The following is a 72,089-nucleotide window of genomic DNA, read 5'->3' on the forward strand; positions in this document are numbered from 1 at the left end:
AGCTGATCTTCAGTATATGCCAGAATCCTTAAGAAGCAGACGCTAATGCCAGTGAAGGAATAGAAATGCTAGTGAGGGGGAGAGCAAACAGACAGAGAGAAAATAAGCTTCCTTCTTCCCTGAAATTTATATATGCTGCCAGAAGAAGATGTGGTCCAGATTAAAGGTGGGTCTTCCCATGACAGAAGATCTGGATTAAGGGTAAATTTCCCATATCAAAAGATTAGGATTAGAAGTGGATCATTCCAGTTCAAATGATTTAAATAAAAAGGAAACATCCTCAAAGGCATGTATAGCCATTTGGGTTTTAGTTAATCCCAGGTGGAGTTAAGTTGACAACCAAGAATAGCTTAAAACTACCATCACAGGAGTATAACCTAGAACTGCCATAAGGGAGTGTAACCTAGAACTGCCATAATGAAGTGTAACCTAGAACTGCCATAATGGAGTGTAACCTAGAACTGCCATAATGAACTGTAACCTAGAACTGCCATAATGGAGTGTAACCTAGAACTTTAGGGTAAATGGGCCCTTTCTCCTCAGGGGTATTATCGGTGATCAGCCAGCAAACAAACTGGTTCATAACAAGAGCTCTTGAAGCAGAGAAATTAAAATGTTGTGAAAGTGTCTACATAGAAATAATAACTGGAATTTCCCAAAATCTGGGTCAAGATACAGCATCCAGACACAGAAAGACTTCCCATAAATTTCTACCCTAAGACAAAAAAAAAAAGAGTATAAAATGAAGCAAGAAACAACATTTATTTCGCTCTTGGGAAAGTCTTGACACATCTGTTAGTAGGTATGACTGTAACAGTCCTCAAACAAATGTGAAACCGTACAAGATCCAAATGGATGAAGCATTTTTTATTTTGTTTTATTTTTTAAAGATAGATTCCTAATATATAATCTAGACTGCCCTGGAACCTTCTGTGCAGCAGAAGTGACCCTTGAACTACCTACCCTCCTGCGTCCATCTCTTGAGTTCTGGAATTACAGGCATGTCTGTTCTCCAAAGGCAATCTTGAACTAAACACAAAGAAATTGCATTTCCAATTACAAAATAAATAATAAAGTAGTTATGACCCAAAGCAGCATAAAACATATTATCTAATGAAACAGGAATAGAATCTGGAAATAGACTTAAACAATAATCAATTGATTTCTGACAAAGGAGCTATGGATACACAATAAAGAATGCATAGTCTTCTCAGTAAATATGTTGGGGAAAATGCTTTTCCATATGCATGAAATTAGATTCTTACCTCATGTGAACAGATATTGATTGGCATTGCCTCTAAAATGGGTTAAAGACATACACCTAAGAGCTGAAATATTAAATTGCTACAACAACATAGAAGAAAATGATGTCACAATATTCTCTGCAGTAGCTCTGTGGCTATGAGATCAGAGCAAATTCACAGACTGAAGAACAGTGTCTAGCAAACATTTAACATGTTCACACCACTGAAAAGTCAATAGAGCCTAAGTTCAGCCAGTGTAAATTAGAGTCACCTCTGTTTGAATTGCTTGTTCCCTTCCCCAAGGATTAAAGTCCCCCAAATCAGCAATATTGTTATGTCTACATAAATAAAATTCATGCATAGAATACTACAATTATTCAAGTGACAAAGTTGTTTCTACATGCTAACCTTCAGTTGGGAGGAAAGGAGCCTTCTTATCCTGTCTTTGACTTCAGTTGCTATTCCGAAAGTGGCCCACTGTCTTCCCAATTACAAGCTACTATAACGATGAGGCTGGTGTTCTTACCTTTCTGTCACACAGCTGCCACAGAAAAGTGTCTTCATACATTAAAATAAGAGATTTGTGAAATATATTTAACATAGACTTAATAGTCACAAAGAAAGTAGGATGAATTTTATGATCCTCTGAGGCTTTTTACTCTCTGAAAATTAAGCAGCTACAAAAAGTTATAATATGATAATAATAATATATTAAGAAGTATTATATACTAATTATATATAGCCATATATTAATACAATATTTTGATAGCAGCATAAGAAATTATCATATAATCTGGATAACATGGAAAAATAGACTCAGAAATGTTGCAGTTGCATAAACTCAAGTTCAATTACAGAACTGTGGAAAGAATATGCCACAAAAGCAATCTGCAAGCCCATCATCTAAATGCCAGTCTGTGAAACTCCATTTATACTTCTTACCTGCAGAGCATGTGTGTGTGTATGTGTGTGTGAGAGAGAGAGAGACAGAGAGACAGACAGAAAGAGAGAGACAGAGAGACAGACAGAGAGAGAGAGAGAGTCAATTTTCTTCTGCCAACTTTTCAAGGGTCCTGGGAATCAAACAAAAGTTAGCATACCTGTATAAGCCTTCTACTTGCTGAAATCGCCTTAAAACTCAGTTTAAAAGGATAAATTTACTTTCCTGCCATTTCATAGCTGATAAGACCGGAAATGGCTTTCCGAAACATTTAGGAAATAATTCCAGGTATTCAAGTTTATCAAATATAATTAACTCCTTTTATAATTTTATCTCCCATTCTTCACTTTTCTAGTGTAATTTCACTCTATTTTCAACTAGCTCCCCAAACAATTTTTCCAAGCAATTTACTTTGAACAATTAAAAATGTCCCAAATCTTTTTGGGCATTTTAAATTAGTTGCTAACAGTTGACTCATGAGAAAATTTAATTGGTTTAGGGGAAATGTGTTAGCCAATATAAAATTTGGTTAAAACTAAAAGCAAATATTGTGAATCTGGGACTTTTCTTGAATCCTGTATTTTTGAATGGAAAATTCAACGTGAATGGTCAGAGCCACGGCGTTGCCTAACTACAGGGCACACACACTTGGGTAGAGAAAAACAATTTCTGCTGGGTGCCTCACCTCTCTGTCTACCACAGGACCAATGGCTTAGGGGATGGCATCACCCACAGTGAACTGGCTCTACCTATATTCAATCATTAGTTAAGAAAATGCCCTGCAGATTGTGGTCATGGGGTTTTACCACAGCAACAGAAACTCTAACTCAGACAAGTTAGTACATAACAAATTCACTAAACACGTAGATACATACACTCCTGAATACACATGTAAATAGAAAAAGGACATTCTTAAGTTTCTCAGGTATATTCTGATTATCCCTTAAAAAAAAAAAAAAGATCTTTTTGTAGTCCCTAGCAAACTTTTTTGATGGCCTATTGTTCTGAAAAGAAACAATAAATATCTAAGAATTATTTAAGAATTATGAATCATTTATTGAATCAGTATAATATGGTATCCAGTAGCCATTTAAATATAACTAAGATGAATTAAAATATCATAAAGTATATACTCAGATTAGTCACAGTTTAAGTTCGCAGTGGTTCCGTGTGGCTAGTGGCTGGAACACATGGCAATTCTATCATCACCAAAAGTTTTAACCTCCATTTTAATCCTCTCAATCAGAAAGCACAGTTATTAGAATATTAGAAGTATCCTTAATTAATGCAATGAGCCAAATGAAACAGGTAATCATATAACTCTTTTAATATAAATTAATATCATGTACCCAGTGGAATTTCCATAATAAAACTACCTATCTCTTTCTAAAATAAAATGTCAACACCCTAGTTACAAGACCTTACTGAATGTCAGGGAGATACAGAAATTTTACCACTGTGAAGCAGCAGTTACTGCCTCTGGGGCATGATACAAGATCACCTTCTAATTTTACTTTGTTTTCTTTCAACTCTAGCATAATGTCTATCTTGAGGAATGCAAATTGCAGTGGATGCTGTGGTAATGAATGAAAGTGGAGTAATCTGTTAAAGTATGGCACTAGCTAGAGGTGACATAGTAGAATTCTATAGGATTCTCTCTTATATATAAAGGTGTAGACTTTAAAGCCATAAGTGAACAGTATCTCCTTGGCACATGGTAACGTGAAAGATTTATAGCTGGTAGGGGATTAGAGACGTCCATTGCTCTATCTAGTTTTACATGGGTTCTGGGGATTTGAACTGAGTTCTTCATGTTTGCACTGTATCCCTTTACCTACTGAGTTCTCTGTCAAAAACTGGTAATTACTTTTCCTTTCTTTCTTGTTTGCTTTTTTAAAAGAATGGAGCTTTTTTTTTTTTACCAAGAAAATGTGACTCTACTTTACCTCTTTGTTTTCCACTTGTATACAGTCTGTTAATTCTGTGATATTGATAAACACTCTGGTAAATTCTAGAACCAGAACACTAAGAAATACAAATTCTCTATTTCCAAGAAAGTACCCAAGTTCAAAGTTTTAGATTCATCTGACTAAGTTTTAAATGATTTATCTTTTCATAAACTATTAATAATTAAAGGTAATGAGTATTGTTTTCTAATAGAGGCAGGATGGGGTAACATAAAAACACTTCAAGTCTGGACATGAAGGTGATTACAATATAACATAGTGGATTAATAATATAATTTTATTGTTAGGAGAGTAGAAAAATCATTTTCCATTTAGTGATGACAGTCCAGATCATGAGGGATATTTTGGAGGCTAAGGCTGGAGGGTAATGAGCTTGAGGCTACATTATAAGACCTTCCATCTCAAAATCTAAATAAATAAACCAAATTTACACTGGAGACTGTCTTTGGAGGCTGTAACAAACTGCAGTGAGAAAAGGCTATGGTACAGGGGGAATAGGTGGCCAAGATGAAGCTAGGACAAGTGGCTAAGTATGCCCATCATTTTCTTAGGTCTTAGGGAACTGATCTGCAAGCTGATTAGATCACCAGATCTTGAGTGCCTGAAACAGATGAAAGTCTTTACCTCTCCTCTCATCTCAGTCATTGTATGAGCCAGCAATGTTTAATCCTGTCCTCATTATTCTGTGTCTGTCATGGCATCCTTATTCATCTGATTTAGTAGGAGTTAGTACAGGAGAATCACATGACTGATAGTATGCAAGAGTCCTCTATTGTACTTTAGTAAACATTTGTTTTTACTTAGATATTAGAAGAAGTAGACCATGCTCTAATGTTGGGTCCACATATTTAAAATTTCTACAGATTTTTTTTATCAACTTTAAGGTATATCCAACAAGACAAAGAACGTTTACACTCAAAACAACCATCCAGAGGCAACAATGAAGACTAAGTAAAAAGTGCTTGAGATAGAGTATGTCTCTATTTTGCTTAATTCATTTAGAATTTGATTTTGTATTTCTTATATCTAATGAATCATTAGTGGATATGCAACTTAGATAATGTCAGGTAATCCACATCAGTCCCTAGATGAAATACTGCAGATATTCCTAAGAAGAGGATGAAGATAAGACAAACCTGATCATGATGTGAAAGGTACACTCAGTTAGCAGGAAAGTTGATAAGAAGCGAGAGCAATCACAATGCTTGCTCTGAACAATCAGAAAGTTCAAGTTAAAGGTAATATAATGCTGAACTAGGGGAGGGGTTCCCATGATATGGGAAGCTTAGAGTAGATGTGAGACAAAGTTGAAACAGAAGTAAACCAGCAAGACTGTGTGCAGGAGTCAAACAGCATAGTCAATAAAGAAAGAAAAGGGAAATCGTTAAACTAGAAAATAAACGCACTCCTGGCTATGCCTCCCTCAGAGGGACTCCCAGGAACCAGGGTTTACTCATAGAGAGTCCTGCAGACAGAATCCTTTAGTAGCAGAAGGCTTGACAAGAGGTCCTCATGTTTTCTTTCCCGTTCCTGCTGCCCATTACTCAGAAACCCTCTGCTGAAGCAGTAATACCAAAGCCTTTGTCTTAGAGTCTGCTTTCAAGGTAATCAAAAGCCAAGACGCCCTCTTCAGAGGAAAGCTAAACAAAAGGATACCGAATTACATTCTATATTTAAAATTCTATGGTTCTAATTTTTAAAAATGTGCTTTCAAATGAGACAGTTGATTTCTCCCCTATGATAAATTATTATTATAAGATAAATTTTATACCTTCATTTTAAAAAAGCAGGAATGCGGGACTTTCCAACTTTCCAAAGACCACTGCTTCACTGCTATTTTGTTGAGTTTCATGTTTTTGATTTCCTTGAATTGCTGGTCTTGGGTTTCAAAAAGTGATTTTTCTATCCTGGGGTATTTTGTTTTGATGGTTTCACTGGACCGTAACAGGCAATCTGGCATATTCTCAAGAGCTATCTCAGACAACGTATTCTTGTCCCTAACTAAATTGCCTAATAAAAGTAATGTGAATGAAGCTGAAAGAAGACACTAGGAAGCAATATTGAAATTTCCAATTTAACAGACATAGAGTTAACAAGCGGAAATGGCGCAGTATCTCTCCTGCAGAGCAGCCTCTGTCACTCACAGGGGACATCAGGTCCACGTGTTTCACAAGGTTGGCGAACACCTCAGCCAGAAAGAAACTCAACCCTTGCTCATGACAAACAAGAGGGTTGAACCCACTATGTGCAGCTGACACAACAGCTTTCTCATCAAAGAGGCCACCTGTGAGGAAACCAACTCCAGGATGAAAACACTCAGAAAAACAAAATCACTTAAAGCCCTGAAAAAAAAAAAGAAATTTCTGAATGAAAAAAAAAAAAAACATTGAGTAACAAGGACAGCCATGACTCCTCAAGGAAGACAAGTAGGCAACACATTTTCTCCTCTGATTTCAGAGATAGCCCGTAAGATTCAACAATGAAACTATTGACTTCTACTTACGTAGAGAAATTTGCTCCCACTTCTGTAGCCTGAGAATTTTCTAGACTATGTATGGAAACTAAAGCATGCCTAAGATTCAGTCACCCAGAACATCCAGGGAGCAGTTTTCAAGAGAGATGAGCCCTGAAGTACCTGAGAGCCCTTACACACTCAACTCATAGACTGCTGCTTGCTTCGCCAAGGAGACACTTGCCTTCACTATCAGGCGACATTATTGGGCAATACCGGTGTTCACTTCACTAAATAACATGTCTGTTAAATGCTTTTCTTTCTGTGTCTCTGTAAGAATTCATCTTGCTTTGAAGAGAACCTAGTCTCAACTGTCTTTGATCAAGAAGTTGGTAAAATAATTCATAATTTAAAAAGTATATAGGGACAGATATTCTAACATTCCATATTGTACAACCATCAATCTATTACCTCTCCCAAGAATATCTGCATGTTCTTTCCTTCAATGGGACTAATAACGCCAGCTGCTAGAGGCATCTAGTGGAAAGGAGGACTTGGTAGATGAGAAAGTTCCAGCTGTCACACACCCCCCCCCCACCATAGAGCAAAGAGTCTCTCCTCTGTCCTGATTTTACACTCAATGTGACTCACTCCCAGCCTCTTCTGCATAACAAAGACCCGACTTCCTGATTTGACCAAACAACTGCGGAAAATTTCTACAAAGAGCGTGAATATTTTCTTTGTCCCGGGGAGCCTTCAGAGAAGAGGGGAAATGAGGAAGGAGCTTAATCTACCATTACACAGTTTTCCATTTTGTTAAAAGAACCTCCTGAGAGGCTCATCGCCTACTTCCTGTGGGGCCTTACCAGGGATAAGAAAGCACATTACAGAAAGCCCAACTACAGGGAAGTCAGAATCTGGGCAACGGGCCTAGGAGCAGGGTGCCCAACCAGACTATAGACAGAGCTGGACTTGATATCAAGCCAGCAGTATAGTAAGTTGGAGGCTCCCTATGGAGCTGTACAGCCATGGAACATTCAATACTTACTGAAACCTTCTTGACTGCCAATGGGTACACCAAAAGGAAAAGACAAAACCTTTTCCAGTTGTTTAATGGCTAATGGAATAGCTTACCAGCCCTAGGCTTCCACTGGATGGAAGAGTGTCCTTACAGGACCTGGGTGGAGTGGAGGTGCTGGCAGGTAGTGAAGGAGCAGGAAGAGGAAATCATCCGTGGAAGCTTCTGCTTTTAACTGGGACTTAATTTTAGCTGAAATGATCGCGATGTTCCTAATGCTTCTGTTGTCCAATTTCACTTTCAAATTCAATGATGTGTTACGGGAATTCTTGTGGGCATTTGAAGCTGAGCACAATACTCTTTCTAGCGTTCTCGAAATTGCCACCTCTCCCATTACCTTCTCCCTTTTTTGCTCAAATGCTTTGCTTTGAAGGAGAATGCAGTTTCCTCCCCCCCCCCCCCCACAGCCTCCGTCTCACTTTACAAAATGCTAACATTCCTTCATTAGGTTGCACGCTGCCTCCAAGAAATGTCATCAGCATTGCAAAGTTATTCAGCATCTTGTGACTCTGTCAGTATTTACCCAAGTTTCCTTGCAGGTCTATTCATGAATAAATTTTACATGCTCTATAAAGCGAACTGTGTTCTCAGATCTTGCCATTCATACTTTTATGAGACACTAATTGTAAGACACTCACGTTTCTTTCTGTCACATATATGTCCTTATTGATTCTGGAGTATTTTACATCAGCAAATGGTTAAACAGAAGTAAAAACAGCCTGTGAGCCAAGCAGTTGCCAGCAGTGAATGGCATGCTTAATTGATGCTGGCTGTGGTCCTCTGTGCTAAGAGACAACCTCTGATAATTTAAAACACACACATTAATCCTTTGCCATGCAGACCACTGCTATAATACAAGGAAGTCAACCATCCTTCCAAACTCTATCAAGCCTATGATTCCTTTACTTCAGCTTAATTCTGGTAGACAGCTCAGGTTTTATGTGGAAGCTCGCTCTTAATGCCGCTCTCATGCTCGCTCTTGACTCATGGAAATGACCAGGAACCGTTGCTAAGTAAGAACAGGGCCCGTCAGTGCTCCTAGCTGGCCTGCTGCCCAGAAGCTCCTGCCATCTGTTGGAAACGCAACCCAATAGAACCAGAAGGTAGACTAGAAAAATGGGCTTTTCCTCCTGCCTTTTAAAAGTGTGTTTTTCATGCTTTAATAATTAGCCACGTGAACAGGCTTTAGATCACGGCCTCAGGTACTAAAATAAACAGTGAATTCTTTTCTTCTGGCGCAGGCACGTTTAGCGTAGTGATACATTTTAAACAACGCCTTTACTCCCTGTGCCCCTTCAGCTCCATAAAACACTTTTGAAAATAGAAGATGAGAGAATGATTTGCACAGGAGGAAGAAATCAATCAAAGGAGAAGGAAGGAGAGGAAGGGCAGAATGGAAACAAAGCAGGATCCACGGTGTCACGTGGCATGCAGCACTTGGTGGAAGCCACTATCAAAATTCAGACAAATATCACAGAATATTGTGACGATGCAGACAGCAAATTAATAGAACTCATTTTTTTTAACCACATCCATTTCGTTTCCTGAACCAGAGGAGAGCTACAATATATTAGACTTCCTCATCTAAAATATTCCATAAGTCATACAAATAAGCCGAGACCTGTACCAGCATTTCTGGAATATTCTTTTTTTTTTTTTTTTTTTTGTTCTTTTTTTTTTTCCTTTTTTAAATTTATTTATTTATTAAGGATTTCTGCCTCGTCCCCACAACCGCTTCCCATTTCCCTCCCCCTCCCCCCGATCAAGTCCCCCTCCCTCATCTGCTCGAAGAGCAATCAGGGTTCCCTGACCTGTGGGAAGCCCAAGGACTGCCCACCTCTATCCAGGTCTCGTAAGGTGAGCATTCAAACTGCCTAGGCTCCCACAAAGCCAGTACGTGCAGTAGGATCAAAAACCCACTGCAATTGTTCTTGAATTCTCAGTATTCCTCATTGTCCGCTATGTTCAGCTAGTCCGGATTTATCCCATGCTTTTTCAGACCTAGGCCAGCTGGCCTTGGTGCTATCCCAATAGAACATCCCCATTGTCTTAGTGTGTGGGTGCACCCCTTGTGGTCCTGAGTTCCTTGCTCGTGCTCCGTCTCCTTCTGCTCCTGATTTGGACCTTGAGATTTCTGTCCGGTGCTCCCGTGTGGGTCTCTGTCTCTGTCTCCTTTCATCGCCTGATGAAGGTTAATATTCCTGAGGATGCCTATGTGTTTGTCTTTGGATTCGCCTTATTTAGCTTCTCTAGGAACATGAATTATAAGCTCAATGTCCTTTATTTATGGCTAGAAACCAAATATGAGTGAGTACATCCCATGTTCCTCTTTTTGGGTCTGGCTTACCTCACTCAGGATAGTGTTTTCTATTTCCATCCATTTGTCTTATTCATCACAATTAGCACAGATTTCTTCCTACAGAGTTTTTGGAGTGGAACCAAACATTATACCTAAAAATTTCCTGTGTGTGTGACTATCAAAGTTATTTATTAAAGGTTAAGGAAAGGTTAATATTCTAATAGGATGCCGATGCAGAGAGGGAGGAGAAACTTGTAAAGACCAGAATGTTCTAGAGCAGACTTGAGTCATAAACATCAGAAGTCTTCCTCTTTCAGTTAGCAAGCTCAACAATATGTTTGCCTAAGACCTAAAATGTGATACCAGTTGATGTGATAAAAGAATGGGGATTATCTTACAGGGTTCCGCCCAGAGATGAAGGACTACCAGCAACTAATTACAGCTGAATGATGGTGAATATGTCTCCTTTAGAGACAAGCCCAAGAGATCAACCATAAACACGTGTGAACAACATTAAATGAACTCAGCAGGTTGTGTGTGTACATTTCTACCTAAGTATGTGTGTATACTATTAATAATTAAAGAATAAGATGCTATGAGTTTGAGGAGTGGCAGTCATAGGAATCATGCAAACTGAAGCCTTTAGGGGTTCCTTGACTTTCCGCAAGGGACTTGGGGACTTAGTGCAAGACATGAGCAGGTAACACTCTTGACTGTGTTTTCCCAGGGTTCTTTGAACCGAAAACATATTTGGGAAATGGGACTATTAGTGTGCTAATCATACATTCAGTGTACCTTTTCCTTAAAAACAACTCACTAAAGTCAAGAAAAGAGGTCAGCCCCTGGAGAGACACCATCTTGGACACATGGAGAATAAACATGCTACTCCCTTCCATCTATCTGATGGAAGACCTCTTCAGAGAGGAGAGGTTGGCAGGTGGGGAAAGACCTAGGTTTGCAAAAGGAGAAGCGAAGAGCCACAGATACAAGAAATTTCTCCCGGAGGTAAAGTGTGTCCTTTCCTTGTGATTGGTCAGCAATTCATTTGAGTCCAAAGTTCTCAAGGAGGAAGTCTAGTCTTCAGAAATTATCCCCATCATTAAGTCTTAGAGGCAGAAAGGACATAACCTACGGCTCAGGGAAAGGACAGCAGGTTACAGGAGCATCAAGAAGCACTGGTCTCGGGACAAAGCCTCAATGGAGCGACTAGGTAAAGCATTAAAATTTGACAAAACATGCTAAAAAAAAAAAAAAAAAAAAAAAAAAACTTTAACAGTGCTGTGTGTATGTTTCCACTAATTTACCATCTCAGGGTGATATGCGTGCTTAGTGTTCTGTGGGACACCATGCATAAAGAAAATAAAACAGGCAGGTTCCGTGCAGTATGTTTCCCAAGGAAAGTAGAAAACCCCTGGAAAGTGTGCTTTGCTCCTTATTAAATCACTAGTATTCCCACAGAGTAGGGGACTCGTGTTATTGATTAAACTAAACCTATTTTAGAAAACTTCTTTTTCATTCTTAGAGAAGAAAACAATGGAAGAGTTGGCCTTTGCATGTAAGAATTCTAAAATGAAAGAATTAAATCCAAGAGAGAGCCAGGAGACCTTTTCTCAGCAATCAGCAAAAAAGAGAAGTCTAAACAGGATGACAGAGTGCAAGATTACAATCAAGCAGTTCTTTTGCGGTCATTTAGGCCACCTGCCATCCCTCCGGGAGTTTTCTCTCCAAGTCTCGAAAGGTTTGGTGTGTAAGTATTTGAACCAGTGCTCCTAAGCCAGGTTAAGCTGTGGCATGCAGCGGTAGCCATTAGATCTAAAACGGGAACTCAGGAGATGGGGAGAGACGTGCTAACAAACTAGCTTCATCTACCAGCTTTTAAAGTATCTCTAAATTTGATTTATTTTTTCCAAGGGAAATCTGCAAAAAGGAAAACCCCTTGCCTTGCAATTGAATGAGAGCTAGCTCACCGAGAAAATAACTGCTCCAACAGAGTAGCAGTGAGTAGCCATTTGTAAGTAGTAGATAAAGACGGCCAGTGAAGTGACCAGGGAAGAACACTTCCCTAATAAGTATGTTTGTGGTATCTTTCCAAAAGCCATTCTCCTAATATGTGTAACACCAATAGGTTGCCAAGTTGAATAGAAAAACACTGGCTGCCTATAAACCCTGAAGGTGTGTTTGGTGGATTAGTAAAACCTTGTAAAATGCCTTTAGCATTGCAAAATAAGAAACTCTCTCATGTTCCAAACACAAGGATTCATTTACATAGGAGGAATTCTTTACCAGTCAGGGCTCATTTTTCCACTAACCAACCATTACTTCAGCGTTGGTTCTGCATGAACCACAGGCCCCTCATGTAACTTGGTACAGCAAAGGTTGAGTAAATGCAGCCATAAAATTCTCTCTCACTGTGCAGCTCTCAAGCAGATGAAGCAAACCCAATGACGAGAAATGGGCAGAAAACTGCAACAGGGGCTCCCATAGTTCAGCCATTTTCTAAGTTGTTTCCATTTGAAAGCACTTACATTTGGGGGACATAATTAGCCCTTGTTGCTGGTTGCTATTTCTGTGTAATTCTGAAAGGTCCAGGCTCTGCGAGGGCACATCTGGCCACGCTAATGGCTCTCACAGGCAGGCCACTGCCTTGACTGCTGGTGCCTGTGGAGACAGGGGCAAGGCAATTCTTGTTCCCCAAAGACACCAGGCTCATCAAAACAACCTTCTGTGGTCCTGGCCACTTGCCCACATGGAAAAGGGCATTGGAGCGGGGGCAGAGCACTGAGGGTCAGCCCAAGGCATGGCTTTAATGAAAGGCCTGCTGGAAGCCGCATCAAACAACAGCATGAGCCCTCAAAGCCACTCATCGGAGAAACATGGAAAGCCCTGGACAAGGCCACATAGCCACTCAGCAAGGCAACCTGGATGGCATCTGTCACATTTCCTTCTCCTAGCAGCTAGCCCTTGACGTGCCTGGTGAGAATGCTGCATGCTTTAAAGTATTCACTGTATGTGTTTCCTACCACCCACAAACAACACTGACGCCGTAAAATAAGGCCAGTATCCTCTTTAGTATGACCACAGGATATAAATTGCCCCTGCCCTGTGTCTTTTGCAACCACAACTAGACGGAGGCAATGGCTTGCATGCAATACTCATACCCAAAGTCAAGCTCCAATGTCAACTGGTAAACTCCTCCAGCCCAGCTATCTACCAGTTCAAGACCCAGTGAATGCTACTCACACAAATTCTAAAATTTCCAAACAAGCGGATTGATATAAGACACAATGGGAAAACTCAGTGTCACTGAGTACTTTTAAAGACATATTAAATTGAAGCTAGAGATGGTTCAGAAGTTAAATGCACTAGACAATCATGCAGGGGACCTAGGTTCAATTCTGAACATCTACATGGCAGCTCACAACCGTCTGTAACTCCAGTTCCAAGGAATGCAATGCCCTCTTTTGGTCTCTGCAGGCATCAGGCATGTATGTTGTGAACATACATATAGACCAGTAAAACACTCACATAAAATGAAAATAAACGAATCTTAATAAAATAATATGTGTGCGTTTAATTAGTTATCCCCCTGTGTGCCCAATTCCACAAGTGATTTTTAAGTTTCTTTTAATAAAAATCATATTTTTACATACTTTATTTTTCATGTTCTGGGGTTTTATATGCGAACAGGGTCTCACCTAGCCTAGGTTGCCTCAAACTTGTTATATGACTGAAGAACTTTAACTTTCTGCTCTTCCTGCCTCTACCTCCCACATAGTGGGACCGCGAGCATTTATTACCACACTTGTGGTAATAAGTGGTGTTTCCTGAATCTAAGCAAGCACTTGTACTCTGGCACTCAACTAATATCTTTTTCAGGACAGGGGATCAAGCAAATTTTATACATCAGCATATCTTCGCTGTGCTAGGGGGTTAAGGAAACAAAAAAGCAAACTCAAGAATAATTAACAAAAAAAAAAAAAAACTCTCAAGGCTTAAAACGCAGTGACTGAAATACAGACAAAGCCCTCATATCCTGAAGGAGTCAGATGTCTGTCAAGATGAAGTAGGCAGCACAAGCAACGAGGCTCTGGGAGTTAAGTAGCCAGCAACCCTTCTCAGTGAGGAACCCGTAGAAAAGAAAATACTGAACTTGGAGAAGATGACGGACTCGGTTTCCTGCTGAACCCAGGCTCTGAAGAAGTGTCATCCATGGCTCCCAGAGGCTCCTCCTCCTGGATTAGTATGAACTTATTTTTAGTTTCTCTGATTGATTTACATTCTCATTGATGTCATTTTTAGTATGTATCTGAATTATTCATGTATTCCTGAAATGAATATTAAGAAACCACAATATGAAAGTTTCTGGACTACAGGCAGAAAGATTCAAAGAATAATCAATTTAACCCTAAATAGGAATGTTTTTATCACTCAGATAGATAACCTTATATATGTGTGAGTGTGTGTGTGTGTGTGTGTGTGTGTGTGTGTGTGTGTGTGTGCCCATACCAATGATAAAGAAGAAAGTTAACCACTGGCACTTATTCAAGCCTGGCACTGTTGACTTCAATAAGAACCCCTTCTGTGGATATAGAGATGAAAGGGAAGCTGAGATTTGTGTTCAGCTCTGAACACAACATAGCCAAAGTGAATACATAACCAAAGAGCAAGGAAGATGTCATATGACAAAGAAATGCTAAGGAAGGACATCAGGGGTAATGAGGATTCCGTCCAAAATGACTCAACACAATGTTTACTTCAGAAGGGCAAGTTGGCCAGATATTCCTGGAAGGTGGTGGAAGATGTGGAACTCCATCAGGTGTGCAGAATGGTCAGTTAGAGAGGGCAGTGGTGCTAAAACTATTTTACAAGGAAATTTTCAGATGTGTCTAGAAGACAGCTTAGGAACATGAGTAAAGCATCATCAAGGAAAGAATCTGTCCTATGTCTGCTGTCATGAGTGGTCACCCTTCCTCTACCATATCTCTGCCTACAGTGGTCCTGTGACATCCTCCTTCCTGCCTTCCCTCTTCATAACACTCACTTCCCCAGGTATGTTGTGCTCTCTCTACAAATTTTTTAACCACAGTTGCTTTGTGGAATTAGAGGGCATAAAGTAGATGGGGGATACATAGCTAAGCATAGGATTCATATATCAACCTAATGAATGCTTTGAGAATGAATGAACGAGAGTAATAGAGACCACATTCTGAGTGACGTCATAATCCATGCGAGAAAAGTACTGGGATGCATACATTTAATAAGATTACAATAATATGCCATAGGAATTAGTGGGATATAATTCTATATGGTAAGCTTATATGTAAAATCAATTAGAATAGTTATCCTGCAGTCATTGCAGATAGCACAGCATTGAAGACCTACAGAACAATGGCATCAACAGTGGCAGAAGCCGTTAAGATCTGGGAGTCTCAGAGATAAGGAAACAACCAGAGGCTAAACAAAGGGAGTGGACAGAAGGCCTGGACCCATCTACACTGACTTTATAGCTACTAGCTCCAAGGACCCGAGCAAAGATTTTAATTGCAGTCCCCTGCAGTTATAAATAATGGCATCGACTGAGCAAGGACATGGAGACACAACAGGGTAAGCCAGGCAGGTACTATCTCCTTAATTCCTCAATAAACATTAACCCCTATAACTACAGCAGAATATTCTGCACAGATGACAGCTCTCTCTCAGGCAAGCTAAGGGGCTTCCTTGGCCCTTCCTAAGGGGCTTTCATTAACCTCTTTCTGTTCCCTGCTGTTCCACTGCTGTTGCAAGCCATTCTTGGAAGGCAACTGGCTGAGCTGTGAACCCTTGGTTCCACACAGCCAAATGCTAAACCTGACTAGGGGTGATGAACCAGGCAGCAACACATGGGGCTTGAAGAAGTGTTTCCTGACCAAAGGGCAAGAATTTGAGAAATATATCACAGAGTAAAGCGGAAAGAACAAAACCAATGAAAGCCCAGAGATACGGGGTGGATGTGAAACAGCTGGGTGAGTGTGTATCAAAACTGTTTGCAGTCACCCAGATAAACCAACATAGAGTCTCCAGTGGCAAATCTTAGATGTAATTTACATCATATGCATGCCAATGTCTCACGTTCTGGAGCAGCAATTTCTCAACCTGTGAGTCTCTTCCCCTTTGGGAGTCCCATATCAGATATGCCACACATCAGATATTTATATTACAATTCATAACAGCAGCAAAACTAGTTATGAAGTAGCGGTGGAACAATTTTATAGTCGGGGGGTCATGACAACACGAGGAATTGTATTAAAGGGTTGCAGCAATCGGAATATTGAAAACCACTCTTTTACAGGGAAGCTTCACTTCAGTTTTTGAAATAGAAAATTAATGGCCATTTACTGAGAGCTTTGACAGCATCGGTGAGATTCAGGCCTCTCGACCTGAAGTATGCCATCCTGAGTGCTGAGGGTGAGGGACTCTGTGCAGAGAGGACTGTCATTTTCAGCTTAGTGGCTCGCGCTGAAGCTAAAAGCTTCACATTAAACAACGCCAAAGGCGAATTCAGAAAATGATTGTAAAGAGTTCATTTCAAAATGGGTAAAATAACATTTGATAAAGTAATAAGAATTTCATAAATCTATCCAGAGAAAAGAAACACCTATTTCATCTTTTTTTAATGGAAAAAGATGGGAAAGTCTAGCATTAATATATCAATCACTTGTGTTTCTAAAAATTAAAATGGGTAAAGCAACTTTTTTTCATAATAGCAGCAAAGGGGCAGTGGATCCATTTTTAGGCTGAAATCAAAGCTTCCAAGCTTGACTCTAAAAGGAATTTTAATCCTAAGTAATAAAAAACATTTTAAAAATATTTTAATCCTGGCTACTTTTCACAATAGAAACCTACTTGAATGATAAAGGAAAAAAGGTGTGTGTATATGTGTGTGTGTGTGTGTGTGTGTGTGTGTGTGCGCGCGCGCGCGTGCCTGTATGTTTAATGAGCTTGTCCCTGTCTCCAAAATGGAGATTTCTCAAGAACTATAGAAGAGTTAAATGTCACTATTCCAAGTTTCGCAGAAGATGATCAACAGTATGAATGCAGAAAGGAGCCTCATAACCACCCGAGGAAACTTCCAGCTGTGGGCAATTAAAGATCAGCATACTAACAAGAAGAACCTTCTAGACGTGGGAGAAAGGAAACAAGCCAGGGAACCGACAGTCTTAGTGAAAACAATGGTGTAATCAAACGTCTGAGCCCGAGAAGGCAGCAGAAGGTTGTGTTTGAACTGTCGGACGCTCCTGACTCTGCATCTAATGCCACATGAACTTCAACCTCTTGAGTAGGAGAATGGAGATCTGTAAGTCTTCACAACTACCAAGTATTTGAGAAATGTTCGCTGGCATAATGGGGACAGAAATGGCTCTCCCCTCCCTTGGACGACTCTTTTAAGTAAGGAGATGAAGTTTCCTAGGTAAATGGTTTCCAAGCCCTGAAGACCTTGTGGCAACCTTTCCATTTCTCTCTCCTGCAATGCTATCCTTTACTAAAGGGCAGCCTTTTTAGTGAGCCCTTGTGTGCCTTTTCTTTCTTTCCAATCACTTATGAATGCAGGAAAAATCAAAACATATGGTAATTCTAAGCATTCCCAACCTTCAGCTGGCAGGTCAGTAAAAGTCTAAAATTCATGATTTTGGAAAGGTTATCTGAATGAACAGAACATCCATGCATAGTTAGTAGCTTTCAATGTCCAATTTCTCTGCATCCAAAATTTACTCACATTGACAGGTCTCTTCATTTATCCATAAATAATGCAGTTTTCTTTCAGAGCCCCTCCCAGCTCAAGAGAGAATTTAGTTCAGAGACTTGTTCAATGTTCCATACAGTTTGGTATGGTTGTTAAAATGAGCTGGAAAGAGCATTTTCAATCCAGCTTGAAACGCCCCTTGTTTTCTGCCCTGCTCAGCAATGCCCCAAGTCTGAGGTCTGGGGCATATGTGAGAGTTGCGAGCACCAAAACTTGGTAGTGAGAAAAACACGTCCTGGTGAAGCATTGTCCATACTGCCGTCTCCAGAGCAGGGATATTTGGTGGGATTACTTCCTTCTCTCAGTAAGCTGTCACCAATGCCTACCCTGAGACTCTTGTATGTGTCCTATTCATAAAATCTTTGAGGTGCAGCATTTGGGGCATAGTGGTGGCACAGCTGCCTTCCATTTGGTCTTTTACTATCTCTACTTAGTCTTTCAATGGAGTGTTCTGGTCTCTATTCGAACTGATGGATCGTATGGCTCCAAACACAATGGTGTCTATAACAACCCAGCTGCTTTCATAGACACACTCACAGGAAAGTCAACATTCATGGGGATGTCGCACCCCACACAGGAACTGAGAAAGACCAGATAGACACCTACCCATTCTTATTTCATTTTATTTGGACAGGGTCTTATTACATAACCCAGGTTGGCCTTGAAATCATAGAAATCTGCCTGTTTCTGTCCCCCACAAAGTGCTGTGACTACAGTCATGCGCCTTCCCCACCTTCCCCATTCCATCCTTTATGGAGTCTTGTTTGATTGCCAGTTACACCTTAATGAGCCTAACAGGTAGGCTCATTATCTATGCCGAGAGCACTATGGCAAAAGTAACCGGGTGCATGCAGCATACCATGCCCAAATATGGGATTTGAAACAGTAGATGATGAAGACCTCTCTTTATTGTTCTCTGAAGCATGTCATACAGAATTCTGCACTCTTTCTCTACAGTGAAATGTCTCTACAGTCCTAATGTTGTGACCCTTTTTATACAGTTCCCATGTATGAGACCCCCACACCATAAAACTACTTCACTGTTACTTCAAAACTATAATTTTCCTACTGTTATGAATCATAATGTAAATATTTGTGTTTTTGGTGGTCTTAAGTAACTCCCGTCAAAGGGGTGTTTGATCCCAAAGGGGATCAGGACACACAGGCTGAGAATCGCTGGTTTCCTCAAACAAAACCTTTTTAGGTACATCCTTGAGGATATGAAAGGAATGAATAGAGAAACAGAAGCAATCACTGAGTTTGTTGAAATAGTTCTAGTAGGTACCCCACTCCCAAATTTATTATTATTAAATGCAGTTCCTTTTATCAGACCATATCTATGTGATACTCTAGACCTAGCACAAGAATGGTTTTCTTGTTTCTTTGGGTTTTTACTTCCAAAGGTTCCCATGTCATCTAAAATTTACACTAAATAAATGTGTTTGCTTTTATCTCATTAATCAGTCATTTGTTATAAGGCTCTCAGCCATGAACCTAACAATGATTAAGGAAAGAAATATCTTCTCCCAACAGAAGTTTTGCACACTAGCTTTTAATATGGTACATGAAAGCTCAAAATAATGCACAAGTTTTCTTCTAATTCTGTCCCACATCTTCCTCCATCACACCCCCATCCAGTTTGCAAGCACACGGTCTGTCTCAGCTGGTTAACTTATTATTGGTCTCAGTCCTAGGTTGGTAATGGTGATGATGATGATGGTGGTGGTATGTATGTGTGTGTGTGTAATATTCTCTAATGGCATGCCTTCCTCAAGGAACTGGTTTAGGCTTTTTCTGACCCTTTATGTTCTATATGCATCTCAGTGACCAAGCAGGAACGAAAGAATTCCCCAGAGCCTTTTCCCTGTACCTATCTGTTTGTTTCTATGTATGCTCATATATGGGCAGGAACAGGGACTCAAGTCATAGCATGAGTGAGGAAGGCAAAGGACAACTTTTGAGGGAGTCCATTCTCACCTTGTCCTACTTCATAGGTATGCAGGAAATATGTCAAAATGTATGCTTGCCTCTGATTGGTCCTGGTGGGAAATGCAATAAATTGTGGGTGAGGTAGCATCTCTCTTGTTGTTTCTTACACATTGCGTGCTCCTGCCTAGCTGACCTGTGAGCCTCTTGTTGGTAATGTTGTCTCTGTGCCCCTTCTCTCTGCAGCAGTGATGTACTCCACTGCATATAATTTTGTCCAGGGATACTGGGGACTGAATCAGATTGTGCTTGAGCATCGAGGTCCTTTACCTGCTGAACTTCTCCGCTGCCCTTCCTCCATAAGTTCTAAGGCACATAAAGAGAGAATTGTTCTCTGTGTATAATTCATGTGTGCAGTTGTTTCAGCTGCTGAGAGCACAGCTTTAGATCTGAAATTCTCCCGTCTCTGTGAAGCCATCAAGTCATGTCCCTTATGAAGAAAGACAGCACTGACTAGCTAAAGAAAGATGACATTGGAGGATGTTCATGGACCCTCTGGTGTAGGACAAGGTCATTCTGCTGATTCCACCTCATAAGACAGAAGCGCTCCACTCTGTTCTGAATTATCATGTGAAAAATAAAAATGCTAGTCTGTTATGTATTTTCCCTTATAGTTGTTTCAACTCACTGAGTACTACAGAATGCAGAATTTGGAAGACATTTTCCCATTTTTAATGAAAAATGTCCTTTGTTGTTTATGTTTTCCTATGTAGAAATGATTATATGACACGGAACTGTAATATATAATTTACTAGAAAATTATTACCTGCTACTTGCTTTAAAAAATCAAGATATATACACCTACCAAATATTGGCTTGTCATAGAAGCAAAATATAAAAGAAAATCATTGCTTATTTCATCATTTAAGTCAATTATAATTTTTCAATAGCTGGAAACAGAACCCGGGGCCTCATTTACGCTAAGCAAGCACTTTACCATTAAGCGATGCCCTCAGCCCCCAACTACTTTTCAATCAAAGGAAAAGAAAATCTTTATTTTGTTTTAGTTTGTCTTACTGTATCAGCCAGGCTGTCCTTGTGCTCACAATCCTCCTGCCTGCCTCCCAAGTGTTAGGATTCCAGACATATGACACCTGGAGACAAAAGAAAAAATGGTTTTAAGGGACAATTACATTTCTTGGGGTTCTAAATTCATCCTGTTAAATTCACAGTACCATTTTTTATTTATTGTTGTTGTTGTTGTTGTTGTTATCATCATCATCATCATTGGGGAGTCATGCTCATGCCCTGGCACTCATGTGGAGATCAGAATACAACTTTCAGGAGTTGGTTCTCCCTTCACATATGGATTCCAGAGACCAAATTCAAGTTACAAGGCTGGCTTTGACAAACACTTCTAACCACGAGCCATTTTTTCAGACCTACAGATTCATTTGTTGTTGCAAATGCAGCCAGTGGACGTTTTAGTCAAAGGATCCAAAAGCAAAACATAGTTATATTTCTTTAAGACTTACCAAAAACCGTAACTACTCAACCCCATCTATAAAAGATCTTAACTAATTCACCTCAGTTCCTAAGAGGAAAAAATATTTGTAACTCAAATTTTAAATGCACAGACCTGGGATTGAGAATGGAAGTCATCTTGTTCATTTTCTTCCCATAGTAGAAATATCTACGTTCTCTTTGTAGATGTAATGACTTTTCTATAGTGTTTTCACAATTTAGAATAATTCAGCAGAAAGAGAATATTGTGTTAATGTTTTCTGAGTGAGAAAAATAATCAGAGAATCACCTCAATCCTCTCCAGTTTTTTTCTGATAATCGGGCAGATTCTAGAACCCCTTGTGAAGGAAAAAGGGGTGATGACTTTCTTGCAATTAGAAAGGTCATTGTCAGCACATCTATCACAAGAGACAGATTAACAAATTAACCAAAATTACATGTGTCCTGGCAGTCTTCAGAAATAAAGCCTCAAAGTCCCAGACACATTTTATATTAGTATTTCTATGCATGTGGGGGCTGGGCTTGCCCTATCATTCTTGTGGAGGTCAGAGGACAACTTCTGGGAGACCATTCTCTCTTTCCAACCAGGATTTCCAGGGTTCAAAGTGCAAGTTGCCAGGCTTCCATTGTACCTTTAGCAACTGAGTCATTTCCTTGGTCACAGGAAAACTATTTCAATGACTAACTAAGGTGAAAAATGAATGGCTGGGTGTGAAGAACAGGATTTGATCTGAAGGTAAAAGACTGATGCTAGATTCCAAGCAAGCCTTTGGTCCAGAGTCTTCTTGACCTTTCTATGTGGCTACCCTTTCTCAGCATAGGATGACCTCTTGAATGAGGTCATCTTACCTACTTATAAATAAGCTACCAGAGAGTCTATCCATGACTTAATCGCACGGAAGAAAAAGTGAAAGACATGTGACAATGTCTTTCTTGCCTTTAGGGTCTTCTCACAAAGCGCTTTGGAACAGTGTTCTCTGGACTCTGCTATCCTCTTGTCTGACTATTCCTGGTTATATCCAGATCTGATTTTATATCTCTCTTCCAAAGCCATGTCTCCCCTCTGTAACAGCCCACCCACCTCTCTATCCACACTCACGTTATTTCTTATAATCTTCCTCTCCACCACATATGCCACCTACCTCTCCCTTCTATATCCTGACTCTGCTCTGTATGTGCTCTGTGGGGTTAGACAATTGTCCATATCAAATTTGTGAAATATATAGCTTTTTAATAAAAATATATTGTAAGTGTGGTTTGAAAACCTTAGGCTGCTGGGAGCCACTCTAGGTTCAAGTCTCTTGCCAGGTGGCTCCCTTAACTAAGAATTGTGTTTCCATGCTCCCCTATCCAGCCTTCCTTTATCCCAATCATCCTGTTTCCCCAAGTTCCCCCCATCCTCGCCTACTCACTTTTCTCTCCCCATCTCCCCTTACCCCCAACCCACCCCACCCCCAAGATCCCACTTTTCTCCCCGGCAATTTTGTCTACTTCCCATAGGCAAGAGGATAACTATATGTTTTTCCTTGGGTTCACCGGAGCCCAAGGTGATGTCCCCAGTTAGTTCCTTGGGCAGATGAGGATAGGGAACCTGAAACAACCCTATCCTATAGCAATACTGACGAATATCTTGCATATCACCATAGAACCTTCATCTGGTGATAGATGGAGATAGAGACAGAGACCCACACTGGAGCACTGGACTGAGCTCCCAAGGTCCCAATGAGGAGCGGAAAGAGGGAGAAGATGAGCAAGGAAGTCAAGACCACGAGGGGTGCACCCACCCACTGAGACAGTGGGGCTGATCTATTGGGAGCTCACCAAGGCCAGCTGGACTATGACTGAAAAAGCATGGGATAAAACCGGACTCTCTGAACATGGCGAACAATGAGGGCTGATGAGAAGCCAAGGACAATGGCATGGGGTTTTGATCCTACTTCATGTTCTGGCTTTGTGGGAGCCTAGCCAGTTTGGATGTTCACCCTCTTAGACATGGACGGATGGGGGAGAACCTTGGACTTTCCACAGGGCAGGGAACCCTGACTGCTCTTTGTACTGGAGAGGGAGGGGGAGAGAAGTGGGGGGAGGGGGAGAAGGGTGGGAGGAGGGGGAGGGAAATGGGAGGCTGGGAGGAGGGGGAAACTTTTTTTCCTTTTCTCAATAAAAAAAAAGAAAAAAAAAAGAAAACCTTAGGCTGTTCTTTCTAACCTCAAATGCAATTCTGAAATTGGTTTCTCCATTAAATTCTTTCTGGGTCTGAATATGTCTATGATCTGTTTAATTAAGTTTTCCTATTTATTCGACCTATTTATTCTACCAGAACTTTCCCCTGCATTCTATCCTTTCTTTCCTTCCTTCCTTCCTTGATGCTCATCTTTTATATTTCTAGTATCTTCTCCCTTCTGTATCCTGCATACGAATCCTGTATCCCACATACACGTTCTACACTCTATCTCTGCTGTCTATAGCTATCTTTCTTCTTTATGACCCATTCTTTCTAGGTCTTAATCTCAATGAAATGGGGAAGCCATCTATCTCTCGCTCCATATTGCCAAGGTCTATACATAATTCTAATTCTCTTGAGTATGTGTGATTTCATAGAAAGCTCTAGAACAGTGGTTCTCAGCCTGTGGGTCATGACCCCTTTGACAAACCTCTATCTCCAAATATATTTACATGACAATTCATAACAGTATAAAATTAGAGTTACAAAGTAGCAATAGGGATAATGTTATGGTTGGGTGTCCCCACAACATGAGGAACTGTATAAAAGGGTTGTAGAACTAAGAAAGTTGAGGGCCATTGGTCTAGAAGAATAGAAATGCTTTTAGAACCAAGGCAATGACTCCATGGTTGAGGTTTAGACACATAAATGAGTTAACTGTAGTGTTTTCCTTAAGACCATGCAATATTCTTCTATTAAGCTCTATGATTTTTTTCCTTTTTTTCAGTTGTATAGAGTGGACTCTGCATTTGCATTCTTAATGTAAGGAAAATGAAAAAAAAAACTATGAACTTAAGGAGTGATTCTTCATGAACTAGTAATATTTTCCAGTTAACAATCTCTCTCAGGAGACAGACATCTGGAATAACAGAATTTGGAGTTGAATTTACAAAAGAATTCAAACAATTTTTAATCCATTTTTTTATTGAGAGGACCAGATGCAATGCATTAAAAATTGTTTGCCTAATTCAAACCATAAAGAAAATTATCTCTTTTCCACATGACACCAAATTCAGAAGGAGGAGGTTCAGAATGGAGGAACAGCAACAACTCCTGCTTTGTGAAGTTATGGGCTGGGCACAGCAACACTTCGGAGGCATGCTGAAGGTTTGCTTTAAGATAATTTTTAGTACTTTTCTAATTAGTAATTACATACATCTCAGATCCCACCCATGCTGAGACCGAGTATAGACCCTCCACGGTGTGTGAAATTGCTTTCCCATAATGGATCAGTAGAATTTTCTAGAGGTAAGAAAGTTTTCGTAATTCTTACAGGACACCTGGTTCCCAGAATAGATGGTTCTGAGGTGAGTTAGAAACTCCAGAAGGGAACTGTGAACTCTTTTAGCAATTCTTCACACTTTTTTATGTCAAAGTGATTTCAATTCATGGGACTGAATTGAGAATTTTTTTTTATTAAATCATGAACAGGCTTCCCTCACTACCAAGTTCTTTACTGATTTCAGAGTCTGTCTCTGGACAATTCAAGCATTTAGAAAAGAAAAATCATAAGTGACAACAAGTTTCAAGTTTAAGGGAACAGAACAAAATCTCAAAAACTCACAAAACAAGTCTATAGTTTTTTGTCTTGTTTTGTTTTGTTTAATCTCATGAAATTAAGAAAAAAAAAAGGAGGTTTTGGGTTCCCCTCATCCAGATCCACGACATAGTGTCTCTGCCTGATTAGTCAGGAAGTTTATTCTTCCTATCTATTGCTCATATTTTATGTCTTAACAAATTCTGTCATATTAAGTACTGTATGAATTATATATGGATATTGGGAACAATTAAAAGCCAAGCTTCAGGACAATCCTTTACTAAAGAAAATACAAAAAAAAGAAGACTGTAAATGAACAGAAAGTAACTATAACATAATTCTGAGCACCTTGGTGCTTTGTTGAAATGTTTTTGTTTGTTGGAGATGGGGTTTCTCTGTATGTAGCCCTGGTTGTCCTGGAACTCCATATGTAGACCAGGCTGGCCTCACACTTAGAGATCTGCCTACCTCTGTCTCCCAAGTGCTGGTATTAAAAATTTTCACCACCATGATGAGATTACAGTATTGAAATTTAAGAGTGACAGATAAGGAATGGCAGAGAGAAGCTTATGAAAAGCATGGGCCATAAGTCTGACTTATTAAGTAGACTAATTTAGGTGACCAGATCTTTCATAGCCCACATATTCTAGGCCCAAAATCTATTTCTGTTAGTGCCTTTATTGGAAGCTGAGCAAGGACTACTATAAATGTTAGAAGGTCAAATAATCAAGGTGACAAGACACTCAGAAACATATGCCTAATGAAATGGTGAAAATGGTTGAAAAATAATAGTTTGTGACCTTGAACAAAATGAATTTTGAAATATTTAGCCATTGACTATTATGCAACGGCTCTCAGCCTGTGGGCAAACTTCTATATCCAAAAATATTTACATTGTGATTCATAACAGAAACAAAATTACAGTTATGAAATAGCAACGAAAATAATTTTATGGCTGAGAGTCTCCACAGCATGAGGAAGTGTATCCATAGGTCACAACATGGGGAAGGTTGGGAACCACTGTTACAGTGTACTATATGACAAACACCAGATACAAATGGCTTTTCCCAATGTAACCGATATCCACCCTTGCTGTCAGTCCCTGAGAGCCAATACTCAGATGTCTGCAAGTGAATGAAGCTGAGTCCAGAGTCCAGGGCACTGATGCCAGCATGAACTGTAGTGTGCAGACCTGGGTGGTCCCAGACCCCTGCTGGGGCTGCCTTTGCAAGCTCCTTTTCACTTGAGGTTTATGTTCTTCTGGATCAAGGAACCTAATTCCAGCTCTATGACCTATTTCAACTTTTTCTCATCTTTCCAATATGACAGCTGTAGCCTGGAAAGTGAATGACTGCCGAAGACAGGATGAAAAGGATTGTCTGTATGTTACTGAGTCGATGCATGAGAAATACGTGTAAGTGTGCATTCCCTAATGCTCCATTTCAGACATCTGGAAAGGGTGTCGTCGTTGCCCCCCCCCCTCCGCCGCCCATGGCAGACATTGCTAATTGATTGCAGAATTCTTTCCAACCAAACCTAGAGGCATCCTGACTTACAACTCTCACAGAGGACTCCAGCAGCCATTTCCATGAACTCACTGTTGGCATACGGCATATGGAGTTTCTCTGGCATTTCTAGCCTAAGTACCCCGCAGGGAAGATAGAACCAAGGGAGAACTCGGCACACACAGACATGGACACAGCCAGATGGGAACCCAACATTTCTGAGATGTTATATTTACTGAATGAGGATCGAACTACATATGTTGTTACGGAAAACAGCTGCTGGTGAGATAAATTATGTATTTTGAAAGAAAAAAGTAAGAAGAGAAAAAAAAGCAAATACCAGGGTTGTGACCATCCTTTTTAAGAACTGTAGTATATAATAGAAACCAATTATAAAACACAAGTCATAAAGAACATACAAACTGATTATTGATTTTGCCATCACAGTTCTGTAAGTGTGCTGAGCCATCATGGCTTGTCAAAGTTACACAGTCAGACAGTCAAGAGTCTACAATTCTTGCTGCAGAACTCACTGGCCTTAAACAAATGACCTAGTTCAGTATCACCTCATGGACACAGAGGTCCCTTCTCCCTATGGAAACCTACAGAGGCCAACTAGAGAATGCCTGGTCCTATGGAATTACAAGTTGCCAGCCACCATGAAGGTGTTGGGAATCAAACCCAGTTGCTACGAAAGAGTAGACAAATGCTCTTAACCACTGAGCTGTCTCTCCAGCCTGAAGACTCGATGGTTTAATGACATCTATTCAGATCGTTATAGTGCTAAAACTTTCTACCTGGTTAGAATAATCCCTAAGGAGAGTCAAGAGTGGACTGAAAACACTCCAGCATTTCTATTGTCACCTATTTAATTACAAAGAGCTGGTGTCTCCAGAAGCTGCCAGCCATTGCTAAATGTGGTTTCTGTTCTCATTGATCCCCAGAAGTGCTGTCATTGTCAATTCCCTAAGTGGAATGTGACCAAGGTGGGGGGAAGCTTTAGAGAGCCCATTGCTGCAGGTGGAAATAGAATCAATCTGCTCATTTGGGCAAATGTCTTATTGATCAGAGCTGTTAAATATATGCTTCCATCTTCAGCTTCATCAAGAATGTGCAGACCTTTATGTTTAAAGCATTAAGTATCAACCAGGACATCTGCCTTCTTATCAGAATGGCGACAAGGGCCAGCAATGCCATTGTGGCGTAGGAACTAGAGCCTGGATATGTTATAGTGAGAAATCAATGGGAAATGTGGTGTTGGAAATGAGACCCAGTTCAGGCAGAGGGTAGGTACCCAGGCATTGCAAATCACTGCAGCCTCACATGTCACTTCCTGCTTCGCCTTGTCCAGCACTGATGCAAAAGGAGAGAGAAGTTTAGGAAGCCCAGTAATGACCCTGAACCTCAGCTTCTACTGCTTTAAATCTGAGCAACAGAATGCTCCCCTGGAGGCTTGCCTGGGGATTCCTCAAGGTGAAATATAGAGCAAGCTCTTCAAGCAGCAGGTCTTCACGAACATTGCTTTTCTTCTGTTCTAAGGGATCTGCTTCTGTAGGTCAGAGTGGCACTTGTTGGAATACAAAATGTCCTTGGATCTAAGACTCCCTATTGGAATATTTCTCAGTTTTAAGTGGGAGAAAACACAGAGCAAATCAGCTTAAATACTAAGTTTATGAATATTTCAACCCCAAACCTCAAAAGTAACATTGGTTTCAAGCAAGGTCTGAACAAGCAATGTCACTAGGAAACAGCTCTTTATAGGCCCCCTCCACTTTCTTATCTATAGCTTTATTCTTGAGGCTCCATGAGAAATGTCTCAGCAAGGACACATCCCACAATAAGTAGCAAAATGACCTTTTGGGCTCATTCCATGTCACTGTGCACTGTCTAGTTTGGGAAAACCATCTGATTTTTAGCTTACGCTCCAGGCCTGCAATTCATGCATAGCACACACGGCAGGGAGAGGGCCAGGCCATGTTGCCAGACCACAACGAGGGTGGGTTTCACGAAGGTAAAGGGGTCCAGCAGCCCAAGGGATCCAAGCCCCAGTCCCTGAGAAGGAGAGAAAGAGATGCGGGACTGTCCATTGTCTAGTGGAAAGTGTTCAAGGGCTAAACAGGTTTGTAAGTGCACATTCTATCATTAGACTGTAAAGTCTGGGTGGTGTCTGGCAGAATTATTGTGTCTAACTGACACGGGGAATAATAAGCATACCCGGAGAAGAAAGGAGACCCAATCAGATTTGAATTCGGTCCTAAACTTAAAATCTCAGAATTTGCCAGGTGAGTTGCATGAATATGTTGTGTGGGAAAATGGAGACAAAGAAAAAAAATTGTTTTTTGAAGAATTTGCTGAGAACACCAGAGGCAGGTATGAAAGCACTTAACTGTGACAGCACTCACGAGGCTGAGGCAGGAGGACTGCTGCAAACTCAGGGGAAGCCTGGGCTACATAGCAATACCCTCTTTCTTAAAAGCAAAACAAGATGAAACCAAACAGATAATTCTTTACAAAAGAAAGGGAAAACTAATAAAGATAAGAGGACTATTAATAATCAATAACTTAAAATCTGATTTTACCTACACTGATTATAATTTTGAAATGTCTTCAGATATGGGCAGCAGAGATACTCCGTGGGCAAAGGGCTTATTGTACGAACATGAGAACCTGAATTCTGACCCCCAGGACCCACAAGAAAGCCAGCTGTGATGGCATCTGTCTCTAACCTTCCTACTGGGGGTGGGGAGGATATAGAGGCAGGCGGATTCTGCCTATCTAGCCTAGGGGAAAGGAATTCCAGGCTTTGTGAGAGACCCAGTCTCAAATAAGAGAAGCACAAAAGAGGAAGATGCCTGATATTAACCTGTGGCCTCTACAACCACAGACGTAATTGAGCACCTCCCATACACACAAAAGCATATGTGTACACTTGTTGCTATATCCATGCATGGACACAGAGAGAGAGAGAGAGAGAGAGAGAGAGAGAGAGAGAGAGAGAAGGGGGGAAAGAGAGAGAAAAAGAAAGATGCCTGAAAATGAAGAATTTTACACTCCATTGTAGTAGTTTTCTTTTTTTGTTTTTAATTTGGTTTCTCAAGACAGGGTTTCTCTGTAGCTTTGGAGCCTGTCCTGGAACTAGCTCTTGTAGACTAGGCTGGCCTCAACTCACAAAGAGCTGCCTGCCTCTGCCTCCCGTGCTGGGATTAAAGGCGTGTGCCACCACCGCCCGGCTGTAGTAGTTTTCTTTTTCTTTAATTTTAGTACTGAAGATTGAAATGAGGCTCTCATATATACTAAGTATACATTCTACTACTAGGCTGAATCCCTGGCCCTTCAACCAGGTTTATTTAGAATCCTTACCCTGCCCACGATCTTTAGATTTGGCAAGTTTCAGCACAGACAATTTTGGCATACCAAGGATACCACCTTCACCTGAACTATCTGGAAAGCCAGGAATGAGGCTCTTCCCAGCCCGTTGTGTATTCTTGAGGATGGAAGCCCAGCAGACTGTAAGTTATAGACTATCTCACCCCATCTGTTAGACTAAAATTTACCAAGCTGCCTATTCCCTCAATGGAAGATAGAATGCAGCCTCTGAACTTCTCAAATCATGATGTGAAAGGAAAAACAGTTCTGAGTACTGGAGACCTCAGGTGTGACCATACAAACTCTGGTCATACAGGGGTCTTAGTCTTTTGTTGCAAGGAAGGTAGCTGAGTCCTTAATGCTGCTTAGTCTCCTGTAGGTTTCCACAGTGTCTTAGGCAGTGCTCTATTGCTGTGAAGAGAGACCATGACCATAGCAACTCTTAAAAGGAAACATTTAATTGGGTCTGGCTTGCAGTCCAGAGGTTTAGTCCATTATCATCATGGCAGGAAGTATGGCAACATGCAGGCAGACATGATGCTGGAGAGGTAACTGAGAATTCTGCTTCTAAATAGGCAACAGGAAGCACGTGAGATATTGGGCCTGGACATTGGGCATCTGAGACTTCAAAGCCCACCCCCATTAACACACTTCCTCTTACAAAGTCACATGGACTCCAACAAGGGCACACTTCCTAAAAGAGCCACTCGCTAATGGCCTACGCAGGCCATTTTTATTCAAACCACCACATACAGTACTGGCAACTCTTGACAGCTGGAAGTCATTTCGTGCCATAACTCAGCCCACAGACTCTGAAAGGAGAGGACTCCATCTTGCCATCACATCATGTCTCAGAAACAGATCTACATTGCCGTTGTCATGCTGATCAGAGACTTTTTCACATGCTTCCAATTTAGATGGGAGAGAGAAGGAAAAAAGGAAACCATGAAATGATTCCAAGTGGCCAGAGTTAAGAGTCTCACTCACACAGTAGAGGTGAGACAGTATTTCTAGCATATGAGATAACCCCCAGAGACTTCCCTGAAGTGAACTAAATCCATTATTCCTCAGCTCTCTATCCTTAGCCTTCCTCCATCTGCAGTCTCGAGATGATTTCATCCTCTTCCACTCTTTAAAATATCATCTTTGTCTCAACGGTTTTCCATTTCTATCAGCCAGCAATAATCACAACCTATATTTCAGACTGCCTACTTAATATTTCTACTTATGTGTTTTTTAGCTAACTGAAATTCTATGTATCTTAAAGAAAAACCTGTCTCTACCCCTTCACTCTCCTTTCTCCTGAATTCACTCATCTCAGTAAACTCATCCCATTGAATGAGTGCCATAAAATCAAAATGAGTCTTCAGTTTTGAGGTCTCTTCCCTTCGTCCCTGAGGCAGGGCAATAGCGCAAGCACATACAAGCACATACATAAACAAAATTGGCCAAAACAGCCTGTCAGTGGACCAAAAGTACAATAAGTAATGATGCTCACTCTTAGCCAATCACAGCATGCCAGCAGCAACCGTCAGTTTCAAAAGAACCAAATGAAAATGTTCCTGAGGCAGCTTAATTTCCTCAACCCCATAAAAAACCCCTATGCTTTTACAAAAGAGCTTTTATACTGGATTCTTTGGAGTTTGTGTTGTTCCTCGGTGTCTCCCCACCCCACCCCCTTCGCAAACAAAAAAAAAAAATCACCCAACAGGCAGCCCCAACAAGCCTAGAACAACTGGCACCCAGTGTGGATGGACCTTTTCCTTTTGCTCGCCTTTTGGGTCCTCCTTAGTACTCCTTTTTGGGCATTTTCTTTCTCATTTGCTGACCCTGCTGCTGACCCCTTCCCAGCTCTCTGTTGGCGTCTTGAGTTCACACCCTTCAGCTGTTTTTCAGTGAGTTGACAATTATTTTCGTTTTCTCAGCCCTTGGCGAATTGCGGCCTTCTTTCCTATTTCTACATTTCCTTGCTTTCCCGTTTGTTTTTCTGGTTAGGAACTCTCCATCATGACTCAGTTCATTCCAAATGAGGGCTGACTACCCAGGAGGTAGAACCCTCTGACCTGTCCTTTTTTCCCTGAGACGTTATGTGAACTTAAGGCCGAAGCCTAACAAACCATGAAAGTCCCTCACTATAAGCAGCCACACACGGTCAACGAACACTACTTTCCCTTTCCCTTCCGCCCTTGTCCTCTGCAGACTTTCTCGCAGCCTGAGAGTAACAGCTGACTTTTGCCCGGGCCCACTCTCTGGAATTGTCTGAAGGTTCTATTGCACCACCACATGACTTGTGAAAGCTGCAGGGTGGGCGGACCCCTGACTGTCTTCAACCCATCTCTATCTTCTGAGAACCTAGCTGGCCTCTTTCCTTCCTCAATCTCTTCGTCCTCTACAATACCCTTAAAGCCGAAGCTCAAGAAATGCTTTTCCCTCCATTCAGTGGGTCACTCAGTCAGAGGCTCAGTACAAGGTATCCTGCAGTGGCAAGGGGCCCTTGACTCTTCCTCCCCAATTAAGCCTCTGAAGACCAAATCAGGCCCTCCACTCCTAGGTGGAAACAGCAACTCCAACTCCTCTGGTGGTGCTGGGACAGGTGGTGGGGGATTGGCGAGTGAAGGCACATCCCCTGAGGAGAGATGGACTCTCCACTTTGAGAGGCTGAAACTGAGTCGTGAGGGGGGAACCTTGAAACATAGAGCAGGGGTGGTACAAAGGAGAGCTGCTCTGTTTTATGGGGGCTAAAGAAGTTGCCCCTGACTCAGCATGAGTGGAGGAGGGGTGGCTGGGCTGTCCTCAAGGGGAGGAGGGCAGCCTCAATGGCAGAAGTGTCGCCTACTGCTCCCAAGTAAAGGAGAAAGGGGATGAGGAAGTCGATTGGAGTTCTTCATACCATCCAAGGCATCCTGGTCCCAACTCAGTATTCCTTGTTCTACTGTCACTGATGTCTACACAGCCATGGCCCTAGAGATGCCTGACAGGGAGAATGTTTGTGGTTAAGATAGAAGTCCCTTCAGAGTGCATTCTGGAGACAACTGATGCACTTCATATGAAAGCCTCAGTATCTGACATCCAGGAGTTCTTAAACCCAGGACTCTGCCCTGTTATCATCCCGCTCTCCATGACCCTTCCCCTGACCCCTGGGACCTCTATCCTCACAAAAGATAAGACAGACAGCCTGGAGTTGCCCTGCCTGAATCATTCAGAGAGCCTGCCCAGCCAAAATCTTCTGTTGGGACCCTGCAAGAGTAGCAACAACCTGTCACAGGGGGCTTATGGGAGCCTTTCTGACTGGCCACCAGCATTCTCCCCTAGTTCTGTCTCCATTGCTGCCACCCACTTTGACTCAATGGAACTGCTTCCTCTGGAACTGCCTCCCCACATTCCCATTGTAGAGGGCCCCCCAGCAGGGGACAGTTCATCCCCTCTCAACCCCCTACCATCCTCTGGATACTCCAGAAGCAGCCACAGGGTCATTCCTCTTCCATGGAGAGTCAGAGGGCGCTCTCAGGATATCCTTGGTTTCATTGCATGCTCTCTCAACTCAAGGTTAGTGCTGGAAGGAGGCACTGCCTCCCAGGGTGTCTTCCTGGTATGTCGGAATGAGACAGGATGTGATGAATATGTGCTCACTTGTAACTTCCAGGGCAAAGTCAAGCACCTGCATTTGTCACTGAATTAGGTGGGTGCTGGGTCCAGCATCTGTGGTTCCAGTCCATTTTTGATACACTTGAGCACTTCTGGGTGCATCCCAACCTGCTGGAGGCTGCAGTGATGTTGTCCTTGTCAGGTACAAGCTTTTCCAGTGGCAGCAGGGCCAGGAGCAGGCTGGGAACCATGCACGGGTGTACAAGGGTGACCAGGGCTACCCCAATTCTCCTTATTTTGAGCAAGTACTCAGACAATGGGCCATGCAGCTTCAAACTTATTACGATTGGTACTCCATGTTGAAGGCCTTGACCCCTCAATTTTTCTTCAATGGTGCTGTGCTTATGATGATGCAGCAGAGACCCAAGCCCATACAAACTTGCTGTTTGAACTTAATATTACCCTTGGCATGCTTACTGGCCATGGGCAGTACACTAATCCTGTCTCAAAATCCATGATTGGCTACATATCTATTTCCAACAAGTCCAACCTAGCCTTCAAGGCCCTCAAACTCTGTACATCCCAGGACAGTGGAGGCTATTTCTTCAATCTTGTTCAGCAGGTTTCCGACCTTGCCTTCAAGGCCCTCAAACTCTGTACATCCCAGGACAGTGTAGGCTATTTCTTCAATCTTGTTCAGCAGGCTGTAGAACCATTTCCAAATTTTTAACTCATGTCACCAATGCTGTTAAAAAACACGTGCCATCTGTCCCTACCAAGGATATCCTTCTTAAACAGCTAACCTGGAAGGGGCTCAGCAACCTCACCCTTAATGCCATCACACCTGTTAGAAATGAGGATATTTATAAGTGGATCTTAGCCACCCATGGTACTGGCACACAGAACAGGCCCATTTATGCCCATATGGCTTCCATCAATGCCTTGGTCAATGCCAAACCTGACAAGTACAATATTTCCACCCCACCAGATTGTACTTGCTGGGATGTGGACAGTCTGGTCACTTATGTAAGGATTGTCCCAGGGCTTGTCCAAAGACCTAAAATCCTAAGTGCCAAAAGGGCTATCACTGGGCACAAGACTAGAGAAGCTCCCAGAAGGTCCTGATATGAATGATAGACTGGAAAATGGCTTCACATTCCGGGTGCATGAAAGTAAGTGGTGTGCCTTGGTTTGTAGTAGTTAAGGTGAACTGGTTATCATCCACAAGGCAGATCTCTTTGATTTCTGAAGCATAGTTGATGTCATTTAAAAAGATGGATTGCCCCAATACTTTTGTTCTCTCTGCTAAGGTTGCTTGAACAGCAGTAGAACCAAACTTAATAGAGACTTTGATGTCTTTGTGAGCTACATTGGGAGCATTGTGGAACACCTTTACGTCCTCTTCCAGAGCCAAGGTGGCAGCAGGGAGTTTCTGTTGCTCATGCTCTATGTACTCAACCAGCGTCCTGGGAAAGTCTATGAAAATAAGCCATTGGTTGCCCTTCAGTCCAGTAGGCAGTCACTCATGGTACTTGGTGTACTCCCTGTCCCAGGAGCTACCGCTATAGATATAAGCTGCAAACATTGTCATAAGCAAAGCCAGGGAAAACCACAAATTACTTAGAGAGGAAGTCTGTTTTCAATTGATTGCTAGGTCCAGTATGGGCGTGCTGGATAACCATTTCCCTCAAGATAGATGGTTTTCTGCCTTCCCCCATTTTAAAATTAAGGACAAAAAATTATGCCACACCATCAAAAAATGCTATCTTCCAGGCCAGTATGGCCTTTACAGATGCCAATAAAACTAACCTGGGTTAATAACAATGGGAGATAATTATACGTAAAGGGCCTATACCCAATCAAATCCTGTATCAGTGTAGCTAGGAGAGTTATTGGCAGTCCTTAAGGAATTGAAAATGACCCAATCAAAAACTGTTAATATTTTCTTCAGATAGCTGCTATGCCACAGAAGCATGCAAATATTATCTTTTGCAAAATTATAGTCCCAAAAAGAGTTCATCTCTGAAACCATGCTAATCATTCAAGACTTATTACAAACCAGAGGACACTCCTAGCTCATATCCCATATCAGGTCTTATACAGACCTGCCAGGAATGCTAGCAACAGGCAACCACAGAGTTGACCACCTAATTATGACTATGGCAGTGACCTTGCCTTTGCTAGAATAGGCTAGGCTCCTCCATCAGCAATTTTATTTATCCTCTAAAATTTGCACAAGATGTTACCTGGGTTATTCTTGCCCAGCTGTGAACGTTTAATCAGAACCTATGCAACTTAACTTGACACAATTCAAGCCATAAGATTTGTCTACCATGTTCTTCAATCAAGTGTGGGATCACATAAAATTTCTGTTGGACCCGTCTAAACTTGTTACATGGTGCCTTATGGGAGGGCTGGTGGTGGTTCTAATATTTCTTCTTAAGTGTCTCCTACAGCAAAGATCCCAATGAGAGCAGGTGAACAAGGCAACACTCCAGGTTATGGAATGTTAACATCTATGGAGCGCACTGGACCAAAACCTCCAAGGGAGGTGAACCATGCTTGACCGATGCAAATACAGGAGGTCATTTAAAGCCCTAGTTCTCCTAAAAGTCTCCCCTTGCTTCTTCCTTCTAGGGATACCTTAGAGGACTGGTAATCAAAGATGGGTAAGAGCCTGTCTAGCAGACCAACCTAAAACAGGCACAGCCCAAAATGATGGGAGGGCGGGGGGGGGGGGGGGTTCCAAGGGAGAGTTACAAAAATTCTTAACCACCACGAGATTGCCCAATAAAAATAAAATAAAAAGGATGAGATGAGGCAAGGCAATAGCGCAAGCACATGCAAACCCACAATGAATAAGCAAAATTGGACAAAACAACCTGTCAGCAGACCCAAAACACAATAACGAATGATGTACACTCTTAGTCAATCACAACATGCCAGCGGTGACATCCAAAAATGTTCCTCTGGCAGCTTCATTTCCCTAACCCCATAAAAATCCCTGATCCTTTTACAATAAAGAACTTGTATGTTGTAATCTTTCAGAGTCTGTGTTCTTGCCTCCACGTCTCCTCAATGCCTGCCCTCTGGGAAACAAGGATTGCACAACAGGCAGCAGCAACAAGCCCACAACACATTCCAAGTATTTAGGATATAAGCAAATCCTCTTAAATTTATGTACAAAACAATACCTTAAATTCCTTCTTGTTTGCATTTGTATTTTCATTGCTCTTATGCAAGTCAGACTCACCCTGCACTAGATCCAAGGAAACCCCTAATATGCTTCCAATTTCCATTTCCCAGTTGGGAAAATCATTTTAATCACTATCACAGAATTATGACCTATGTGAGGTAAATGTGTTATTTCCTTTTTTTATATATTAATGTTTTGATATAGGTCTCACATATTCTAGACTGGCCTTGAACGTCCTATGAAGTCAAGGATATTCTGAACTCTTGATTCTCCTAACTCCATAACTCCGTCCTCCAGGTGTTAGGGTTATAGATATTTGCTATCATGCCCAGTGTTGGAACACAGTCAAAGAACGTAGTCACATGAGAATTCTGAGTTTCTGAAAGAAAACTCTGAGAAAACAAGACAAGAGTCTTGTGATCTCAGTTTCTTCAAAACTTGGGATGTGTTTTTTGTTCTTCTCCCAGTTATACTGGATAGGAGTGAGTTTACTTCAGCTATTGCTATTCATATGTCTCTTTGGGAAAAAAAACTTGTTTTTGCCATGTGTGATTTATCCCTGTGATTGTACACTTTACTCAAGTGACTCTTCTTCATCCTCAGAGTATAAGCTGTCTGACGTTCTGAGTAAAGTAACATGAGACTTTAGTCTGCCTCAGTTTGCAGCCCGGCTCACCCAGATTCACACCACCAATGAGACCTGTAAACAGCTTAGATCCAAATAGCATTCAAACTCCAATGCTGCCAGGAGTCTGCAGGTGACACAGTCTTCCATATCTTCTCCCTACTGTTAGCCTCATTGTCTTTCATGTTGCTCATGCTCTAGTCTCAGTGGCCTTCTATCTGTTGCTACAACAGGTCAATCCCCACTTTAAACCTCATCTTGGCGGGGTGCTTTATCTAACCTTACTGAACAAGACCTCAAGGCCTACTCAATGCTGTTATCATGCCCTGTTTGTATTCTGCATACTGCTCAATTACTCTTCCTTCTTATCTTTTCCTGTTAATTTGATTATATTTTGGTGATGGAAGCCAGGCCTTTACTCTTGGCTAAATACATGTTCTGCTATTTGTTCATTGCCCTTTGGGTTTTTTTTTTGTTGGTGTCATTGCTATTTTGGTTTTTTTAAACAGAATATAAGTTCCAAAACAGCAAGCAACTGTTTAGTTTGATACACAGTACAGTCTCAAAGAATATTCTAAAATGAATCCACTTCAGCAATTCCTAAAATACTGTCCACAGGGCTCTGGGGAATCTATCTTCTCAGGTGGGCAGAGAGCAGGAGAGAACGAAGGTAGCAGAGAGACACAGCGATGACCTTTAAGAATTTGGGCTTCCGTTGATTCAGCTAGAACATTTTACTTTCATCTGCTTATGCAATGGCATTTGTGTAAGATATTTTTCTGCTAAAATACTTATGCCATTAAAAGTGCTTAACAGCCAGTATTGCTGGACCCATGAGCTATTTGCCGATGGCTTCCAAGTGTGTTGGCAGTGTGCCAATACCAAAGTCCAGCTTGCCCTGAAAAGGATACACAGGCTTTTCATACTATCTAGAGTATCCCAAACACCCCACATTCAAAAGGCAGCTGTTGTTTTCAGTCTTACTGAGCAATGAAATCACATTTTTTTTTTCTACTGTGAAAAGTACCATGCCAGTCTTTGAGGTCTGATACCAAACACACTGTAGAAGTTCATTTTAAATGACACAGCGGCTGGTCTGGGTATCAGTTAGCTATTTACTTGTGGCCTTCTAAGCAAATCATTAAGACTAACGGAAGACAACAAATGAGATTGTCCTCACATTTAATATCTTTCTCTGCAACTCAGACTGGCAGACAACAGAAAAGCCCTTAGAACTGCCAATGCAGAATAAATGTCAGTGAGACTGTAATTACACCAATTGTTTTTACAAGCCAATGTACAAGGATTAACCACAAAGAATTAGCTTTAGCTTAACACATAAAATAATTTGTAATACAATCTAATAAAATGTATGTCCCCTGATTTTTTACAATTTGAAGTCTAAAAGGAATTTAATCCAATAGGAAAGGAGATAAGCAATTATTTATTGTCTATCTAAAATTTTAAAGGTATTGAATTTCCTAAGTATAAAAAGTAGTAATTAATGCCACAAAACCTGTTCTGCAAAGAGCACATATAAACTCAAATCTATGAGGAGCCAAACCCTCAAAGTTCTAATATATATATATATATATATATATATATATATATATATAATATATATGTTTAATGTTGACATGGGGGGGCAACTCCAATAAATGCATGAATAAAACTGTAATAAATAAGTAAACAGCATGCTATACAGACAATATGGAAGAAGAAAAAGGAAAGTTTCAATATAGTGAATTTACCTTCTGAGAAGTTATACCCTCTCTCTGGGACCATCTGTAATAAAACTGTCCATGGGAAGATCATTTGAATGTATTTCAACTTCCCTGTCTATAATTTAAATGTATGTTGGACATTTCTGTTATCTTTTCTATTATCTCCTGCTTTTCATTAAGGAATCCACCATCCAGTGCCATTCTATGTGCTGGTCTGGATATAATCACTTAAATATACCCCAGTGCTTGTCCCTGTTTAGTGTGTTCCTATGAGTTTATAGACACAAGCACCAATTTGACCCAATGAGCCATGAGGACACATAAACCTGAGCCTCTGATAATTCTTTTACAGTGACCAGACCCAAAGCCTTCTCTTCCTCTGGAGAACATATAGTAAGGGCACTAAAGAGCAACGACTGTGGTCAATGTGGCTACCGCCAAGTCTGACGGAAGACAAAGATGAAAGTAACCTACAAAATAGAGCCTAGACAGAAATGGGAAACACCTGAAACCTGGCTAGTACCTTGAACCTTCATGGGTAATCAGACCTAGTATGAGGGCAACTTAATTCTTGACTTCTTAGTGACTGATACATTAGAATTCTTCTGCTGATTAAGATCATCTTAGTGAGCTTTGTTTTCTGTATTGCATTTGAGCTGGCAGAAACTGATAATTATTGAGCCAGCAGCAATCCCCTCTCCCTGTTCTTCTTTCACTGACTGAGGGTCTTAGTCTTGCCCTGTCCAAGCAGAAAAGGTTGATGCCCATTATAAGGCCCAAGTCAGGGAAAATATAGGGTGGCTTACTTACAAACTTCATTTCAATCCACGGTTTCTTGCCACGGTTGACTTAAGGGAGTCGTATGAAGATTATTGTTGGGGATGAGATTAAGGTTTGAGAAAATGAATTCATATTTTCTTGAGCCATATCAAACTCCTGGAGAAATACAAGCAACTCCTCATCTTGAGGTGATCAAGCAGGCAAGCCAAGTGTAGGAAGATTTGATAAAGGAAAGTGTAAGGTTTCTATCACTAAACCGCTGAGTCAGCTAACCCTGTGGTACCCCACTCCTGGTCTCCTTGGTTATGATCATAAATCCCTTTACTTTTCAGCCATAATTGAGAGATCTTTGATTTATAATTTAAAGCATCCAAACCAATCCACTTTGCCTGTTCCCAACTATTTAAAGTTAAAATCTGACAGTATGTCGAATTTTTAAAGTGGTTTTAAAATTATCACCTCATTACTGAGAAAAATATGGATTTTGTTAGGATGGAGCCTTCCAAACCATTTTTTAAGGATAATAGAAACATTCACTTGAGAGTTTTCCTAATATTCTGAAGCTATTAGTATTTTTCCCAGCACAAATAATAAAAGGTTAAACAGCATTTAAATGTATTTATTTCCTATCACTCATGAGTAAATGGTGGAATAGATGTTAGAAACATAATAAAATTCTGAAACAAGAAGAAAAAAGTGTCACCAGCAACTCTTGTTCGGAAGCTCTAAGACTTCCTAGGTATTTTTGATTATCACCTGAGGTAAATCTTCATTTTGTGTCTACCAAGAAATTAAAGCTCACAGTCACATTAGAGAAATTTAGCTTGACACAGTCCACTTAGAGAAAAGCAAAAAGGTCAAGTTAGCATGCATAGCTGGAATGGAAGAGTATGAATATTGTATAATTTTTTCTAGCAACATCAATCTTATTTTTTTTTTATTTGTAAAACAACGAGGTAACCAGTAAAGCAAAGTCTCTACAGAGTGTGGTATAATTAAGGTTCTTTCACCGTACGTCTTAAACTCACCTTCCAGTCTCCTTTTCATTTGATTGTCTTTGCAGGCAAACGCTGCATCTCTAATTTCACTCCCACCAACCGCTCACATTATGTAGAAATGACAAACTGTGCATTGCACATGTTGGAGTGAGGTCCATGTAAAAACTTAAGTCTCAGTGTTTTGAATAGAGCAGGGTGAAAACTTAGCTCCCAAAGTACATGTGTTAGCCCAGTGTCAGAAAGGATCAGGTCATGGAGTCATTGTCTGTCTATGCGGTATGCGTGCATGACACCATCTTGCAAAACTTGCACCTGCTCCTTGGATATTATCAACTTCCATTTCTTTCTAAACTCTCCTTTGGGGCTGTTTTATGGGTCCCAGTTTCTTACCTCCTAGAAACTCTGGGTTGTTTGTGACTGTGCCTTATAGCTACTTTGGATCCCCATTCTTAGAGTTTTGGATCTTAACAAATGTTAGAGTAATATATGAAATATACCAAATAAAAATCCTATAACAATTAGCAGTTAATACATAGCAGCTAATTCACAGCTTTTTATATGTGTTAGTTCTTTTTAATTTAGAATTTTTTAAAAAAAAATCAGCTGCAGAGAAAAATAATTTTATTCCTGTTTATTTTTTAAGAACCTTGGGTCCTAAATTTTGAAATCTTCTGAATAAGTTGACATGGATTCAATATTTATAATTCTATTTTCTTTCACACTTACTTTCTTTTTTATTGATTTTATTGAGCTGTACATTTTTCTCTGCCCCCCTCCCTTCCTCTCCCCTCTCCTTCAACCCTCTCCCATGATCCCCATGATCCCAATTTACTCAGGAGATCTTGTCTTTTACTACTTCCCATGTAGATTAGATCCATGTATGTCTCTCATAGGGTCTTCATTGTTGTCTAGGTTCTCTGGGATTGTAGGCTAGTTTTCTTTGCATTATGTTTAAAAACCACTAATGATTGAGTACATGTGATAATTGTCTTTTTGGGTCTGGGTTACCTCACTCAATATGATGTTTTCTAGCTCCATCCATTTGCCTGCAAATTCCAAGATGTCATTATTTTTTCTGCTGTTTAGTACTCCATTGTCTAAATGTACACATTTTCCTTATCCATTCTTCAGTCAAGGTTGTTTCCAGGGTCTGGATATGACAAACAATGCTGCTATGAACATAGTTGAGCACATGGCCTTGTGTCACGATTGAGCATCCTTTGGATATATACCCAAAAGCGGTATTGCTGGGTCTAGAGGAAGATTGTTATCTAATTTTCTGAGAAATTGCCATACTGATATCGGAAGGGGTTGTACACCTTGCATTCCCACCAGCAATGCAGGAGGGTTCCCTTTTTCCCACATCCTCTCCAGCATAAGTTGTCATCAGTGTTTTTGATCTTGACCATTCTTACAGGTTACCTCCTGTAACTGAAAAGCATCTGTAAAGCAAAGGACACGGTCAACAAGACAAAATGGCAGCCTACAGAATGGGAAAAGATCCTTACTTTCATTCTTAAACATGATAATGATTCCTGACACCCAAGAGCTGAACAGGTTGTCAGGGAGTTTTGACTGAGACCCTCTGTTACAGAATGCATTATTAATCACAAAATGCTTGTAGTATATGTCTTATTAGAAAAATAAGAAAGGTAATTTTCATATTGTAAAGCTAAATATATAAAATATGAGTATACATTAATAGCATGTATTATAATAAATAAAATATGTAAACATTAAAAATTTCTATAAGAAATATCTGTATTATATATAATACTCACTTTCTCTTTATTTTGCTTTTTGAGAGTTTTATTGTATAGCAAAACTGACCTAGAACATATGATTCTCCTGCATCAGTTCACTGGGTCATCAACTTCATGTCATTTAATTGAGATTGAAGAACTTTAGTCCCCTCCTCGGTCTCATTTCTGCTGCCATGGTAAGAATGTATGCAGTTTGCTCCACTACATTCTCAATACCGCTACGCTAACCGCATATACTAGACCATTGAAAATGAGGATTTGTACCCAGCATGTACTGGAACCTGAAAAACTGGGCCAAAAGATCTTTCCTGTGGCTGAACTAAGAATAAGGATGTAAATAGCTGATTATCTTAGTTCCTCCATCAATCATTGGTCGTTAGAACAGAATTCTAACCATTATGCTAATCAAAAACCACAACTAAAGTGAAGTCTGGGTTTAGCATCCTTGGATGCCTGTGTCTGTCTTTCTTAAATAAAGGAATTTTTTAAATTTCTAGGAATTTTTCCTAGAAAGACTGTTTAAATGGCTTTGTGTAGCAACAGATAAGCATCTCTATAATTCCATTTTAAAAGAACAAGAACACTTAAATATAATAGCACAAGGCTGACAATTATCACCAGGAGCCCAAGGCGATGTCCCCAGTTAGTTCCTTGGGCAGATGAGGATAGGGAACCTGAAATGACCCTATCCTATAGCAATACTGACGAATATCTTGCATATCACGATAGAACCTTCATCTGGTGATGGATGGAGATAGAGACAGAGACCCACACTGGAGCACTGGACTGAGCTCCCAAAGTCCCAATGAGGAACAGAAGGAGGGAGAAGATGAGCAAGGAAGTCAAGACCACGAGGGGTGCACCCACCCACTGAGACAGTGGAGCTGATCTATTGGGAGCTCACCAAGGCCAGCAGGACTGTGACTGAAAAAGCATGGGATAAAACCGGACTCTCTGAACATGGCGAACAATGAGGGCTGATGAGAAGCCAAGGACAATGGCTCGGGGTTTTGATCCTACTACATGTTCTGGCTTTGTGGGAGCCTAGCCAGTTTGGATGTTCACCTTCCTAGACATGGATGGAGGGGGGAGGACCTTGGACTTTCCACAGGGCAGGGAACCCTGACTGCTCTTTGGACTGGAGAGGGAGGGGGAGAAGAGTGGGGGGAGAGGGAGAAGGGTGGGAGGAGGGGGAGGGAAATGGGAGGCTGGGGGGAGGTGGAAACTTTTTTCTTTTTTTTTTCCTTTTCTCAATAAAAATAAAATAAAATAAAAAGACTCATACAATGACTAGCTGATGTTATTCAGCATTTAAAGCACACTGTAGTGTTAACACATGACCTTGGATTTAAAAGAGGCTAGCTTTCCTAATCCCTTTAAGGGTTACAACTGCTCTATTTTATAACAGATCTGGTGTTGTGGAACTCTGTTCTCTGAGTTATCAAGCTGAAATCAAATACACCACTATGGCACAGAGAGCACTGCTTTGTAAGCTGCGCTGATCTCAGACCCAAATATAGACCCTGGATCTGAAAAACACAGAACCTTTGCAAAACACTAAACATGTGCAAGCGCCTTCATACCACTTACTTCAAAATGGCATGCAAGAATGAAAGGACATAATGTAAGCAGTGTGCCAAACACACTGCTTTCCAAGCTGCAAGTGCTCCGCAAGTACGGGTACACTCTAGATTTGGCACTTCTAAACATTTTATAGAGCTGGAACAACCAAACACAATACCACCACCATCAACGACAACAACACCTACAATACACACACAAAAAAAATATTAAGGCTAATTTCCACTTAGCACTACACAGAACTGCAGGCACCAACTCACACAAACATACAGAGAGAGAGAGAGGGAGAGAGAGAGAGAGAGAGAGAGAGAGAGAGAGAGAGAATTCAAGACTAACTTTCTGCACAGCACTATGCAGAACTGTTGACGCTGGGGTGATGTGAAGAGATGTGCCACAAAGATTAGCATGATGATACAACACCTGTAATCCTAGCACTTCGGGGATGGCCATGGAAAGAAATGAGTTCAAGGTCATCCTGAGCTAAAGCGAGTTCCAAGCCATTCTAAGATGACTGAGAGAAGTATTCTTTCCCAGGGAAAAACAATTGATTATCCAGTATCAAATAATCAGCCCTGACAACAAATATATGAGTAACATTATACAGATTGAGCAGATTGAACTTATATATTTAGACATCTCTATGTCTATACTTGATGTGGGATGTCCTGTATGATGAGAATATGTTTTGTTTTTATTAGTTGATAAAGTTGTGTTGGCCTTTGTCAGAGCAAACTAGCTAGAAAGAAAAGCCAAACTGAATACAAGAAGAAAGAAGGCAGAGTCAGGAAAGACACCAACAGTCACCAGAGAAGCAAGATGTAAGGTAACAACTTACAAACCTCCTGGTAAAATATAGAAAAATAGAGATGGATTACATTGTAAGAGCTAGTTAATAATAAGCCTTAGTCATCGGCCAAACAATTTGTAATTAATATTAAGGCCCTGAGTATTCAAAAACTGGTGAATGGGAAAGAAACTTCCAGTTACATATATTTATATATTTATATATATTTATAAATCTGTATTGTATTCATAAATATATAGATCTATACAAGTACAATTTAAAAAGAGGCTATAAATTTGAAATAAGAGCTGAGGAGGTCATGATACTTAGGAAGGTATAGAAAGCAGAAGAAATTATGTCATTAAATTATAAATCTCAATTCTTAAAATGTTATTACAAAAAAGAACCAAGGACTGACAGTAAAACTGAGAGATAGAATGTTTACCTGGTATATTCAAGGCTCAGATTTCAATCCCTAATAATAAAGAAGGGTAAAGGCACTTTCATGAGAAACCCCTATAATCCTGGGGTCTTTTCCTTGGTACCACCCTTGCCTCCTCCTGTTTCCATCCCCAGTGAACCACTCCCGTTCTGGAGCCATCATCCAACCACTGGCTCACTAGTGAGTTCAACAGGTGTGCAGTCCAGGGGAGCAAACCTTGATATTTTCATCTCTTCATTGCCTAAGAATATTTTACTTCTGCAAATTTTAATTTCTTTTTCTCAGTGTAATAGAATGCATAATTGCTATGCTTCAGCCTCCCCCAGCTCCACCGAAGAGGTCTAGTGATTGCATGAATGCGCAAGGCTTTTCTTGAAGTGTTTTGCATCTGCGGATGAAAGGTGTTTCACAAGTTCAAAGCATTCCTGTCATTATTTGTCCAGCATTCAGAACAATCAGGGTAATTTGGCAACAATTTTTTTCCCTTGGCAGAAGAAAAGGCTGATCACACTGATGGCAATGAGGATAAATTAAGTTCAATTTATTCAAGGTTAAGGTCACTAGCAATGTACAATAAGAAGTTCTTTGTTTTATGAATAAAAAGCAATTCTGATTTATACCCTGATTTCAGTAGAGCATCGAATGTTCATTTTTTAAATTTTTAAATACTTTTTCCCACAATGTTATAAGCAAATATTTGTGGGTTATAAGTTTATCATCCATGGTATTTATTTCACAGTTGTGATTCTTTACTCTCCAAATCAAACTGATGCAGACTTTGGTTTTTTCCATGAACGATGTCTCTCTGGGTAATTCATTGCATAGAGAAATACTGAAATAACTGACATCCATTAGTCAATGAAGGTCCACTAGGGATCACTAAAATGACTAGCCAGAAATGCAGGAATATTTACTTCTACTACAAAATTAAGCAAAAACTGGTCATTGCAGAATGTGTTTTGTTTACTCCCACCCTACAGGTGTATCCAAGAACTCTTTGGTGTTACTCTGCCACTGCCAGGGTTTTAGGTCTCATTTCCCCTAGGGAAAAAAGTCCTTAAGGATATAAATTTTGCCTGCATTAAGAATTAATAATAATAATAATAATAACACTAATAATGGGGAGAAACTTTATCATTGATAAGTATTATTTTCTACGTGATTATTTTAAGGTATTTTGTTTTGTATTTCTTTTGGAATTAATGTTAGGCAAATATATTTTTCTTTTTCACAGAGCTTCTATTTCTTCAACACAATGTCTCTCTTTTTTAAAAATGGTGACTACCTCATACCTAGAACGATTCTTCCCCTTTACTAGGGTTTGTTTTGAACTTAAGGAGTTAGACTCCACCCACGCACAGATTTGTAAACTGCCCATGTATGAGCTGCTGGCCTATGTTCACTCGTACACTACAGGTAGAATTGTAAACCAAGGGAATCTCTACCAATAATGAGAACCGAATTTCTGCTTTATCTAGAAAAGATCAACTTGACAAGATTACATGGCACAGTTTCCATTTTATAATGTGTCCTACCTGAAACAGTAGGACATCTTTCTCATCTTTCTGCCTTCCACACTCCCTACAGCCATGAGAGGAACTCCTGACTGAGGTTCTAAAGGATCCACAAGAAACCTAATAATAAATAAGACTTTATTGCTCCAGTCTTTCACCATTCCACACTCTCTACAGTCATGAGAAAAACTCCTGACTGAGGCTCTAAAGAATCCATGAGAAACTTAAATTCTACGGGGCTCAGTTCTTTCACTTTGCACCCCATTTAAGATGGATTTAGTGTGGAAGTCACGCTTGTGTGGATCGCATGGATTTCCCTTCTCTTTAAGGCTCACAAATGTCTTTCTATAATAAAATCATGAAAAATCTTGTAGAAGGACAGATCTTGTTATTATACCAAAAGGGAAACCATGAACAACTGCATTTAAATCATTATCTCTAATTCTGAAAGTCATGGCAAGCCTTTCGTAGAAAGGCTGGGGGCTTTATTACAGCTGCCATGAGCTAACATACATGAGCCAAGTCGTCAACTGAACAATAGAATTTAGATTGGGTTCATTTTAATTTGACTCATTTTCATTATTTGAAAAGTAGAGGGTGGTGCCCATTTTAGTTCAGCTGATTCAATTTTTTTCTCAGTTCAGAGTAGTTACAATTTCCCTTTGTGTAATAAAATTTAAGGACAGCTTCATCACACTCACAACAACCCATACCCTCACTATGGAAGGTGTGACTAAGACTGGCTGGCAACATCACCCAATCTGAAGCAGAATACCCTTAAATAATTGAGAATCTTGAATCATTAAGTGATGTCAGAATAAGTCCATGAGTCTTCATTTGTTTGGCATATATTTTTACATGGTATAAATGACTTTTTTCATTCACATAAAAGAGTTCATTAGTATTTCAGTTTGATTTACATTTTCTGTTAAATGTTTAAGTAAAAGGTGAAAAACGTTCATTCTTCCTTAGTCTTAGAAATTTAGGTCTCCAATGTGCCACCTGATATTAAACATAGAAGAATTTTGCCATTTCCCCCCAAAAGGCCTATAAATAATATCTAGTTATTGTGGTATTTTGAATAAAAATGTCCCCTATAGGCCCAAATATTTCAGTGCTTAGGGAGTAGCACTATTTCTTGGAGTCGATGTGGCTGTGTTGGAGAAAGTGTGTCACTAGGGTGGACTCAGGTTTTTCAAAAGGCCAAACCAGGTCCAGTGTCTCTCTCTCTCTCTTCTTTTTGCCTACAGATCCAGGTGTAGAATACTCAGCTACTTCCAGGACCAAGTCTGCCTGTGTGTCACCATGCTTCCTGCCATGACAATAATGGACTAAGCCTCTGAAAGTGTAGGCCAACCTCAATTAAATGTTTTTCTTGATGAGTTGCCATGATCATGGTAGCTCTTCACAGCACTAGAACTTTGACTGATGCAGCTGTAGAAGCAAAGGGCATAACACAAACATGCAATGCTTATCAAATTTGTAACTTTTTGCTGGCTTAATGGATCCAAATGACAAATATTCAAATAGCTAACATGATGAAATTAAGTTTATAAATATAGAGAGTCAAATAGAATTAACATCCTGCCAGCATGTATTGATTTTGTAACATTTCCTAAAATTCTAAGAATAAATCTATTACTCAGTTGCATACATCCCATTACCGCCACAGGGGATGCTAAGTTTATTCATGTGAGCTTATACATTTATAGCTACTTAAAATATTAGCAGTATAACATTCTTTTTACATAAAAATATCAACATTACTTTCACTTTTCTTAGGCCAACACATCCATAGATCTTAATTGAATCTAACATTTAGCATATCCACAGAACAAATGCAATGAACACAGCAATTATAAAGCTTAGTTATAAAAATGACTTCTGGATATGTCAACTAAGTCACAAAGTCTCACTATAGGCTTCATCCAAAATCCATCATCCTTTTTGACCCCATAACTCTCGAGTCATCCTGAGTATTCAAGTATCTTTTTTACTTTATCCTTTCCAGGACTTTTTTATGCGTGTAATCTTCCAGCGTGTGTGTATGTATGTGATATATATATATATATATATATATATATATATATATATATGTTTAATTTTTCTCTCAGGAACCTAGCACAGCTGTTTCTATAGTTTTATTTTTATTTTTTACCTTTTTAAAATGTGTATGTGGTTGTATGAGTGTGTGCCACGTGTGTATGGATACCTGTAGAGACCAGAGTAGGGCATCCAATCCCTTGGAGTTTCAATCTCTATAGAGAGGGTACTTGGAACTGAAATCAGGTCTTCTGAAAGATTATCAAGTACTCATAACTGCTGAGCCATCTTCCCAGCCCACTTTGTGCAACATTTAAAGCATCATTTATAAATAACTTTAAATCATTCCATGCTTATAAAATAAAGTATCATGAAACGATGACTCCATTAACAATGTCTACTCCATTCTTATTCTTTTAACACCAAGAACTAGTCTTCTTCTACTGGGATGAAATTCATTTTGTATTCCTTCTAGAAGGGTTTCAAAAGTTTAAAATTGGAACTGGAGAGATGGCTGGGAAGTTAAGAGTACACACTGAGATGATAAGAATTTGATTGCCATCATCATGGTCAGTGGACTCACAACTTCCCATAACTATAGCTCTAGGGGATCTGACCACCCTCCTAGCCTCTGTGAGTATGCATAGGCATGTGTGCAAACTCATACACAAACACAAACATATTAAAAAGGGTATCCCTTCAAAATGCCTTACTATCTCAAAGCACTTCCTATAATTCAGCACTTAGAGAAATTCAAGATTCTCATCATTATTAACTATTTTTCTAGAGTTTATATTTACCTATTAAAATAAAGAGGACACACAATCTAATTTTAAACGATTTGGACTTCATCTTAATCCTAAAATATAGCTTAAGAAATTTCTGTCTGGGGCTGGAGAGATGGCTCAGCAGTTAAGAGAACCCAAGCTCAGGTAACTGTCATTGACATCAGCTAACCCACAACAGCTACTGTAACTTCTAGCTCCAGGAGATCCAACTCTGCTAGCCTTGATGGACACAGCACACCTTTGGCATACACTCACGCAAACACTCATACACATAAATAAAAACAAGTCTAAGAAACTATAATTAACACCTGTGATTGTGCTTTAAACCATGCTTAAAGGATGATTAGGTATTACCAACAATGGCAATGATACATAGGTAACCTAACTTTAGAACGGAAACCACTTCCGCTATCCCTCAGTTCTCAACTACACACTACATCATTTCACCCTAACAAGAAAACTAATACATTTACATCTAATCACATGAGAAAACCAAACCTGTGCCTCCAAGCCCCTAGTAAGTACTACCACCTTTGTTTTATTTAACCTAGAAATTAGACAGCTTAGGCAGGAATATTTTAGAAACATAACTGCCTGATATATATATATATATATATATGTATATATACAGCCTTTTTTCCCTTTTATAATAGTTCTCAAATTCCCACATGCTTAAAAAATGTAAAACAGGATTGTATGTGTAGATTCATAGCAATGGACCTAAGGGATTTCTAAAAGGAAATTTAACTGTGTGATTTTAGCTGTAAGCAATGGCAACAGAGCCCACCTTCCTAGAGGTACCTTTCTATGCCTCATGTTAAATTCAGTCTTGTGGAGCACCGTGCCAGTACTGGGCTGGGAGATACCTGGGGAAGGGCAGCCTTCAGTCCTTCTGTGCACTGGAAGAGACGGCCTTAACTGAAGAACTCATGAATAGTTTTCAAAGGTCTTAAAATATCCCAAAATTAGATGTAAAATTGGATTTCTGTAGATACTTTTTCAAGAGAGACAGCTTGCTGCTTTAATCAGAGTTTGTAAGTCAGCACTTGCAAGCATTTTTCATGTCATAGCACAAATAAAAAATGTTGTTTATTTCCCTAGGATGAACTAGGAGTTTAGGGAATCTAGATGGCAATACAGTTTCAAAATCATGCATTTTCTCCATATACTGATAAGCATTCAACACCAAGTGTTAAAGAAGATAATAGTTGCTAAATTTGAGTATGTTCAAATAACATAAATATTTAATAACCTAGTGAAAATATCTTTTCTAATATCAAGGTTAGTGCTTACAATGTTTAGATGCAATTATTCATTGAGGTTTCCTGTTTTTCTTTTTTGTTTGTTTTTCTTTAATAATGAAGCATTCAAAATTTCAAATCAGAGTCTCTGAGAATATTTGTACAAATAGCAAAAAGAATAAATCCAACACAGGAGAAAGGAACATATCAGATTTACCTTCACATTTTAAACAAACAATAATTCCACACAAACTCTATGAAAGAGTGACATCAAATAGCCTAGACATCCAATAATAAAGGATTGGTGATATCCTGAAAGCAAGAGAAAAGCAGTGTTCCAGTGTCCAACCTTTAACCAATTGCAGGAAGCAGCACATAGTGGAAACTCAAGCCAAATGCCAATCACTCTATGATGGAGAGAGGTGGAAGCAGGAAACCAGAGTGTTCATGGACAGAAAATAGAAAGGAACATGGAGAACTGCCAAGAGCAGCCCACAATGTTCAACACCAGTGACTGTACACATGTGAGCAAGCTCCCCAAAGCCACAGAGAAAACCATCTCAAAGGAGGGGGAAAAAGAAATAATCCACAGAGTAGCACAGTCACGAAATATTGACTCAGTTGCAGCAAACAATTAGCCCCAGATTGGCTATTACTCTGGATCGACCTAGCAAATACCAAAGCTAGATATCAAAGGAGGAGGGACGAATGAATGCATGCAGGTAATGGACACAATATGTAAAAGAGGATATGATGCTAATTACTTTTTTTAGTTCTAATTCTTTCAATTTTTTTGGTTTTAATGATAAATAAGTTAATAAGAAATATTCAATAATCAAAGCGTATAATTTAAAGTAAATCTCTATGGGTTCCATTCCAAAAGCCTATTCTAACCATATAGAAATACACTGTTCTAGATTTCAAGTTTTGTTAATTTTAGTGTGTGGGTTTGTTGTTTATTGCAAGGTTTCTAACAATAAAGTTTATTTTAAAAAATAAACAATAAAAATCAACATCCAGCACTATAAAACTACTTTCAAAAGAAAACACAACTATATTTACAGAAACATAATCCAGTAGTATAAAACTACTTTCAAAAGAAAACACAACTATATTTACAGAAACATAAAAGTTTATAACCCTGGGAAGTCTGCTCTTTTCTTAAAGGAAAAGGATGAGCCATGGATCTATGGGAGAAGGGAGGTGGGGCAGGGAACTGGGAGAAGAGGATGTGGGGGAACTGTAGTTTGGGACACATTGTATGAGAGAAGATAAAAGAAAAATAGTTCTGCCTCCAAACTTTAATTTATAATATGTAGTATCTAACCAAAGATTATGATCCCTCTTATAACTCAAAAAAGCTGAGAAATAAATTCAATATAATTGAATTTGGCTAAAAAAAAATTCAGCCATATTTTCTGCCAATAATGTTCTTTTCCAAAAAAGAAATCAAGGAAGTAATTCCATTTGTTATGAAAGAGGCAAACAAACAAGGTATTTGAAGATGAGTTTAACCAAAGTGGTGAAACACCTATATACTGGACACTGTTAAAGACTGATAAAATAAATAGAAGACAGATTATTCGAATGATAGCCCATGTTCATGGATTTAAAAAGAATGAATACTTCTAAAATGTTTGTACTACTCAATACAATCTCTATCAAAAAGTAGAAAGAGAAAATCCTAAAATTCTCAGAGAACCATAAAAGATCATGAACAGCTAAAACAAGAAAAAAAACAGAGTTGGAGGCATCACGTTTTATGCTTTCAATTATGTTAAATAGCTTATGATTATCAAGAGAGGAACACAGAAAGTATGGTTTATACACACAATTAAATTTTGTTTAGTCATAAAGAAGGATGAAATTACATTGTTTGATGAAAAATGGATGCAACTGGAGATAACCATATTGAAGGAATTAAATCCATTTCAGAAAAGCAAATACCATGTTTTGTCTCACAGTAGATCCTATATTTTACAAATACATAAAATCTTATATACATAGAGTGGAATGCTGTCCAGTGGAATAGAGGGAACTGACTGGAGAGTTAAAGGGAGAATATTAGAGTATATAGGAGTCCCTGCTGTAAGTGTGGGATACATTTGAATAATAACTGCCTTATGTAACACCATAAAATAAATGGATATCTTAAAACTGAGCGTGTACATAATACTGTTGTTGATTATAATACAGTAGTCCCACACTAACTCAGAATGGAGTGTAATAAAGGTTTCTTCATTTAGGGGTAGACTCACCAATCAACAGTCCTCTGCATGAGTGGGGAACAGGTACTGAATCCAGCAGCCAAGGGGCTGCACACATTTTTACATCTGTATATATAGTACTTGTGGCCATGCCCAGAGTGGGCCAACATCTTAAAGGCTATTGGCTGAGAAGTTCCCACAGCACCTCTCCCCTTTTGTCAAAATAAAAGAGTTCTAAGTCTAATACAAAGCTTACTTACACAATAAGAACAAATATCAAGTATAAAATCAGAATTACAACCAACATAAACAATATCAAGCAAGAAACATATGCTAAGTTTTTCAATAGTTATCCTATCCTAAGGAATCTAAGTCTTGTATTAGAAATGGCTTGGCTAAGTCATGAAAGGAAAGTACCTATGAGTATCTAACACATCAAAGACCTAAGACGGGAAATATTGCTTGAGTAAGCAAGAAGCACAATCAAGTAACTTCCAAAAGGTGCAATAAATGACACAGACAACTGGCTACCTGGGCAATCACCCAAAGTCTCATTTGCAGTGTTAAAGCAACCAACTTTGGATAAGGCACCAGTCTGTTGTTGATTATAATAAGGTAGTACCACACTAGCTCAAAATGGAGTATAACAAAGCTTTCTTTATTTAGGAGTAGATCCTCAAATCAACAGTCCTCTACACATACAGGGAACAGGAACCAAATCCAGCAGCCAAGGGTTGGGCATATTTTTATATCTCTACATGTGGCCATGCCCAGAGTGAGCCAGTATCTTAAAGGCTGTTGAATAAAGGATTTCCCACAATACACCATACTTAAAGTAACTTAGGTCCTTCATCCTACCTTTGTAATCACTTAATCTGTGTAGTTACATTTATTTTGAATGAACTACATCTGTGCAACAATATGGAGGAACAAAATGACTAGATACACAAGCTTCAGCCAACAGAACTCAAACAATGCTATCCATTGTGCAACAATCCCCAAATAAATACTGACAGCTGAATAAGTTTTAAAAATCAATCAAATGCTTTCATATTCAAAACAGGATAGTACTGGCACAAAAACATACACCATCTAATGAAATTGAATGGAAAGTACAATAATAATTTTTTAACAAGGGCATCAGTAGGACACAATGGGAGTGGCTAATTTGTTCAATAAATTACATTAGGAAATTGGATATCTATATTCTAAAGAATAATGAGACCCTTATACAAAGTGATGTAAAAGTATCAGTTCAACAGACTGAAATGTAAGATGCTAGGTAATAAAGTTTCTAGAAGAAAATATAGGGAACAGTCTGTGACACTGTTTTTCAATAACTTTAGTGGTTATTTCACCAAAAACAAGAGCAACAAAAGGAAAAGTCAGCTTTATCAAGCTGGAAGGTTTCTGTACAGCAAAGGAAACTGTGGAAGATGAAAAGGGTAGCCTATAAATTGCAGTGGTTCTCATATCTGATATTCTGCATTTCTGATATTTACATTATGATTTATAACAATAGCAGCATTATAGTTGTCAAGTAGCAGTGAAATCATTTTTTAATTTGGGGATCACTACAACATGAGGAATTGTATTAAAGTGTACCAGCATTAGGAAGGTTGAAAAACACTGAAGTAGAATATATTTAAAAATCATACGTACAATGGAAAGTTAATTCAAAATTATATGAGGAACTCATACACCTTGGAATAAGAGAACAAATAATTCAATGGGGAAAAATAGCAATTAATACCAAAAAAAAGCATGAAAGGCCAACAGGTAGATGGGAAGGTACTCACTGGCAATTCACATCTGTCAAGGTAGCTATTATTTAAAAATCAATAGGTGCAAACTCTCCATACAGACTTGGCCTTAGACTTCAGTACCTTAGCTTCCAGAACTATGAGAAATAAATTCCTGTTCTTTATAAATTAATATTTGTCAATGCTCCATCCTAGAAGTGCAAATGGATCACAGCAGACGGAGAAGCTGAATGAGGCCCTTGCTTTTCTCTCATGTTATATTCATGTGAGTCCTTCAGGCCAAAGGCATTGATGATATGTGGATTAGGAATCTATCTAAAGAGATTGACAACATCAAAACTTACTGCTATGTTGGTATAAAAGCAAAATGGTTTCTTATTATTTTAATAGATTTAAATAAAAGATGAGTGTGGTGGTTTGAATGAGAATAACACCTACAGATAGGGTCATATAATTTAAATACTTGGTCTGCAGTTGGTAGAATTATTTGAGAGAAGGATTAGGGAGTGTGGCCATGTTGGACGACATTTGTCACTGCAGGCTTTGGGGTTTCAAAAGCCCATACCAGTTAGCTCTCTCTGTCTCATGGTTGTGACTCAGGACATCAGCTCTCAGCTATTGCTATAGCGCCACGCATGCCTGCCTACTGCCATGATCCTTGCCATGATGGTCATGAACTCTAACCCTCCTAAACTAGAGGACCCAAAGTAAATGCTTTCTTTTCTAAGTCGCTTTGATCATGATGTCTTATTAGGGTAATGGAAAAGTAACTAAGGCAGCCTCCTAACTAGTTTTATTAGTGCACTTTCTTCAGTGCAATAAATAGGTGTTTGTGTTATAGGACATATGAGTAACAAGAAATTGGATCATAGGTGCTTTGGTCCTGGACTTCTTTCTTTCTTTGTCAATGAGTTTTCTGCCAACATGTTGGTAGATGACATCTTGTCTAAACAAGTTGAAAAGATTTCAGATACTTCTAGCTCTTTTGGGCCCCAACCACAGAGAGATAGTGGACATATTTCAGCTCAGGAATATCCTCCTCTGCCATTCTTACAATGACCAAGTGGAGAACACCCCAGCTATCATTCACAATGCATCCTGAACAGACTTACACTTCCTTTTGCCAATTACCCTCGATCTATAACAAGAATACCCCTTGTGCAATAGCAAGCACATGCTGCCCTGGATCAAGACACCTTGCTTCATAAGAAACCCTTCACACTATTATTGATGGAACCCTTGTACTCCTCACACAGAGCATCAGTAGCTACTTCTGTGGCCATGAAATTCTCATAGAAAGTAGGAAGCTTGGGTTCATCATCACTTCAATGAGTTTCTGCCAGCTGATGGCTGGGAAAGAGATATTCAGCTTTGTCTTGATATGGCCGACTGTCTAGGAAGTTCCACAAAAATGAGCAAATAATTGTTTTTAGAAACAATACTGTTAAGTTAATGAAGTCACATAGGCTAACACATTTTTAAATCCTGTATCTAAAGGAAGATTTGTATTTAGAATTTCCAAATAATTCTCATAATCTAGTGATAAGAAACAGCACAACAGAAATAGAGATTGAACGTTTTACCAAAAATGTCAAGATTACTATTAACTCCTTAAAAATACAGTCAACATCATTAGCGGTTGACAACATGAAAGGTAAAATTACTATGAGGCAGTACTACACAAGAAGGGGTGAAGATGTAAAAGTTGAGCCTCATGCCTAAATGGTGACGAGCAAGCCCCAGAACTGAAATGCTCTGAAAGCGACTGGCAGAAACTGGGGGGGGGGGGGGGGAGGTCTCTTTAAAACAGTTCATTACTAAGTTAAACCTGCATTTGCCACAGAAGCCAGTCATTTCATACCCTCTTTGGTCTTTATCTAAAGATAAAGATGTACGTGGGTATACAGAGCTGGACCATTAAAAAGTTTGTTGTGTCTTCAGAAAGAGCTCCAAGGCAGAAGCAACCACATTTCAACAGACAGATGTCTATGACTTGCTTCACGTACACATCAAATTATTATTTCACTTAAAAAGGATAAGTGAAATTAAAATATAGAAAACAATTATCAAAATCTATGATGTATGCAACAACATGCTCAGAGCTTTAGAATGAAGCCAGAATCTAATTCAAAAAAAGTACCTACCCTAAGACACTATTTATAAAATCTGTAGAATGGGAGAAGTTTACTATTTTCTCTGAGAGTAAACATTTGGAGATCACAAGGCTTCTGTTAAAACTACTTGTCTCTGTAGTGCCAAAGCAGCCACAATGTGTGAATGAGTATGACTGTTCCAATAAAACTTTATTTACACAATGGGTGTGTTGGCCCACAGGTCATGTTCGTTGGCAAGCCTTTATCTAGAAGATGCAAGTTACTCGGTGGTGGCAGAGAACAGATCAACATTGGCCAGAAGAGGCAGGGGCAGTGAGCAAGCTGAGGGAAGGCCTCCAAGAGGAAGAAGAAGCTGCTGGAAGTGATCCAGATACTCACACTTTTCATTGTAATGATGGTTTTGCAAGTGTATACATGTGTCAACTCATCAAATTATACATGTTAAACACGTGCAGTTTATTGTATGTCAATTACACCTCAATAAAGCTGTTAACCAAAAGCAAAGCACAAAACTCTAAGATGATTTTTCACATCCACTTATAGCAGTTGACATTTTTAGTTCAAGAAACGAACAGCCCTTGTTTTCCTTTTATTATCCAATGCAACGCTGAGATGAATTTCAAATCCAGTCACACTTCGTACCAAGTTTTGTTTTGTGTTTTAAATGAAGCTCTTATTTGCAGTCTGTTAGTCAAGAGGCTGCCACTTGCATGGGCACAACCATTATCAGCCCAACTATTGCAAAGAAAGTCGTTCAGGTGTTTGACTGAGCTCTGTCTGCCAGAATCCCACGTCTTTCTCCTGTCCACCCCAACGCACATGTTCCGACTTTTGAGTGGCCACTACAGGTATATACAGAAAAACGCTAGCAGCTTCCACAGCTTTGGGGGGCCCTTCACAAATGGGCGAGTGCTCGGCAGCTGGCAAGCAGATGGCAAGATAGAAGCACCTCACTAACCCGGCTTGGGGAATATGAAAAGAGTGATGACAGCTGCTGCTCTTGGTGTCTGCCATCTGCTTAGGTCACCATCCAAAGTATATGAACCCTGAAGCAACCAGCCTGGGACAATGAGTGTCCAAAAACACTAGGTGTCCAATGATTTTTCCATAACCCCTACCACACCTCCTACCATCCATCCGCAGCAGGAGAGGAAGACTGGCATGCGGGGAGATTCTGTTCCAAAGCCGTGGCAAGGAAAGCCGTCAACACGAGAAATACAGGTTTCAACGAAGAGACAACACACCATGCAGCAAGGCTCACATAGAGGTTTATTGGAAGAAGAGAGGTTTATTGGGCAAAGAGGGATTCAGAGAGACCGGTCCCTGAGGACAGAGTGGAGGGAGAAACAGGGAGGGGGAGAGAGAGAGAGAGAGAGAGAGAGAGAGAGAGAGAGAGAGGAGCAGCAGAAAAGAGAGAAAGAGACTAGAGGTGAGCAGGAGTTCTTTTAAAAGGGAAAGTAGCAAATGCACACAGGAGGTACTCTTAGTGGCTGCAACTGAGGACATATCTTGTCAGGACCCTAAGGGCAGGCCAGCACAGATGACTAAATACTAAGATTACTGGTGCATAATTCTGCCTGAATCTATCATTAGTGTATGCCCCTAAGGTAAGCAGTAAACAGAAACACTGTCTTCCCGTTCATTCTAGCATTTTCTGTGTAGATGTGTGAGAGCTTCCAAGAATTTATATGAAAGCACTGTCTAGGGCTCAAGTAGGCATGGGTTGAAATCCCAGCTCCTCAATTTGCCGGGTGACTCCAAGCATGCACTTAAATTCTCTGTGCTCCAACATTTCCATCTTCAAAATTAGATGACCACCAGTTCTCTTTAAAAATTGAGTAGGGCCATGAAACCCGAATGCTGGATTAAATGTGAGTGATCAACACTACTATGATTTACAAGGTCGTGTGACATAAAATTTTATCTGTGTTTTTCTTCAAATTTGTTTTATTCTTAATTTTTATTTTGGGTTCTTGGTATTTATAACCCCCTTCAATTGGTTGCTAATGTGGCCTAGTTTTAGCAGATATGTTTACTATATAGATCACTTATCTTTGGCTCCTCCTATTCTTGTAAGATTCTCCATCACATGGAATAGGCTTGTTTCTTTCTGGAACTTATTTTACTATGTTGTATTTTCTCTATCTTTACTGACCACCTTACAATTTGCTTTTGCTGTTGTTGTATCCAGCTGGGATATATGTGAACAAATTAGAAGCTTACAAATTTGGAGAGCAGCCATTTAAAACTTCTTATCCTTATCATGTTTTTCATCTTCAAAGTTAGAATAATGACATTACTTATGCTATATGGCAACTATAATGACTGAATAATGTACATTGAGTTGCCCGGCATGTAACTAGCAGTCAATAATGTTAACTATAATTATCCTGAAGTCTATCTTGTACTCTTTGGACTATAGTTCCTTTCTCTCAGTGAATTCCCCAAGCCAAACACCTCCAGGAAATCTAAGGTCTTCCTTATAGCTCCCAACTTCTTTCTTTCTTTCTTTCTTTCCTTCCTTCCTTCCTTCCTTCTTTCTTTCTTTCCTTCCTTTCTTCCTTCCCTCCCTCCCTCCCTGCCCCTCTCTCTCTCTCTCTCTCTCTCTCTCTCTCTCTTTCTTTCTTTCAAAGTGTTAATCCTATTTTATTAACCAACTGAAAAACTAGACAACCCTCCAGTCCAGGGAAGTGTAAACATAATCCTCTTCCTCCTCACCCACCTGTTTCTGTACCAACCTAACCTGTCTTGGCGTTCTTCCACTTCACATGAACTGGGAGAATGACAGCAAGGAGAAAGGAAGAAGTCAATGTGCTTCTGGGAGTCAGTACAGACAATGAAGAAGGGATGCTCATTACTTGCTTACACACCTGAGCTTGCAAATGAGCACATGGGAGTAGTGAAGAAATTTAGCCAGGCCCAGCTTAAAGACCTATCTGTAGGGATAAGTCCCGCCCCTTAGGGGGCGTGTTCGCCTCGGGCTAATGTCTGCCTATAAATTTGGCAAGCATGCTCCGAGCTCTCTCTTCTGCTTTCCTGGTCTCCGCGAGAACGGTGGTTCTGTAAGTCTATTTCTACATTAAAACTATATATATATATATTTACAATCTGTCTGCATTCATTTACGCCGCTACATTTTGGCATCCAACGTTGGGCTATTTTGCCCCTGACTCAAGCGGGTAGCCCGCTAGCTAACACAGCACCCTCCCGGGTGCTGTTTTTCAGTTCGTGACTCCGGCCCCAGTGCCGAGTCCGAGACATACTCGGCCACACAGGCCCATTCTGCCTGCCTTGGCTAAGTTTTGCAGCGGAACCCCACTGCCTGAATTAGCAGAAGCTCAAGTACCTGCGGTTTTGCAACAAAAGCTGCCACAAGTGACTTGGCTGGGCAGTGGTGGCGCACGCTTTTGATACCAGCACTTGGGAAGCAGAGGCAGGCGGATCTCTGTGAGTTTGAGGCCGGCCAGGCAGTGGTAGCTCACGCCTTTAATCCCAGCACTTGGGAAGCAGAGGCAGGTGGATCTCTGTGAGTTCGAGGCCAGCCTGGTCTACAAGAGCTCGTTCTAGGACAGGCTCCAAAAACACAGAAACCACCACTGGCAGGAACCGATCATTGCAGGTAAAAAATTTTTCTTTTATAAATAAAATGTCTGAACACATTACTGTTCAAGAATTTAACAATTTTTTTAATTGTACCATGTGGGAGATTTTACAAGAGGTGTCTATCACCCCACATCTATGGATCCTTCTGGGATTCGTAGTTTTCATTGGCACCAAATGGTTTGATAATAGAAATATGATAAAGTCTTTCCGAGACGAATCCAGGATTCTTATGGTAGAGATTGAACGCTTAAAAACAATTGAGAATGACAACAATCTACTCAAGAATCAGTTTGAAGTTCTCCAGGCTGATAACAATCTTCTCAAGAATCAGTTTGAAGTTCTCCAGGCTGATAACAATCTTCTCAAGAATCAGGTTGAAGTTCTCCAGGCTGATAACAATCTTTTCGAGAATCAGTTTGAAGTTCTCCAGGCTGATAACAATCTTCTCAAGAATCAGTTTGAAGTTCTTCAGGCAGATGTTAAGGAGAAATTCATTACTATGGAAGAGGGAACAGCTGATCTGGACCATAAGATTCAGTTCCATTCTGTAGGAAATGAAACATTAACTGAGAGAATCAAAACTGCTGAATGTGTGACAATCAGATTTTGTCTAAAGCTTATGACAGATTGACGGAAAGATTGTCAATACAAGAAGGCACGGTTTATGCCATAAAAATTATGTCCAAAGATGAGATGTTATCTCTAACAGATAAACTTCATACTTTAGAATCCTCAATGAAGGCTTTGGAACATAATTCTGGACAGGAGATTCAGACATTGCAGAAGGCAATGGTGAATAGAATTGAAAAGATTGAGGAATTTCTAAATTCTGATGAAGAAGAGCAAAGGGTAGAAAGGCAAATTTTAACTACATCTGTGGGTAAGTCTCTCCGGGGCAATTTCCACAAAGCTCTACCTACAGCTCTACCTGCCTTTCCAGTAATAACAACAGAGAAGGTGATTGGTTCCAAAAACCCTAGGGTCATCAAGGAGGATACATGGGAGCCTGTGCGTATGAATGATCTCAAGGAAATAAAACAGGCTGTCATGACTTTTGGGATGCAAGCCTCTTTTGTTAAAGAGATGCTAAGATCTTGGGCCACGACAAGCAGAGCAACCCCCTTGGACTGGCTCCAGCTGAGCTCTGCGGTACTTGAGAGTGGACCACAATTGAAATGGAAATGCTTATTCAGGCAAGAGGCTAGACTCTTAGAACAGCAGGAAAAAGCGAAGGGAATTGACATTTCCCTAGATCAAATTCTAGGTGAAGGGCCCTTTTCCGATCCTCAGGAACAAGCTAATTTGGATGAAAATACACTCTCCATGTGTACTACAGCAGCCTTAAGGGCTTGGGACAGGGTACAAGACCCAGGACAGAGAATGGAATCATTTGTCAGAGATAAACAGGGTCAGAGAGAACCCTTTAGTGACTTTTTACAAAGCTTAACTAAGGCTGTACAAATAGGGATATCTGACCCAGAAGCAAGACGTATAATGATTGAGTCTTTGGCTTATGAAAATGCAAATGTGGAATGCAAAAGGATTTTGGGTCCTTTAAAGCTCAGATCAGTGCCCTTGGAAGAATGGGTCTTGCATACACTCAATGTTGATACATTTGATTATGGCACTGAAGCATGGGTAGAAGAAGCAATTTCCAATGGTAAAAGGAGACACCAAAATACCAAATGTTTTAATTGTGGCAAAATGGGTCATATGAAAAGGAACTGTAGACAACGGATTTTCAGAAATAATAATAATAATGCATCTTTCAGAAATAATAATAATAATAATAATGCATCTTCTAGAAATAACAGAACTAGGAGGACTCAGCCTTCAGGTTTATGTAGAAGATGTGGAAAGGGCAGACATTGGACGAATGAATGCAGGTCTACAAGAGATAGACAAGGCAACCTGATACAGCTGGGAAATGTGTGAGGGGGGCCTCACAGGCCCCCATGGCAAACATGGTTCAGTCATTTCCAGTTTCTGCAGAGAACGTGCCTCATCAGGACAATTAGGAAGCCCCATGCCTACTGTTACAAGCAATAATGGTCAAAAAGATAAGTTACGTGTGTTTTGGCAAACTTCTATAAATGATCAAAGACCTAAACTGAGAGTGTGTGTAAATGGCATTTTTATTACTGGCCTGCTGGACACAGGTGCTGATGTAAGTATCATTACCCCAGAATCTTGGCATCCGTATTGGCCTCTTCAGAATGTAAATGTTCAGCTCCTGGGAATTGGAACCCTATCTCCAGTAAGGCAGAGCACGAGATGGGTTGAATGTATAGGGCCAGAGGGACAAATAGGAAAATTAAAGCCATATGTAGCCAATATCGCAATGAATTTATGGGGTCGTGACCTATTACAACAATGGAATACCGAAATTAACATTCCTGCTAAATCTAGAGCCTATATTTCTGATAATAATATTAAAAGATATTACAAACGGAGAAAACCAGCCATTCGGGCTGTACAAGAACAAGCAATTGATGTCCCTTCAGAGATACCAACAGCCTTGCCTCTAAAATGGTTGACTAAGAAACCAATATGGACAAAGCAATGGCCTTTAGCTGAGGAAAAGTTACAGGCTTTAGAACAGCTGGTACAAGAACAATTAGATGCTGGACATATAGAAGAATCTACTGGCCCTTGGAATTCTCCTGTATTTGTGGTTAAGAAAAAATCAGGTAAATGGAGAATGGTGACAGATCTCAGGGCCATCAACAAGGTTATTCAACCTATGGGCCCTCTGCAATCTGGAATTCCTTTGCCCTCTTTATTACCAAAAGGATGGCCTCTCATTGATTTAAAGGATTGTTTTTTCACTATACCTTTGCAAAAAGAAGATAGAGAAAAATTTGCCTTCACAGTGCCTACTTATAACAATTCTCAACCTTCGAGGAGGTACCACTGGACCGTTCTCCCCCAGGGTATGTTAAATAGCCCCTCCCTGTGCCAATATTTTGTGAACCAACCATTGCAAATAATACGCAAGAAATTTCCCAAATCTATAGTATACCATTACATGGACGTCATCTTGTTATTCCATTCAAACATGGATACCTTGAACAGAATGTTTGAAGAGATAAAGATACTTTTACCTAAATGGGGATTGCAAATCGCTCCTGAAAAGATTCAGAAGGGAGATTCTGTTAATTATTTAGGTTATAAAATAGGTTTGCAAAAAATTAAGACACAAAAAGCACAAATTAGGAGAGATCGCCTACGGACTCTTAATGACTTTCAAAGACTGTTAGGAGACATTTCCAGTCTACGACCAGCTATTGGAATAACACCTGATCTAATAATTCATTTGAACAAAACCTTGGATGGTGATAAAGATTTAAACAGTCCCAGAGAATTAACAGCTGAAGCAGAAAAGGAACTGACAATGATCGAGGAAAAATTACAACAGGCACATGTGGACAGGGTGAATCCAGAGCTCGATTGTATTCTCGTCATACTACCATCAAAAATTTCTCCTACAGGAATTTTAATGCAGAGAGATGATATTATTTTGGAATGGATCTTTTTACCACATAAACCAAGTAAGAAACTGAAAACTTATGTGGAAAAAGTCTCTGAGTTAATTATAAAAGGCAAGCTGAGACTTCATCAACTAGCAGGCATAGACCCTGCAGAAATTATAGTGTCTTTCACTGCTGATGAACTAAAAAAATTATGGGAAGATAATGAACCATGGCAAAGAGCTTGTGCTAATTTTTTGGGAGACATTAATAACAACTATCCAAAAAGCAAGAGGCTTAACTTCATAAAGAGAACTTCTTGGATTCTTCCTTGAATCGTCCGTGATGCTCCAATAACTGGAGCCCGTACATTCTATACTGATGCCAATAAATCAGGGAAGGCAGGTTACAAATCAGAAGACTTGGATAAGGTGGAACAAAGTCCGTATAATTCTGTCCAGAAGGCGGAATTATATGCCATTCTTATGGTGCTAAGGGATTTTAAAGAACCTATTAATATAGTCACTGATTCGCAATATGCAGAAAGAGTTATTTTACATATTGAAACTGCTGAATTTATACCTTATGATACTGAACTAGCCTCATTGTTCCTCCAGGTTCAAGATTTGATCAGGAACAGGCTTTGCCCTATGTACATAACACACATCCGATCCCATACGGGTCTGCCAGGTCCTCTAGCACAAGGTAATGCAGAAATTGATCAATTATTGATTGGTAGTGTGCTACAAGCCTCTGAATTTCATAAAAAACATCACGTTAATAGCAAAGGTTTGAAGAAAGAGTTTTCAATTACATGGCAACAAGCTAAGGAGATTAAAAAGAAATGCCCTACTTGCTCTTTCTATAACCAAACGCCACTGCCTGCAGGGGCTAATCCAAAGGGCACCCAAAGGAATGAAATCTGGCAGATGGATGTGTTCCATTTTGCAGAATTTGGCAAATTAAAATATGTTCATCACACCATTGACACTTATTCAGGCTTTCAGTCGGCAACTGCTTTAAGTTCAGAAAAAGCTGATTCAGGAATCACCCATTTATTAGAAGTCATGGCTATCATTGGTATACCTACACAAATAAAGACGGATAATGGTCCTGCTTATGTTTCTAGGAAAATGAAACGGTTTTTTGATTATTACAATATCAAGCATGTTACAGGTATACCATACAATCCTACAGGTCAAGCAGTCATAGAAAGATCAAATCGAACTATAAAGGATATGTTGAACAAACAGAAAGGGGTGGAAAACACCCCCAGAAATAGGTTACATAATGCTTTGTTAACCTTGAATTTTCTCAAAGCTAATGAGAAGGGAACAACAGCTGCAGAAAGACATTGGATAATGGAAAAGTCTACTGAACTACATCAACCAGTTTATTTCAAGGATGTGCTGACCTCACAATGGAAGCCAGGAGATGTGCTACTTTGGGGAAGGGGTTTTGCTCTTATCTCCACAGGTGAGGAAAAATTGTGGATACCGTCAAAATTAATAAAGGTTCGGTTTGAAGAAGAGAAGCCACTTGGAAAAGATAAATAACAATTCTTTCATAAGGATGGCGAACATACTGATGGTAAGAAATACAGATAGGTTGGGGGCAGGGTTCTTTTCTTATCTCCACAGGAAAATACTCATCTTCAAAGAAATTGAGGGACCCTGAATATTTAATTACTGATGGATGGACACATTTTGTAAGTATTAATTTTTATTTATATGTCTTATTAAACATTTCTTTATAAATATATAGAGCTGGTTTTGAAGTTGGACTCTGGCTCAGTCCCTCGCCAATTCCAAGCCTGTTAGTAAGAGAAAAACCCAGAGTTTCTGGAGTTTCTGTCTCATGTTAAGAGCCATGATATGGGACAGAAAGAAATATGAGTTTAGAAAACATCTTTGCTTTTCTTCATATCTATCATACTTTTCATTGAAAATATCTATCATGCCTTTCATTGAATATATATATGTATGTTTATATATGTCTATATGATTAATGTTTAAGTTTTTTACAATGAACAATGAGTTTTTCCTGAAGTGACATTTGAAGTTTCCAGGAAGAAGATGGGGCCCCACAACAACAACTCTACCTGGTTGATATGACGTCATGATACTGATAGCGCTACTACAAGACCTGTTTTGGATACCAGCTGCACAAGACGATCCCAACTTGGTTAGCTGAAATGGTGCACATCTTGTACAACATTCTGGCCAGACCTCCACAAAATACTCAGAGACTATTTGCAATTTTAAAAGACATTGATCTTGAAATTTAACCATCATTTTACTTTCACAGGATCCCCAGAAAGAACGTCGCCCCCATGACAGCTGGAAGTAATTCTAGAGGACGACGTCCCCTCTCCCAGTAAAGTTTACCCCTGGGTTTAGGGACATCATTTAGGGGTTGGGAGGTTGGGGGAGGAATTTTATAAGCTCAGGGATCATTTTGAAAAAAAAAAAGAAAAAAAAAGAGGGAATGATGGGATAATAGATTTATAATTGTGAGTTACTGCTTTTAGACAAATATATTGGTATAGATTCTTGTATATTGATACAAAGTTAAATTATATTGACTATTGTATGCATGCATGTTTCTATCTCTGTTTAAAACATTTTTTATGTATTGACATATATTGTATTGATATATATATTGTATATATTTACCATATTGCAATGTACATTTCTACCTCTGATTAAGATACTTATATAATGTTTGTGTATTGATATATATTTGCTATATTGCAATATATATTTGTACAGTGTTTATATTTGGAGGTCATTATCCTCATTTGTTACACAGTTGTTTATTGTCTTAGTCTTTAAGTTAGATAGATATTGAGAATTATATAGATAAATAGTCATCTAAGTTTGTCATTTATAATCAGACTAATCAGGTTCTTTAGATATATAGAGATTATACTCAGTATAGATAGATAATCTTCAACCTCTTCAAAGAGCTGTAGAAAATGGCCTTTAATCTAACTCAGAGTTTCGTGATAGTGAGACACAATTGCTCCTGGCAACACCGCTCTATTCCCGAGAGAATGTTGAGCACCAAAGACACTCCACCTGGAGCCTTTCTATTTGGCAGAACTGGCCTTTGGGCAAAGAAATGCCCATACCTCAACCACTGACACAGATACAGAGCATGCATCAATGGATAAAACAGGACTGTCATATCCTGCCAAGACAGGGTAAGATAGTTTTGAAAAGTTCCTTGCCCTTAATAATGGTATGTCAGTTATGTTAGGCCTTAGCCAAAATTGGTTGACTCAACATTGCAAATGAGACTTTGGGTGATTGCCCAGGTAGTCAGTTGTCTCTGTCAATTGTTGCACATTTTGGATATATCTCGTTTGTTGAGTAGTGTTTATTCCCTTCTCAGATCTTTGACTGAGTTGAAGATTATATAATTGTAGTTACTCTTTACATTATTTGGACTCCTTGAGATAGAATGTTTAGCAAAGCTTTTGTTCTCAATATTGTTTGTTATATTTATTATTTGTTGTTATTGTATGTAGTTGTATTTGGTTTAGTTCTGTCTTATTTAGACAAAAAGGGGAGATGTAGGGATAAGTCCCACCCGTTAGGGGGCGTGTTCGCCTCGGGCTAATGTCTGCCTATAAATTTGGCAAGCATGCTCCAAGCTCTCTCTTCTGCTTTCCTGGTCTCCGCGAGAACGGTGGTTCTGTAAGTCTATTTCTACATTAAAACTATATATATATATATTTTTACAATCTGTCTGCATTCGTTTACGCCGCGACACCTATCTCTGCAGCTACTCTCCAAAAAATTCTCAATCTTCAGGCCCAAGATGTGTTATGGGAGAATGGCCTGTATTCTGTCAATTATATTTTAAATAAACACTGATTGGCCAGTAGTTAGGCAGGAAGTATAGGCAGGACATCCAGACGGGAAGTAGAGGTAGGTCAATGAGAACAGGAGAATTCTGGGAAGAAGGAAGCCCATTTCTTGGGAGTTGTGAGCCCTCCACAGAAGAAGCAAGATGTGACAATAACATACAGTTTTAAAGAAATAATTGCTTATTTCCAACATTACCATTTAATATTTTTAGAATGCACTAATCCCAGGTAACAGATACATCAGGGAAGAAAAGAGAAAAAAACACTATAAGAGGGATTGCAAGCCCTTCCATGGCCTACAGTTTAAAGGATGTATTTGGCCACTCTCTGCATAGTTTTCTTATAGGTAGACTGAGGGCATATCTGTACATTTAATCCTTTTCATCTAAGATTGCTGGGCCCTACGACAGAGCTTTCCTACTCTCTGATGGAGGAAGGTCATTGGCTAATAAAGGAACTGCCTTGGCCCATTTTATTGGTTAGAGGATAGGTGGGAGGAGTAAACAGAACAGAACGCTGGGAGGAAGAGGAAGTGAGGTCAGTCTCGACAGCTCTCCTCTTGGGAGCAGACGCCTGAGAGAGACGCCATGCCCCGCTCCTGGGATGAAGCTCCGACCCAGGATGGACATAGGCTAGAATCTTCCTGGTAGGTGCACCTTGGGGTGCCATACACAGATGATTAGAAATGGGCTAAATTAATATGTGAGAATTAGCCTAGAAGAGAATGGGCCAAGCAGTGTTTAAATGAATAAAGTTTGTGTGTTGTTATTTCGGGCATAAGCTAGCCGTGCGGGCAGCTGGGGTGCTGGGGACGCAGCCCCGCCGCCCTTATTACTACAACTCTCCATCACTAAACAATTCTAATGATCATCTTAAAATTGATTCAATAAAACAAACTATAGAGTGAGCAAGAACTTAACATAACTTTTTATTACAATAGAGGTTTATCTATTGTCCCTTTTTAATGTGGAGCAATTGTCTTTAGAAACCAGAATGTGTCAAGAAGAAAGCAACTGCGCTTCTCAGCTTAGCATGTCCACTCAGCAGCTGCTTCCAAGTTCATCATTGACAGTAGTGAAGAATTTTTTTTTTTTTGATAACTTGTCTAGTAAGACTGAAAATAGAAAAGAATAGCATTCCATCATTTGTAGACATCTAGCCTTAGGGCCATAAATGTCAGTCTTCTTCCATGTTTACATGGGAAATGCTCAGACACCGGAGAAAGATCCATAGTCCTCTCTTCCTCACACTGTGTGAACACTAATGCTGTCCGGACATTAGAAATCCCAAGACATTTCACTTACTCTTCAGAATAAAAAGTTACTAAACTGTAACCATCGGGAGATGGAAATCAGTGACGTTTGGATTAAAAGGCTCTCTGCTCAGAGCAGGGCTATGGTCAACTTTCTCACTGTTTTGCTGTGTAATTCTTCACTCGTCCCAAAGCCATGGCTAAGCCGAGTGAAGCACTTGAGAGTGAAAAAAGCCTTTTCATTAGCAATGCCGCCATTTGTTGAAACCTACCATGCTCTGGGTCAGAGAAACCTCTCTCAGTCAAGAACTTTGAAGTAATTTTAAATGTGGAAAACTTACCAGCTTTCTTTAAAAACACCAGGATAGTCCTTTGAAAAATCTAAGATAATGTATTACCTTATATTGCCAAGTTGAAGATTTGATCTGTCAGCAGAAGTATTTTGGAGAAAGTATGTGTTTCTCATTGAATGAAAAGGCACAAAATGACCCCCAAAGAAAATGATGTCCCACAGATGAATTTAGATTCCAGGTAAAGAGATGTTTATATGAGACTTCTTCTGCTAAGCTTGAGTCCCTTAGGGGAAAAAAAAAAAGTTTAGCTATTTCTTTTTAATTGAAAGTTGTAACAGAAATTATACCTGATTTACATTTCAAATTTCCATGTAACTATAAACTTTTATAGTGGGGAACAGATGCTGATGTGAATTTTACAAAGCTGAGAAATACTTCCAAATCCATGGCAGAGGGATGTCAAGTGGAAACCAGGAAAAGAAATACTAAAAGAAGACCAGGACTGCAATGCCTGCCTGGACTTGTTCCTTCCCTTGTCCAACTCAAGGCCTAAGGGACTAAGAGTCTAAAGAAGTCTTCAGTAATGTGAATCTCAGTTTAGACATGCTTAAAAGCAAATACCGATCCGTGTAAATAATACACAGGCACACCAAGACAAAGACACTAGGATCTACAAGGACAGTTCTTGCGTAGGTTTTCAGAGGAATGTTTAAACATTAACTGCCATAATTACCATGGCTCGGGCCTTATTGAAGCTTGATGTCTGTGGAAGTTGTCATTTCAAAGAGAAAGTTGCAACCATTATCCAGTCCAACTAATATTGGGGGATCCTGCCTTTGACCAGACCCGTTAGTTAATTAAAAAAAAAAAAAAAGTGGCCATGATAGAACAGGTGTGAACTTGAGCTTGAGCTGAATCAATATCAATTTTGTAGGAAGATGGAAGCTTGCAGAGATAAACAAATAGTTTATCCTAAGAGCATCCTAGAACAGGCAAACTATTTCAGTCATTTCATAGATCATATTAAAAATGATAAGAGGAAATTTGGGGCAAGCAGCACACTGTTTCTTGAGATTCCTTTAGTATTTCGAATATATGAGTCCTTGACCTCATAAATCTGAGTATTTTTCTTTACTCCACTGTGTTCCCTCCAAAGCTCAAATTTGTATTGATATATTATAGAACAGTACGCTGATGATATTTAAAGATTCAGATAAGGGCACCGGATATTACATGCAGAATTTCATCTGTTAACTCATAGATCAATATGATCCGCTGACAGCCTGGGCTCTGCTAATTATATTTTTCCCAGCCTGATAAAAATGTGCTGCCCAAGACTATTTTCTAAGGCTGGATATGGGCATCCACAACAGGGTCCTTGTTAAGGGTCTGAACTTCCACTTAAACTTTCCATGTTAAATTCCTAATAAGCAAAATAATTCAATAAGCTAGAATCAACTTTACGCTTTAATGTCATTTTATTGGGTATTTCCTTTAACTTCCACTTGTGTTTTAACAATTTCCTGTCCTCTCCCCTTCACATCCACCGAATCATCTCACGGTATTTACCAGACATTCAAAGGCTCTGAAGGGTTGCCATAGACTTGACACACAGGTCACAAAGCATCCAGGAGGAAGCAAATGGAATCACAACTGCTGCTATTTTACATAGGGCAGGAGCACCCAAGGGGCTTAGAACAAACACGGCATTGTGCTGCGCTGGGCAGCTGGTGGGCTAAATGTGGCCCCCAGCTGTCAATGAGACAACTGGTGATAATGAATTACTAGAGATTCGGAGTGATCCCGCCTGTGTTTAGTCCCTCGTTATTGACAAGCTCTCTAGGTAAGTCTACATTTTTTTTTCAGGCCACCAGGGGAAATTTTGGACCCGAAAGCAAAACAGTATGCCCGCAATCTAGATTTACTTCAAAACTGGTGGTGAAAACTCAACATGTGATATGGAGTTAGATTTGTTCATGGTTCACAGGAGTATTTTAATGGCAAATTGAGTCAGGCTCAAGGAAACAAAGTTTACTGCTGAATTTGTTTTCCATGCATTCACTCTAACAATTTTCAATAAATGTTTTCAACTACATCGATGTATCAGTGGAACACAGACCAACATTTTTGATGGTTTAGTAAAAGAGTTTGTGACAGTGGGAAATTGCTGAAATTTAAAAGGTCAAGGCCTGTTTCTCTCAACACAAAGCTATAATGACTGTGTTTTGAGATCTATAGCCTGCGAGAGTCACGTTGTGCAGTGGCCGTGACCTGCTCCTGGCACTGTGCAGAGGGATTGGTGTCAAGGTTGACCTTGCCATCTCCTTTGGCTGTTTAGAACTCTGGGATGCCACTGGGTCTCTTTCAGCACTCGCTGACATTGCCCTGGGATGTTCAAGCCATCGTTTGTAAACACCTGAGGTGAAAGTGATGCCTCCTCTAGGGAGTCACAGTATCAGGGGCCTGTGTGTGTTCTTAGCCATGCTCAGAGGCCAGTTCCTCCTCGTCTAAGCACAGATGAGGCAAAGCCCTTTGCTGTGCATGAATATGCTTGTTCCTATAGCTTGCACACAGGAGAATCTATAAGCTTTGCAGAGACATCATTTG

At 39.8% G+C, this 72,089-nt stretch overlaps 1 pseudogene; it reads left to right on the top strand.

Annotated features, from left to right (window-relative positions):
* The first annotated feature begins 32,125 nt into the window (after positions 1-32,125).
* Positions 32,126-33,945, top strand: LOC121453550 (annotated as a pseudogene).
* The last annotated feature ends 38,144 nt before the right edge of the window (positions 33,946-72,089 follow it).

Source organism: Microtus oregoni, unplaced genomic scaffold (assembly GCF_018167655.1).
Source record: "Microtus oregoni isolate MIOR12 unplaced genomic scaffold, Mior012 000011F_ref0000422, whole genome shotgun sequence".
Lineage (NCBI taxonomy): Eukaryota > Metazoa > Chordata > Mammalia > Rodentia > Cricetidae > Microtus > Microtus oregoni.